This window comes from Solea senegalensis, linkage group LG4 (assembly GCF_019176455.1).
Source record: "Solea senegalensis isolate Sse05_10M linkage group LG4, IFAPA_SoseM_1, whole genome shotgun sequence".
Lineage (NCBI taxonomy): Eukaryota > Metazoa > Chordata > Actinopteri > Pleuronectiformes > Soleidae > Solea > Solea senegalensis.
The window spans coordinates 10600437-10672525 of NC_058024.1; the positions used below are offsets into that span (position 1 = coordinate 10600437).

Sequence of the window (72089 nt, forward strand, 5' to 3'; positions counted from 1 at the left end):
CACAAGTGTTAAATTGAATTTCCATTACTCAGCCAAACTTCCAAAATTCCAAGTAACTCACTGGCCGAGGAGACTGCACATGAGAATTGGCACTGGACTTGCCATACCACTCATCAGCATTAATCCTTGAATAATCCTTTTTGTCAGGCTGAATGATGATCTACTGCCATAAGAATCTATCAGTAGCTTCAAACCACAACCTCGTGCACAAAAAGCAGTTTATTGGGCCCTCTGACACTTTGCATAACACTCAACAATTACATTGCTTGGCTGCAGTTGAAAGAGGAAAACATTTTCAGGGTTTTTCTTTGTTTGTATTTAGACATCAGACATAGGAATGACCCAAAACAGCGGTGACAGTGGCCTGTGTTTTGAGATCTGGTTCAGGAAGAGGAAAACCCAGGACACGTACATACTCCAGGCTGTCAGCAGCGAGGTGAAGGAGGCTTGGACCAAGGACCTGGAAAGGATTCTCTGGGAGCAGGCGGTGCACAACAGAGGTGAAAACAGTCACCACTGATGTTGACCTCAATGTGTATTGATTTGCATTCATTTTTAATGTGTTTCTTAAACAAATGGGCTAATTTGACATGTTTTTCAGAGGTCCGCATGCAGGAGAGAGTGTTCATGGGTATTGGAAACAAGCCTTTCATGGACATCCAACCCAGCGACGCAGCTATCAGTGACAGAGCTGTCAACTATGTACTGATGGGAAGAGGTACATCACTCACTCACTCACTCAATTAAGTCTGGAGGTATTTTCACAAACCCTCTGATAAATGCTATTTTTATTTTGTCTCCGCAGAAAACAAAGTGCTGAGCTCTGTGGGATCAGGTGGGGGACAGGATGGACGGTCAGGGGGGCGTCCAAAATCGGTGGGCTCAGCTTCCTCCACTTCCTCTGGAGGGAGCCATGTTTCCCCTGTGGGATTCCAGTGTGGGCCAAAGCGGAGGGTGGACATGGGGGTGCTTGCGGGATATGTATCGCCCCCTGGAGCTCTGGAGGATGACCTCGACAATGAGAGTGGGAGTCAGAACTTAGTATGTAAGTAGAATTTACTGCATAACCCATCATAAAAAAAACATAAAAACATCTAATCTGATATGTTTTTACATAACAGACTTTTTTATGAGACCAACATATTTATAACAGTTGCAGCATTCACTTTTTTGAAATGGCAGTTGGTCGGCCTGATATCAGTATCAGTAGTGTCACATGGAGAGTGAAGTCTTCCCTCTGTTCCAGTGGACAGCTCTGAGTCGTCCGGAGAGAGCGTGAGCGGCTTCAGCAGCTGCAGTCACGGCTACCACTCTGCCATCGGAGGAGAAGTGGAGGACGCCTCCTCTGTCTGTGCCTCCATAATCACTGTGAAAGAGGCCGGGCTCGGTCAGCGAGCTGAGGCAACGTCAGCTCTCCACAAACCAAATGTCCTGGCAGGATCCCCAGACAAAACCCAAACCCCAGATGCAACAAATCCTGAACTCAAACCACAGTACAAGACCAAGGACCTTTCTTGTGGCAAGGTGCATTTCAAATCTCTTAACCAGTACTTATTCATGTGATTAAAATCTTTAAGGACCGAATTTGACCTGAATGTAAATGACTGACGGTGATTAATCACTCTTTTCTGAATATAGGAAGTGGAGGTTGAGATTATTACTACATTAATAATGTTTTCCTGAATCTCTCAGGTTCAGAACACGAGTGTCGGGAAATCCACTGAGGTTTGACCTTTGACATCTGGTATAAGGTGAGTAAATATAAACAGATGTTACATATTTAAACCATTGTGAAATGAGTTCACAAAATCCAGGTTAAGCCTATCAGCTCCACACAATTATCTCCGTATTTCTCTGTAAAGCAGAGTTTAGATCTTATCTTGCGTGGTGACATTTCCGCGCTGCACACAGGAAGTGATTTGATAGACAAAGGCAACATTGTGCTAATTAAGTCAGACGGCTGCAAACGGGCTGGCGTAAGACACATTGAGAAGTGATTTCTACTGCTGAAAAACCTGGTTGTTCAGCAGTTTGAGGGGATAAATACTTCTTGCCCCACCCGTCCCTGTGCAGCTGGTGCATAAACACAAACACTCCCCTCAGTCTGGTCTAATACTGTTGCTGGACAGATAAGGTTCCTTTTCATGTGGACTTATCATAGGTTGAATAAAATAATCAAGCAACGATAGTAACTGTACTATGTGATAAGGAAATGTTTAGACTTTAAAATGTTTTTTGTTTTTTTTGCTGCAGATCTTGAAGCGATCCAAGGAGAGCCACGAGAAGTTTGTCCGATGCCAGCACAGAAGAGACAATTTAAACTGACCCTTTTGTTGTGTGATCTGTGACTGTAACACATTACTGCTCTGTAAATAATCCCCACTAAAAAGAAAATGTCTGTGAATGAAAACAAACAGTGCCACATTCTTACCTGACATGGCTCTGCGTAGTAGATTGTAAATTCAGTGAATATTCTCTTAGAGTCTGTGCTTGCGTGTCATTTATAAAAACAAAATACCAAATTATACTGCAATTTGATAACGTTGAGGTAAAAGCAGCACATACCGTCTGTTTTGCTTTTTGTACAGTTTTATTATTTAGACACTTTCACTCTGTCTCTCCTCTTAACGGTTTTGTATAAACCTGTGTTGCTCTGAAGATAAAGATCTGTGTAACAGTTGAAATACAGAATATTTGCAGTAATTTATGCTTGTGTTGTACAACATCATTTTATTGCAATAAACCTAACCAACTGCACTTACAGATGGACTGAAAATCCTGAGCTTAGCAATAGTTTCTGGAACTATTTCTATATTTGTCAACATGTTTGGCACACGATGGCATTTGTATCATAAAAAATCATAGAAAATCGAAGGCTAATTCACTCTCAACTTTGTGACTTCTGTTGCTGCAGTATGGAAAAAAACAACTCAAAGTTTAGTTTGGAAATCATTGAGTCAGTCAAAGTAATTCCACAGTCAGCTTTGTGAATCATGGTTAACTTATCTTTAATCATTGTTATAATCATGCTTACCCGTGTTACTGTGGTCACCTTTTTTATATTGCATAGTGTTGTTTTTGTTAATTTAATCACATTTAAAAATGTCAGTTCTCTCTTGATTTGTTGTCTTTTCTTTGTTCACTTTATTACGTCAACTTCTATCTAACACCCCCACCCAAAAACGTCCTCTTTTATCACTTTCCTTGGAAGTGAGTTGAGGTGATAGATGGCACAGCTTCTCTGAAATATTCAAGCCTCTCTTGGCAAAGGCACTGAGTCATTTCCACAATGTGGGTTTTGGACAGCGCTCTGGCTTTGGTTTCTCTTCTCTTATTCACTGAATTCATTTTTCTGACATAATGTCCGACTGTGGAGCCAAGACTCATGTTTGTAGTTAAAACCACATGACTGCCTTCACCCTTAACTTGTATTGCCAATTAAAATGCCAAAATTATTACCAACATAAGCATTTTTGGTGCATAGTTGTAGTAGTTGTCATATGTTATAGTAAAGACACAGGATAACAACTTCAGCAGGTTGAATCCACATTAGCCTTTACTCTTACATTTTTTTTTATATATATAGTATTTATTATCATTGCACACAGGAGAAGGAAAAAGGAATTTGAACATGGATGCATATTTAGATAGGAGCGGGGGGGATTGGGTATTTTTCCTTAGAGGAAACCCAGCCCTTCCCAGGATTTGAACCAGCGACCTTCTCATTCATTTTGTCTTGGCCATAGCCAGAGTACGCGCAAAAGGGAATAAAAAGTAACTGAGGGAAAATACTAGCGACAAAAAGGGTTCATCATGTGGACCCCAATGCAATCAATTATAGCAGAAAATAAACTTCCCCTCATGCAAAATCACTTTGTGATGCTACCTCCCTAAAGTAAGGCTAAAAGAGTTTAGGCAGCATCCTGTGGAATAAAACCCTTATTAAAGGTGACGATTGTTCAATAAAAACTAAAGTTCTCAAAGTTAAACTTGAACTTAATATAAAACAAATTAAATTTCTGTTGTTGCATTATGGTTAAATAAACATGTTCCTGTTTAAGAGTGAAGGAAATCAAATTAAAAATCAACAAAAAGCTAACAGACAAAAGTGTACTATTTAAAATGACTCAGTGTCAGTAGACAGCTGCACTGTAGTTAATAATAGATGTTACTCAAACAGGAGCAATTAATATATTCACCAATGGATTAATATCAGTGGTTTAGTGTTACAGTAAATAGATGCACATGTTGGAAAATTCTTCACCTTTAATCTGCAATTAGAGTATAATCTCTTTGGTTTTGCACCCAGGATGTAATGAAACCTACAAACTGTGAGGTGATAATGTTTTATTCAAACAAAGTAATATAATATATATATATATATATATAATATATAGTAAAATATTTAAATATTTATTTCGATTTTTACTGATAAAAATGATAACCACAGCCTATGTATAGGCTTGTTCTAATAATAACAATAATAATAATAATAATAATAATAATAGCAATAATAAATCCATGTCTGGATCGCTACTAAAGTCTATTAATTTCTTCCTTGGGTCACAGACTTTAGTCACTCAATATACCAAACTTTTTGAGTTCTGTTGCACACAAACCTGGATAAAGCATAAACGTCGCTAAAGAGCAAAAAAGTGAAACACTTTATTTGCTAGGAAAATAAATTGTAAGTCACCTGCATTATTCATTCACTACAGCCTCATATTGATAACATTCCTAAATGTAAAGGTCTAGCGTGTAAAATTGAGGTAAAATCATTTCCATTTGACAGAAATTGAAGATAAAAAGATTCTACTCTAAAAAAAAAGAATCGCCTGATGGTTGTGTGAATTGTTGTTTTGCATTATTTCAGAATGAGTCTATTATATTAATATGAGGAGCTGGGGAGACCACCATGTTATTAGATTAGCCCAGGACCAACTAAATATCTTATTTTAAGTTTTTATAATAAGTGAAAGAGAACTGCATAGGTTTGGAACGTCATCTGCAACACCCAACATCATCAATAAATTGTACACACTGTGCCTTTAACTGAAACAAAACCTACACTGTTTTATTATTTCATCAGTAAAAGACTTTTGCAACAATTAAAGGCTGTTCAGTGACGTCATAGCTGACCTTAAACGTTCTGTCTGAAGTGATGAATCACTGATGTCACACATGCGTGCCCTCCCTCACCCCATGAGTTGCTTTCTTCACCCCCCACCCCTCTGGAGGGGAGGGTCGCGTCACGCCCACAACCAGCCTGACTGCAGAGGAGGACCACAAATAAAACCCAGATAACGACAGGGTGAGAGACATTAGTCCCAGTCTGAGCTGGACACTCACTGAAGACACAGTCAAAGACACAGCAGTCATGACTCAAGGTAAGAGAACATTAAGTTTTGTATGACATTCATTTGTAAAAAAAATTTTTTTTTTTACTTTTTTTGAAGCTTTACAAGAACTAAAACTGCTCACTGTTACAGAGATGGTTCAGTTTGTGGGGTTGTATGATACATACTTACTGTATGCATAGTCAGTGTGTTACTGTATGTACAATAGACAGCATTCAGTGTGCTGCCTGTTTACAGAGGGAGATGAGAGAAACTTAACTTAAGGACATTTTATATCAGAAAATTGCTTTGATACAAGTACAGTAAGTGTCATATTCTATATATCCCTTTAAGGTACTTTATACAAGACTGATTTGGTGTGAGGAGGGACAGCAGAGATGGCCTAAATTAAAAAAAAAATATCAATAATTCTTCACTGTGTGTTGAATACATGGAGCTTTTTGAATGTTCTCACAGATTTACTATGCTGTCAGACGGCAATATAGTGAATTCACAGCATGGTAAATCAATTAAAGGATCCCAAATGTCACTGACACTTTAAATGTATCATTATTTAACAGGTGGGGTCTTATACAACAAGTTCTCCCCGCTTTTCCTGTTAATGTGCAGTTTTGTTTTGTGTAAGATAAGTGAAAGTCATGTTGGGCTTTCACGTGTCACTGCTGCGGTCATCAATAACAAAGGTGACAAATGTGAGGTGACGACATCTGTTCACCTCACGCTGCTCTTTCAAGCAAACATTCAGAGATCTAAAGACCAGAGCATCTGAAAAATCTTTCACCCCGATGTTTCAGCGGAGGGCTGTTGCCTTGGGACTTAAATGCCTGTGATAGCAGCTGAACGCCTCCACCAGCTAGCTGCAGTTATCTTTACACACACACACACAAACACACTACAAATAGTTTGCTTTAAGTCCTTGCAAACTCATTCAAACATCCCAAACCTGCAGGTTCACTCTGAATCATGACATCAGACGTAACATTACAGCTGCCATATTTAAAATATTTTGGACATTTTATGGACCCAGGCAACTAATCAGTTTATCAAGACAAAATGTGACCGATTGATCAATCATTAGGCAAGACAGCTTTATTTATATTAGCATGTTACAAGGGAAAATCACTGTGCTTTACATAATAAACAAATTTCAATTTTTGGAAACATTAAAATGTACAATTTCAACCAAACCCAATTATAACTGGCGCAATGGAGCACAAACTATGATTGTGCAGCATGAAACAACAATTTAAGTGCTCATAAAAATGCTTTAAAAGAGCTCAATCATAAACATATGAGAAAAAACAGTGTTTTTAACCTGGATTTCAAAATATTCACATTTGGTGTTGATTTCGCTTCCAATGGGAGTTTGTTCCACTTTTGTGCAGCAAAACAACTAAATGCTGCTTCACCATGTTTGATTTGAACTCTGTGGTCAACTATCTGACCTGAGTCAGTCAATCTCGGGGCTCTACAAAGTTTAACTTCTTGTAATATGTCATTATTATATTATAATGACATATTATAATGACATATTTTGTGATTTGTTGACGAACAGCAGCAGAACTTTAAAGTCTATTCTATAAGTGACTGGAAGCCAGTGTAAAGACTCTAAAATGGGAGCAATGTGCCCTGATCTTTTCGTTCTATAAAACTCGAGCTGCAGTGTTCTGAACGAGTTGCAGCTGTTTAACGCTTCGTTGCAGCCAACATTGGTTTAATCTTTCATAGAGACTTTAATTTTATTCATTAAGAAATACTAATGTGGAAAATAAATGTGTCTTTTTTTAACACCTTTGCAGAATGTGTATATAGATGAATAGACAGTAGAAGTGTCTGTGATGAAGTCCATGAATCAGCATGGGTGTTACCTGCAGGAATGAAAAGTTCTTTTTCTTGTGTTGGTTGTTTGTGTGTTTGTTTTTCCAGGATTTAAAGTCGACCCATGTTGACACCAATGACATTTTGTTTTACTTGCCTTATTAGGCTGATGCTGGCGTCATTGCTGCCAGAGTCGGCTGCTTTGTGGGAGTTAGTGGGAGCTAGGAGTGGGCATGTGAATTATGTAAAGCTGAGTGAAGGAGTCAAGGTCACGGCTGAGGAATCTCTGCCTTCTGCTTTTTATATCAGATCGTTGCGCTGCTGCAAGTTATGTGACCCTATAGAACAGACTGGCGGCTAATGAAATGTATTCACTTTGGCTTCGCACCACTTATGCACACCATCTGGAACAGAGCACAACGGCTTCACCTGAAAAGACTTATACAGTAACTGTGAAGTTTGGGAGAAAATCAAACTGATCATTACAGAGGGGATGAGGTCATATGCTCACATTGCATCATCAGGTTCTGGATCACAGTCTTTCATATGTTATTCATCATTGTTTTTACATTGTGGACAGCTGAGCATCTGTTTCAATATGTATTTTACCTTGTGTTTTGGGGTGTGAATAAAAGCTCACTGCTCCAAAAGAAAAAGAAAATAACATCATCTTAATAACTTGAATACATGTCAAGTATTTATCTATTTAGTATATGGTTCAACTCAAACCCTGTGCCATCAAATGTAAACACCAAAGTCTTCTGCCTCCAAAGCTCCAGCTGACTTTGGATAGGTACAGCATTATAGTCATCTTGAAAGCATTTGCCACAATTGGAAACACAAACAAGACCCTCATGGTTAATGGCCCAAGGTTAAGATTAGTAAAATCAGAGCCTTAAGAAGTAGAGGAATGACCCCCACGGAATTCATGTAAAACAGCAAGAAGTGTTTGCAGCTTTGTCTTTGTTTACTTAAGTCAAACCCAGCCGTGACTCCACCACTTCCTGCCCGTTTCCAGGACTTTTCTTTTCTGAACACTAAGGTACGACTTACGGGAGAGACACTGACCTCCGGAAACATTCAGTGGACAGTTAGTCATCATCATCAGCAGCAGAACTGTGGATTATTCAGTAGTGTTTCTTGTAGTTTTCCTACAAACAAGAAGTCCAATGGAGGGATTCACTAAGTCACACTTAGTGCAGTGGAGAGAGGGAGGGGATTTATGTTTGCACGTTTCATTGGAAGAAACTGTCTGTGTGTCTATTCTCTTCCTGTCACAGTAAGTTCATAGAAAACCTTGTGTGCGCATGCAGTCATTTTACCATAAATGACTGCATGCGCAAGTCCACATAATTTGCTGCGGTTGTTTACCACCTTTACAAATATTTAACCAAGGAGGGAAAGAAGCACATTTTTAGAAAATGTAAAAAAAAAAAACATATTCAGTGATGCTGCATCATCAACAACAAACAAACAATCCACCTTTTACTCTCAGATGAGGTGAAGGATGGAGAGGCCAACTGACATAACAAACAACATAAGGAAATCTAAACTCTCATTAAATGTAGTTTATAGTTCTCCACAAGTCTGTTGTGAAAGTCCAAGCGTCTCTGTCCCACACCTGCTAAACATTTTACAGCTCCATGAAGAATTAACTGTGGCCATTGAAATACTCCATAAACTTATATCCTCCTAAGCATAGGCGAGCAGAAAACAGATGTAGTGCATATGTTTTACACAGTGCAAAACAATTCAAGAATATGAAATTGAAAATGATCCTCTCCAACACTTGAATAAGGCTGCAAGAATAAAGTATATGTATATATGATACTGCATTAAAGCAGCATTTGTTTTAATGTTTTCTTCTTCTTTATTCCTTCAATTAAGTTCTGGATATCGACCGCTGTGACCTGGAGAGTGAATTCAACAACACTGACCATCGCACTGATCTCAACGGTGTAGATCGTCTGATCGTGAGAAGAGGCCAAGTGTTCACAATCAGCCTGTATCTTCGCTCCGGGAATTATCAGCCAGGACTCAGCTCACTTGACTTTGTTGCAGAAACAGGTACAACTCCTTCAGCAACTCTATACTTATTATAATCTCTAATCATCATATTCTAATATCTGCCAATGACAATCTGTGTTTGAGTTACTGAAACAAATGTTAAAGGAGAAAGTTGGAAAATAGACCTAGAGTTATTATTTCACAAAGCTATGTATCAAGTATGTAACAGTGGAGTGGAGCTTTACAAACAAGAGGAATTTCAGACCTTTTACCTTTTTATAATGACCTTGCAATGAGGGGGAAATACGGAAAACACTGTCATGTCCTTGCACTGAGAAAAAGGAAGGAAGGGAAAGAGGGAATTTTCCCTTTTCTCTCATCAGTTGCACTGCTACTGCCTTTTACTTTGAAAGCACTTACCATTACTTGCAAGAGGTTCTGTTGTTGTTTCCATTGTTAAGCTCAACCTCTCCCTCAAATCTGTGCGGGTAGATTTTGCTGTTATTGTTGGGAGCCCCAGATACTTTGATTCCGAGAATATGAAAAAAGAAATAAACTGCAAAAAAATCTCTTCTCTTCTCACTCCACTCAACTCTTAGTATTTGGATAAAGTTGTCATGTAGTGTTTGATAAGACAGTGTTTGCTTGCCATGCACACTTTAAACAGGAAACCATGTGAATAATCACAGATAACATTATCAGCCTTTTAAAGTCAAGTACATTTTAATGGGTTGGAGAGGAATCATAAGGCCACACATTGAGGAGGAAATCAGACATCATTCCTGTCCTTTATGAATGATTTTAAATTCCTGTATTAAGTATGTGATTTTTTTTTACACAATATAACTTTAAAAGAATTCAAAGATCTAATGTGGGAGACATGACACTTAATTAGGTGCCATTACACAGCTATTCTGCCTGTACATGAGAACATTCCTCAGATGTTTGCTCTAAATTTAACATGGTTTGGGAAAAGTCCCATTCCCACACACGCAGGATTCTAATATCTTCTGTCGCGTGCAGGTCCTCAGCCACATGAGCAGTATGGCACCAGGGCTGTATTTGGTCTGTCTGCCAACGTTGACACTTCCCGCTGGAGCGCTGCTATCATCAGTCCTCCTGGGGACACAGTGGCCGTGTCCATCTGCTGCGCCCCTGATGCCCCTATAGGCCGCTACACACTGACCCTGGGTCATTCAGCGCGGATCGAGTTCATTCTGCTCTTTAACCCCTGGTGCCCAGGTGAGTGAACAGACCATATGTCATGTTGTCATACCATGAATCCTGTGTTCTTCTCCAAAGTGCTTTGTTGATCACGTTTCATGCCAGAATGGGATCATGACGGCAGATATTCAGGAGCCGTGGTGACATGGATTTACTGGAGGTACAAGGCTGCAAGTTAACCAGGATTTCAAAAGGAGTCGTTTGACATTTTGGGAATCGTTTACATGAGGCAAATCACTCCAGTCTTGTTTCTTTTTCATAAATGAAAAGTCACTTAAGCAGCTGTCGGCTTGGCATAGCGTTAAGACCTGAATTTAGAAGGGTACCAGGTAGTCTGGCTCTTTCTTTCTCGTTGAAAAACTTTTGTGCAAGCATCTTAAAAAGGTCCAGTGTGTATGGACAAATGACACCTAATGATGAGACAGTTCCTCCACTTACCCTTTCATCAGGGAACTGTTAGGGCCTTCACCTACCCTAAAGAATTTAAACACTCACAACACTCCATTCTTCCTTTCTCTCTCTCTCTCTCTCTGCTGCTTCCTCCTCCTTCTTTATTTGTTTAGGAATTGTGTTTATGTGGGCAGAGCCATCTGTTCATTCTTGCTGCCATAGATGGTGTTGCAAGATGGTGGTCTTGATTAAAGCAAGCCTTTGCCTTAAGTACATATTAAAAGGCAAATTCTTAGGCTACGAAAGCCAAACTACTTTTTCATTCAAACAGATTATACTTGCATACAAACTCAGGAGTTGTATATTAAATGCCTATATATAATAAACTCTACACACTGGACCTTTATGTCTCACATGTCATATCTTGTTTTTTTTAATACAAAAAAAGAGTGCAGTTTTACTCAGATACAAAAAGATAAGGCCACAATGTGTGGATTCCCCCTGATTCTACAGTGTTAGGAAAGCTACAACTCATATAGAATGAACATGTATGAGACTATATGACCTTCTGATCTTTCCCAGCACGAAAGGGTCCTAAAGCAAGGAGCTATTCTTAAAGGAAAAAATGCTGTAAATATGTATATATTTTGTCTCCAATGCTAAAGCCTACCAGCCTACTACATGTCCAACAGTCTGGACATGCAGGGGGACAGACGTTGTACTGATGGTGATGTGTCCTGGTCACAGGTGATGCAGTTTACATGGAGGATGAGCAGAGTTTGGCAGAATACGTCTTGTCTCAGGATGGGATCATTTTCCGAGGAAGTTACAAGCATCCCATAGCTACTCCCTGGAACTTTGGCCAGGTACGAACACCAACACCGATGCTGTTCTCCTCACACAACATCATCATGCATGCTAAGACAAGCAGGCAAGCCAACATTGTGCTGGAGTAATGAAGAAGTGTGTTGACTCTGATAACAGGGCAATATCCACTTATCACATGACTAATGTGTTCCAGACCTGAAATGCCTAACTGTAACTCCCCATGAAAATAAATATTTATGTCTTACAGCAGGCGGTCTCATTTAGCCTCTGAAAAATTGTTATCTTTTTGTCCATGTTTTCTTATAGCTGATACAGCTGAACTTAGCAATAATAGTGGGTTGCTTTCTCCCAAAACAACAAACACTATTTGCTGGGTTTTTACATTTGTTTCAAAAGTTGTCAAAAAGGGACATGCCTTCAAGTTGACTAAGAGTGAACGTAAAGTACATTTTCCTTTTTTTCAGTTTGAAAGTGGGATTCTTGACATCTGTCTGAGGATTCTGGATATGAATCCTAAATGCCTGAAAAATCCTGGCAAAGACTGCTCAGGCAGGAGAAATCCTATCTATGTGTCCAGAGTGCTCAGCGCTATGGTGAGACATGTTTGTTTTCTGATTCTTGTGCACTTTTCTGTTTAGAAATAATTTATTTGCAAATACTGCAAGTTTAATAGTGCACTCCTTTACCTGTCCTTTCAGGTGAATTGCAATGATGACAAAGGGGTGTTGCTGGGAAAATGGTCAGATGGTTATGAAGGAGGTGTGAGCCCGTTGTTCTGGAGAGGCAGTGTGGAGATTCTGCGCAACTGGGACACACAAGCTTGTCAACCTGTGCGCTATGGACAGTGCTGGGTGTTTGCTGCAGTGGCCTGCTCAGGTAAGATAGAGCAGAGTGCAGTTTGGCAGCCTATCACTGAACAGCAAACTTGATTTGTATCAAAAAGATGCAACATAACGTGTAATGTAAGGTTTTAGTTTTTTTATTCCCTGTCAGTTTTCAGAGCTCTTGGCATTCCCTGCCGAGTCGTCACCAACTACATGTCAGCCCACGACACCAACAGCAACCTGGTTATTGAACGCTTCATCAATGAAAATGGAGAACTCATTCAGTCCAGAGAAATGATCTGGTAAGTACTCAAACGGTATATGTATGTTGCACCACAGCACATACATTACAGTAAGAAATGATGTAACAAATGAAGATTTATGCGTCATATTAATGCAAACCATATAAAAAAATTAAAATTCTTATTATAATTATTCATTTTAACCCACTGGACCTTATGTAAATATTTTGTGTTTGTCTTACTGTATAAATGTTCGAGCCCCGGTTGGAACAGGGGCCTTTCTGCATGGAGTTTGCATGTTCTCCCCATGTGTGCGTGGGTTCTCTCCACACAGTCCAAAAACATGCAATATGGGGATTAGGTAAATTGGACACTCTAAATTGACCATATGTGAATGGTTGTTTGTCTCTATCTTTGTGTGTGGCCCTGCGATGGACTGGCAAACTGTCCAGGGTGTACCCCGCCTATCGCCCAATGTAGCTGAGATTGGCACAGCACCCCCCGCGACCCTCTGGTGGAGGATAAAGCGGTAGTTGATGATTTCTTAGGGAATAAGGAGACATTTGTAAAATGCCCCGGATTTGACCATTAAAGCTCTAGTGCGTAACATTTAAACATTTACTTTACCAAATTAGTTGACACAATGCTGATTTCAGTCATACAATCATCAGGGGGTGACACTGGAGCCTTAACTGGAGATAAATACTGTATACTTAATGTAAACGTCAACAGAAGAGATTTACACCATTGTGGGTTAGTTAAATCAGCTTTTTAGGTAATGACACCTGAAGAAGAGCAGGCAGGCAGTGTTATGATTAAATGGTCACAAAAGACAGATAAGTGTAAATACAGGAATCAAGCTGATGGTGTGTAATAAATCCATAGGAACTATCACTGCTGGGTGGAGAGCTGGATGACCAGGCCCGACCTTAAACCTGATTTTAATGGCTGGCAGGCCAGCGACCCTACACCTCAGGAGAAAAGTGAAGGTAACGAACTGCACCACGGCATTCATGTTGTTGTTTTCATTCAAAAGGGAAATGCTCATCAAATTTGATAATTTGTCTTTATTTTGGCATTTTCTCTCAGGAGTGTACTGCTGCGGCCCCATCCCTGTGAGAGCCATCAAGGACGGAGAGCTCTTGTTCAAGTACGATGCCCCATTTGTCTTTGCGGAGGTCAACGCTGATGTCATCACCTCCATGAAGAAGAAAGATGGCAGCACTTCGAAGGTCACTACTACTACAGTAGTGGGCCAGAAAATCAGCACAAAGAGTGTTGGCAGTGACGCCAGAGAGGATATTACTCATCTTTACAAGTACCCTGAAGGTAGGGACACAAATCTAATTCCCAAAATGTCAAAACTATGGATTCATTCCAACTCTTAAAAATACAGTGTGTAAACTTTAAATAAATCACATGCAATCCACACAATGCTGATTACCTTCCTGGCATTCCCACGCTGATTTATTTTATGTCAAGACTGACCGAGGCAAAAGGGGAAGCATGATCGCAGCATAGTGCTGCTGAAGTGAACCTGCAGCAACAGGTTGGAGTATGGTTGAAAGCAGCAAGAAGCACTCATTTAAAGTTTCAGAAGTGGATTCTACTGCTAAAAAACATGGGATGTTCAGCAGTATGACGGTATAAACGCTTATGGTAGTTCATTGTGTGATTTTGTTGCATCTGCATAGGTTCTGATGAAGAGCGGGAGGCTTTCAAGAAAGCCAACCACCAAAACAAGTTGCTCCACCAACAGCAGAATGAAGGGCTGCACCTCACCATCAAGGTGACGGCAGACATGAGGAAGGGCTGCGACTTCGACGTGTTTGCTGTGGTAACGAACAACACGCAAAGCGCAAAGAAGTGCCGCTTGGTGTTTGGCTCCTGCGCTGTGTCCTACAATGGCTTCCTGGGACAAAACTGTGGCTTTAAAGACCTGCTCAATGTTGAACTCTCACCAGGAGGAGGTGAGACAACCAAGCCGACCACGTCGGTGCTGTACATACTAAACTGGTGTTTTTAAACATGTTGTCTCTTGTTTTTCTAGAGAGGCGTGTTCCACTCAGACTGAACTACTCTAAATATGGAGGCCAAATCACCGAGGACAACTTGATTCGTTTGGCAGCTCTGTTGTTTGACTATGCCACCAAAGAGGCAACACTGGCAGTGAGGAACATTGTGCTGGAGAATCCTGACATTAAAGTCAGAGTGAGTAGACAAAAAAAACACTTAGGGCACTTTGGTTCAGTTTAGTATCTCCTGCAATTATTGCCCTTTCAATTGTGAAAACTCATTCAACTCACTCAAGCCTCATTTCTGTCAAGCAATACAGTCCAGTTCAGCTCACCATGGTGCGGTTAGGAATGGTAAACCCTGATATACCTTGCTATTCCACCTTCACTATATATATGTATATGTATATATATATATATATATATATATATATATATATATATATATATATATATATATATATATATATATATATATATATATATATATATATAAATATTCAACACAAACAACCTTCAATCCACTCTTAGACTGGCCAAAGTAATCAACCTGTACCATCCAACTTTTTGGCACAGTTCCGTTGGGTCACGTAGCACGGGGGACACTGCAGTCCAATGATTAATCAACAGAGAATTGTCACACCAGGTCAACGCTGAGAAAACGCTGCAAAACAATTCTGTCCCACACTTAGTGTTTATTCAGTTTATACGTGAGAGCCTTTGGACACAATTTATACAGTGTGCTCTTTTGCGTGGGGAGCTGAACTGCACTCGTCCTGCTCTGTGGAAATGCAACTTAATTACATGCAACAGGAAATAACACTGAAGCTCACATTCAGCTGTGAGTGATGTCTACAACATATTCTTATATTAGCTGGCTATAAAGGTTCTGTTTATCAGTTCTGTTTACCTTAGCCCTAATAAACCTGTACTCTGGTGATACTTTGAATGACTAATATCTGGAGGTGGCTGTGCTCTGCAGATCCTGGGTGAACCAAAGATAAGTCGTAAACTGGCAGCAGAGATCACCCTCCACAATCCACTGCCAGAGCGGCTGGAGGACTGCTGCTTCAGCATCGAGGGGGCCAACCTCACCGGGGGCCGTGTGATTTCAGAGAGGTACGAGAGTCTCAATGTAGGAAGAAACTGTAAGACATCTGACATGAAATGCTTGTGTTCTCCATCATGAAGCGGCTCATATCCTGAGCAAGCGCAGTTCAGTCGACTTATCTCGCCTTTAAGATTAGTTGTATATTTTGGTCAAAGTAGCCAGTCAAAAACGTTGCTTGAATGCAGCTTTGAACTGCATGAGCACAAGATTATATTCCGTACAATTATTTGCCAACAGCAGTCATGAAACTGTGAGCATGTTGTACCTCTTGTTTAGTTTATACACATCTCTGTCTCCATAATAGTCACAAATGTGTCTGTCAGTGATAATCGATTGTCAAAGTATTTATGCAATCGGAGGACTGTGATAAAGTCACAGAAGTAATGTTTAAATATTTATCCCACAGGCTGGACTCCTCAGTGGGACCAGGGGAAGATGCTAAGGTGAAAATCTACTTCACTCCCAACCACTCTGGCCTGAGAAAGCTGGTGGTCGACTTCAACAGCAGCAAGTTGTGTCACGTCAAAGGCTACAGAAATGTCATCATTGGGAAATAGAGCGTTACAGCCTCTACTCACAGCAGCTTTTTTAATATATGTTTTAGCCATTAAGCAAAGCATGCTTTTGTGCACAGTTTTAATGCATGAAGAACTTTTCCTATTACTATAGGTTTTCATTTTTTTATGCTGTAGATCTGTTTTTATTGAGATTGTTTGTTTTAAAATGTAACCAGAGAACACTTTGTATTACAAATGTAGGCTGGCTAATATGTGTATGCAAATCTTTGTTATCCAGAATCTGTGCCGTTTCTTCTCACATTCTGAAGTGAAAGGAATAGTATTTTAAGTACCATGTACCATTTTTTTTATACTTGTGCTGCAATTAAAAGGTCATATTATTATCCCACATTTCATTATTTTGTAGGAGCATTTTCTTCTATGTGTTATGTTTTCCCAGGAAAAATGAACCGGAAGGATTTTGGAAACTAACAAAATACAGCACAAATGCACCTTTATGCTTAAGAACTTATTTAAGGGAGAAACAACACTTGCACAACACAACCAACTTAGTATTAGTCAAAACAGAAACTGAAGACGTTCACCCTCTAGTCACAAATCCTCACTGAAGAAGGAGAACTCTCCTACCTGCCTTTATAACCTCCTGCTTGGGCTGATTGCCCTCAGCTGTGGGAGAACACAGGTGCAGCCAATGAATCCTGATTAACCAAGAAAGCTGTGACTTAGATTCTGAGTCTCGGTCTGTCTGATAAGGAGGTCTCTGTTTTTAAACCATGGTTCCTGTACTGTATTAGCAAAAGGAGCATAACTTTCAAGAACTTTCAGTTTCCTTTTCCTCAGTGCATGTTCCTTAAAAATAATGTGGATAATATTGATTTTATTATTTTAAAATCCAAGTGTCATTGGGTGAAACACAATGTATAATCACTGAAATCAGACAAAAACAACGCGAGAAAGCAGTTGTTTCTCGTTTTAAAACTGCAGTGTGTCATTTTTTAAAAAATAGAAACAAGTCTTTTATCAAACCATTGTCAAAGTAGTTCATACAGTGCTGATTAAGCTCCACACAACTCTCTTTCTCTGTGTTTCAGTAGAGCGGTGTTTGGGTTGTTTCATGTCAAGACAGATGGAGGCAACAGCAGCAGTAATGTAAGATGATTGTATGACTGAAAACACAAAGAGACGCCCATAAAGCTGCTTAAACAAACGCGGCCGTGCTGGTTGTGATTTTAAGAAGTCTTACAGTATGTTACGATTTAGTTCTTAAAGCTCTTACATTATTAAGTTTCTTTTCTTGAAGCTTTTGTTAAATAAAAGAACCTTACACACAGTACTGAAATATAAGTATGTGTTAATGTGTGTGTGTGAGTGTAGACAGAAAACTAGAGGACGTGCTGCTCTCTGCTGGCCACAAATGATATCTGTAACTGTTGGAGCGGAAGATAAAAAAGCATCTGCAGAATGCATTGTTGGTTCTGTACGGTAGCTGGCAGCAACACACAACTATTTAACAGTTAACACATGTACGCTGGTGGTATACATGTGAAAATGACTCCAACTCCCATCCACAACAGTTTTAGATTATATAATATGCAATATACCTTAACCACACTGTTAACATGAAGGACACACAATGATACAAGAGCTCACAGACGACATGGCAGAGTTGCTTTTGTTGTTCTGAAGTTTTGCGTTTCCATAAAATAAGAAATAGCTTCCTGTGACATGCTTGTAACATGTATGTGACAATGGTTTATGGTTCAGTGGTACATTTAAGGGAGGTTATACATAATTATGTTAGTACAAGTTTATTATCACTTTAAAATAAAAATGGCTTGGTTTTTACAGCCTTAGAAAAAGGCTTTTTATGAAGGTTGTACTTTGCTTTACACAGGCTGCCATCTTGCTCCAACACATTTCTACAGCAGCTGGAATGAACAAAGAAGCCAAGAACATGTTTTGTTTTTTTTCCATTTTGAAGCAAGAGGCTAATTATGCAAATTAAGAATAACAACAAAAGGATGTTGTTATTCTTTATCTGTGTAGTAACTGAAGACTGAAGGCCACCATAGTTCCCTGATATGCTATACTCTGCTTGTTGCAATCTGCAGTCTTACTCTTATGCTGTTAATTCTTCCATTCTTTAAGCACAGGAGATGACCAGAATGAGAATGAGAATCCAGATCCTTGGCCTGACCGAGGTGCGTTGGAAGGAGAAAGGAGACTTTTATAGTGATGACGTGGGAGTCATTTATTCTGGAGGAACCACACGAGAGAGGGGTGTGGCCCATATACTAGACCGCCATGCTGCACAATGTGTGGACAGAGATGAGTCACTCAGTGACCGACTTATGAGGGTTAAGTTGCGTGGTGAACCAGTTGACATCATGATAGTGGTGGTATACATGCCTACCACCGCTCATCCTGATGAGGAAATAGAGGAGATGTATGACAAGATCGAGGAAGTCTTGAACATTGGGAAAGGCAATGATTATATGATACTGCTAGGTGACTGGAATGCAGTTGTAGGCGAAGGGAAAGACGGCTTAGTGACAGGCCATTTTGGTCTTGGTAGACGCAACAAAAGAGGTGACATGCTGGTAGACTTCTACAGGCGCAGAGGTCTCACAATTGCTAATACTTGCTTCGAGCACCACCCTCGAAGGAGATACACGTGGAAGGCACTAGGAGATATTCGTCGTTTACAAATAGATTACATCATTGTCAGAGAGAGGTATCAGAACAGTGTAGGAGCAGACTGCGACTAGGGTAACTTAGTGATGATGTAAGCCAAACTAAGACTAAAGAGAGTTGCTGGCAGTAAAAGGATCAAGAAATGGAACAGGGAGAACCTCAAAAAGGACTACCGTGACAAGTTTGCAGAAGATGTAGATATATATCTGAAAGATGGGAACGAGCCTAGTGCAACCGTGGTGAATACCGTGGAGAACAGGTGGAACATGCTAAAAAGTGCTGTACTGAAGAGTGGAGAGGAGAATATCGGTTACGTGACACGGAGAAAGGCCAAGGGTCACCGAGCAGATGCTGGATAAGATGGAGAAAAGGAGAAAATGGAAGAACGTAAACACGGTACAAGGTAGAATGATGTACAGGAAATTGAACAATGAGCTCAGAAGAGAAACAGACAAAGCTCGTAGTAGCTGGTGGGAATTTCATTGCAACGAACTGGAAGATCTGGAAAGAATGGGCCGATCTGACTTGGTGTACGCAAAGGTGAATGAGCTCTCCAAGGAAAAGCGCGAGGGGAAGAAGCAGGATAGTGTGCTCAGTAAAGATGGAATCTTACTGACAGAAGCAAATGACATCAACAGTAGATGGAAGGAATACATAGAGGATTTATACGCGAGCGGAGAGAGACCAGATGAGCTGCCCTTGGAGCTGGAGGAGGAGGTTGACGAAGACGATCGTGGTCCTGATATTTTGAAGGAGGAAATCTTGCAGGCGATCGATCATCTAACTGATGGGAAATCGGAGGGAGCTGACGGAGTACCAGCTGAAATGTGGAAGGTTTTGGGGGCTGAAGGGCTCAAGGCACTTGTGGACTGGCCGGAGGACTGGATGAAGGCGGCATTGAGAAAAGACCTCAAACAACAAGATGCGACGAACACAGAACCATCAGCCTGGTTGTCCACGCCTCAAAGGTCATTCTGCGAGTTCTGACCAACCGACAATTCAGCTACCTTGGCAGCATACTAACGCAAGATGGGTATTGCGACGTGGAGATCAAGTCGCGTATTGCAAGGGCAAAAGACACGTTCTCTAAGAGAAAAGAGCTCCTAACCAAGTCGTTTAGCTTGCCACTGAAGAAGAGGATAATCAAGACGGTAATCTGGAGCACTCTACTCTATGGTGCTGAAACATGGGCAATGCGTAAGGAAGAGATCAGCAGAATAGAGAGTTGCGAGATGTGGCTGTGGAGGAAGACCATGAAGATCCTGTGGTCAGACAAAGTATCGAATGAAGTAGTTTTAAGGCGGATTGAAAGATCGCTAGTTGATACTATTCGAAGAAGACAGAAAGCATGGCTCGGACACACACTCCGACACAGAGAATTGCTTGTTCTAATGCTCGAAGGAAGAGTGGAGGGCAAGAGGCCCCCGGGTAGAAGAAGATGTGGTATTCTCGACGATGTAAAGCGGGTGGAGGGCTCCTACGAGCGAGTTAAGAGACGGGGGGAGGGAAGGATGCTTTGAGGGTCCAGACCTGTCTTGCGACAGACCACCAGAGAGAGAAGCACAGTTTGGCTTCAACTCGGCGACATATAACAGTCATTTTCTGGAACTTTGAGGTGCAGTGGAAATGCAAAGCACACAGATTGTCAGGAATTCTCTTCTCCAGGTAAATAAGTTCCTGGTAATAACAGTTCCTGGAATTGTTGGGCTAATGTCACTTCATGAATATGTTTCATGAGGACATTCGACATTAAGAATACATTTTATTCTCTGACTAAAGGCCTAACTTCGTGTAGAATGTAGTGTTGTGCAAAGCTGTCAGACTAATAGTTAACTCATATTTTCATGCTAGTATTTCACTAAAAAGAACCTCGGGAAATGCTGCTATTTTTATTTATCTTGTACTAATCACAGGTCATATGTTCTTTCTTAAAATACAAATGTTACTTAATATTAGAGAGAAAGGCAAAATCAGAAATAAAAAGTCATCCAAATTCAATTCAAATTAATGTATTTAACAGAACAGATACCAAACAGCAGCACTGAGAACAAACACAGTCGAAATGTAAATGACAAATATGTAAACGTTTAGGTGAACATTAGCATTTATACTGCGGTTGTGAAAATAATAACAATCATTTTGAGTGATTAACTGTGTATCTGGACTCCTTTGGTGAAGTGGTGCAGAGTATTTTTATTTTAGAGACAAGAAGTTCGAGTGTGAAAATGACACAAGAATGTTTATCATAATCTCGATGTGAGGAACGTGTACATTTGTGTTTTCGTAAACATACTCGATAACAAAACATTATGCATGTGGGTTCATGTTCAGACAAACATTACAGGAATGAACATTTTCAGAAAAATGAAAATTGCTCCATTTGTTCCCTTTTTCCCCCTTGAAAGCATTTACATGAAAATACTGCTGCTTTTGGTGTATGTTTTAGTAAAATCAGAAAAACTGGCACATCTAAAAAAAAAAGAAAAAAGAAAGAGTTGTGTTGTGGATCAGTGAATGACGACTATTCATTATTTATGGCAGCAATAATAATCCTCTCTCCACAGCCTTGCAGCCATTTACTGCACTTTGCTTTGTGTGCAAAAGTTAAAGGTGTTTGAACAATGAATAAGTCCTGATCAAACAACATTTACTGAAAGTGTTGCTATAGCATTTCTGTCACACTATAATAAGAAAGAATGCACAGAGACACATATAACTAAGCAAACATAAGAACATAATCATACATAGCTTTAATAAAACGGTGCCCTTTACTGGCATTCAACAGCAATATTGAAGCTGCAGTGCGTAACTTCTGCTGATTGTTTTATTTTTTTGGTGTGACACTGTTGCCTTTACACCAAGAAGACAAGGGTTTGCGACCCGCTTGGAACAAGGGCCTTTCTGTATGGAGTTGGCATGTTCTTCCCGTGTGTGCGTGGATTTTCTCCAGGTTCTCCGGCTTGTTCCCACAGTCTAAAAACATGTAGAACTTGACTGGACACTCTAATGACGGGGACAGGAAGTACATATCCCATGAAATAGCTAAGCACTCTGGTATTTTGGAATTTAGTTCTTACCGCTGAAACTTCTCGTGGACTCCTCTTTGTGTTTTCTGTAATACTCTAACCTGTTTAAAGCCATTTAGCTTCACTAGATCAGTGTCACTTCCTAATGTTTCCAGGTGACACAAGAACAAAACAGCAATGTACTGAGAAACACAGAGTTGTGTGGAGCTTTTAAGCTGAATCAGCATCGTATGCATTATTTGACAATGGTTTGAATATAACAGTTAATAAAGTTACGCACTACAGCTTTAAAGATGGCATAGATAAATGAACCATTAAACACAAAGGGTCCAGTTACGACCAATGGCTCAGGTCTATGGTGATGTGTGTGCTGATAATCATTCCTTCATCATGCGGACAGACAGACAGACAGACAGACAGACAGATGGGCTGTCCACTCTACAGCACACAGCTCTCATTACAGTCAGTGGTGCTGTCAGTTGATCTCCTCCTCAATTCCCTGCCCACTGTCTCGGGGTGGGAGTGTGACCGGTGCCCCTGCAGTTTAATGTCATCCTGTCCCTGACTGCTCTCTGGCTCCACCTGGAGGTAGGCACGGACCCGGTGGTCCTGCGCCACGGGGCCGCTGAAGTCGATGACGCGACATTCATATGTGCCCTCGTCGGATGGCTTCACGCTGGAGAGACGAAGCTTGTGGGAGATGTTGCTGCCGGCCACTTTTACAACCTGATGGGAAGAAAGAGGGTGTGCACAAATTTAGAATGGTGGTTCTATGAGTGTATACAACTAACTAATGTCAGTTTATTGTTAGCAGTAGATAGTAGGCTCCTTTCAGCTCTACTCTAACCATTTGCAGCCGTCTCACTTTTAGGAGCACAACATTGCTGTTGAGCTTCAGTCTTGTGACATAAAACAAATCACTTGCTTTGTGTGAACTCATTTGTCAGTGATTTGAATGAAACTGGAACTCTATTAGTGATTATATCTGTTGCATTTTTATTTATGTCTCTTGCCAAAGTCGGCACGGCACACTGGTGTCCTTAGTGAGCCAAGTGTGAAGCCTGTCAAGCGACCCATTGGACAGTAATATGATAGACGTTCCTTGCATTGATTGGTAGATTTAAAAGTTATGCACTTCAGGTTTAAGTGGCTAAATTATGTTCATCCTATTAGCGAATATCCGCGTCCCAGGTGGGTTCACGGAACCAGCATTGAACTAAGTACAGTCAGTGTTGATGACAGTACCTCATACAATGATACTTGAAAAAACTTCCCCTCATATGATTGTATGATGTCAATGATGCAATGATTCATGGATGTAAATGGATAGTACATAAACCTGGATGTCTTTAATATTCATGAAAAGTCACAGTACACACCACATCAGACTTACGCTAATTTTGGTGGCATCTTTGGACTTCTCCTCCAGTGGAACAACCTGCAGAAATATAGAGGATATTTTAGCAGCGTGACATTTTTTGTTTTGTTTTCCGCATTTTGTAACAAGACTAAACTGCCTTGGATTGCATACCTATCATTTCTCTGGTACCTGAGGTATATATAAACATATATGCATTAAGTTCAAACGTGTGAGCTAGTACGCTCCGAGCAGCACCATGTCTGTGAATGTGTATGCGGAGGCACAGAGGTATTCTTTTGGGCATACAGTAGGTATGAATTATGCATGGAGCAGATGGAGATTTTGAGAACCTATTTCTCTCTCAGTGCCAATTATAGTGTCTTGAGGCACAACAGGGGAGCCAGAGTTCTCCCACGATGGGAGCGAGTCAACCTGTTCCCCCAGTGCTGGAAAATGCTAATCAGCAATTATCCCTTCATTTCAGTGCAAGTTGTTTTCTGCCACAGCTAATGTTGTATTTCTCTCTCTGCTGGGTACACAGTGAGTGTCAGTGTCCAAAATATGAGGCAACTGAAAAAAACGAAAAAGACAGAAACCTTAAAGCTGCAGGAAGTTATTGGGATATGTGTTGTTGTTGATGATATTATTGGGCCTCTGTTTGATCTTCATGAACAGAAACAATATAACATGAGTTGTATGATCCATCCTTCTTCTGAAAACAGGCTTTGTCAGGCAATACTATCAGACCCGACTGAGTTTGTTTGTATACAGCAGTAGCACAGGGGTGGGTGTTTATCTTGTCAAACTGTTTTTTTGTTTTCAGTCATTCTCCAACCAACAGTTTACAGCTGTTTCCCTTTACCAGCACATTGTTGTTGTTTCCTTCATTTGTCTTAACATTAAACAAATCACATGCTGTGTGCCACACAGGAATGTTGCCGAGTGACACAATATCTAAATACCAATATACTGAGAAACAGAGAGCTTAATCAACACTGTATAAACTCAAAGAAAAGACAAGCCAATGATGAAGAGAGAAAGTTCATCTCTTTTCTATGCTTTTTGTTTTGGATTCACAAATATACTTTTTTGTATCTTTCAAAATCATGGGCAACATCATTAGGAGGTTAAGTAAACTTGTTTAAAAAAAAAAAAAAGATTATAAACAATTCAAACTACAGTTCATATAAACGTGAATTATGTTTATATATAAATGCACAGGAATCAAAAATAAATCTTCAGTTTTAGATTGTGGCTCACATAGTTAGTGATCTGCGCTGACTTCTCTCTCCAGTCCTTGATGTACCACCACTGGATCTCCAGGGCGTGGGAGGGAGAGCCCGCCCCTCGGAAGGAACAAGCCATCTCTACATCTTCGCCGCTCTGTTTCGTGATGTCGTGTGGTACCTCTGTGAAAAGAGCTGCAAGACGGGGGAGGTAAAAAAGGGGACATTGCAGTGAATGATGGACTTCAGACATCCCCAAAATGAGAGAGACACAAATCCTCAGAGTGCTCACACAACATTTCACTAGTGCCATTTTTGCATTTCACTCCTGCTAGTGAAAAACTGCATGATATCACAGCCAAATAAATATTGCAAGACATAATTTAAGACGTTATCACCTTATCAAACTAGTATGATATTTGTGAAAGTGTTGTTCAGATTACTTTGTGGACACTTTTTAAAATGATCATTTTCCAATGAGCAAGGCAAGAAACCACAGTGCAGCTTCACTTGACGGTTTTCTTAGGACAGAGAACCAAAAACAGAGCCTCTTAGAAGCACAGCACCAACGTCCAACCATCTACATGTTCTCCGGATCAGTCTTCAGAACTCATCTTTGCATCACATTAACACAAAACCTCTGAGTCTGCAGAGAGAGGCTCAGCTAACACAGCAACTGAGCAAAATACTATTTGTGTAAAACACATTCAGCTTCCAGAAACTCTACTGCAGGAATTCACCTACAAATCATGAGGTGATGGGTTTATAAATATAATATCACTATATCATAAAGCTGAAATTACCAAGCATGATAATGAACTCAGTTACCAGTAAGAAATTACACAAAATGAAACTTTATCAAAGGCTGAAACTTTTAATTCAATTAACTTTGAATCAATCCAAACACAAAACACAACACCATTATAGTCAGCTTATTGTTGTGCAGGGCAATATTCATAAAATATTGAACACTCTAATCATAATATAGTCAATATTATATCCTCATGTCTTACTGCTTGCTTTATTTAAGTACATTACTGGACTAAAACAAAACAATAATAGGAAAACTATTTTCTGTATAAACTGTGGGAAGCAGAAACTACTTTTAGGTCACTATCAATTAGTCATGACTAAAAAAGTGGTTAGTAGACTTTCAACAAGTGCATCAATGATCCCAGTGTTCATCAAACAAAATCTGTTAAACCAAGATCACGCAAACAGGAAACCGGATCACATGCACTGAAACACGTTGATGTTTTACTGTGGTGAAAGCAAACACTCAGTTGTTTAAGGTCCAGTCAGTGTGTAACATTTACAGGGGTTTAGTGGCAGAAAGTAAATATACTCCCCATCAGAATGTTGGCCTAAATGTATCATCACTTTAAAAACAATAATCGTTTGGATTTCATAGTTTTAGATGAACCCTTTTTTATGGAGAGTACTTTAGGCAGGGGCCTTGCTTTTCGAGGGCCACTGCAGTATAACTGGACACAGAAGCCAGACTCTGCATTTCCCTAAATTTTAAAACACAAAGGGAGAAAAAAATAAGGCATTTCTTTGGACCTTTGAGAGCCACTGGCACAGCTGATAAATGCAACTTTGTGTATGAATCTGCTTATATTACAGTGTTACTATAACTCATTTTGTTTTTGCTTCTGGCCACCTGGTGAGCATAGGTGCTCTCCTGAGATAACAGATTCATCAGAGTCGGTCATACAGAAAGACTTCCAGCATAAAGCTTCTGGCCATGACTATCGCCTGAGATTAGTGAAAATCTTTAGAGCAGGTGAGCAATGAGAAAAGTTAGTCACCGTGTCTATATGTGACATTTGCTTGGCACAGTGCAAAACTGATCCCCGACATGAGCAGGAGGATAGAAAGAATAGAGGAGCGATAGAGAGGGCTTTGGTGTCGTTTGACTGACTGGGCCCACATGATACGTGCCCTTCATACACCTGTGCCTGTGGCCAGCCAGTGGCCTCATTTGTCAGGACAAAACGTACTGGAGGGATGGAGCAGTATAGGGGGCCAAAATGGGCGTGAGGAAGCGGAAAGATGGAAATAAAAGAGGGTAAAGGCAGAGGTGAGGTGAGGTGAGAGTGAGGAGAAAGAAACCCTGATAGGAAAGGTTCAGGGGGTGAGCTGGAAAGTCATGACTAAATAAAAAGTGATTAAAAACCATTTTGGTTTAACTTTGTTTTAAGGTCCTCGTAATAATTAGTAAGCCACTTATAAGATGCTTATGAACATAAAAAGTCCAGTAATTAAATCATGATTAACAAATGTATTCATATTTTTTTAAAGACTTGTCAAGGCCCTAGTTCATAGTAAGGAAGCAAGATTTTTTCTTATTAAATCCTTATTCATGTCAATACATTGCCTTGTATAAATGTTATTAATTTTTATACATTCAATATTTCAAGCAATAACGACAGTGTTAATTACATTTAAACGGTATCAAGCTTATCAAACAAGAGCATACAAGAGTCTCAAAAGCTATGCATTAATTATGCTTTTATTAACACTTATAACTCATTTATGTTCATTAGCATCCTATAAGGTCTTACAAGTGGCTTGTTTTTTATTATTATATCTCACATCACCAGCCATCTAGGTGTACGAGTCCAAAGACAGTATATTCACGGATCATGGAACAAATCACATTCGACCTTTGTCGTGCCCACTCTCCTCGAATAACTTCAAAATGTCACAGCATTTGTGACATAATGACATCAGTGGACACATGCTATCTTCTTAGAAACAGTATAATTGGCTTATTATGTGTTCATTACTGCTTATTACAAGGACACCATCAAAGTAAAGTGTTCAATGTTCACAGCATGAACTTCAGCTCATTTCCACCCAGTGCACATGCTTTCAGAAACTGAGGTAAAGACACGGCCCACATCCCCAACGCGCCACTGAGGGACCTGCTGAAAATACAACTACAGCATTTAAATGTATACATGTGTAATTCTTCAGCTGGGACATGAACTAAATCCCTCCATATTTAGGATTTATAGCAAATGCGTGAAAGGCTTTTATGATTATGCGTGGTGTTAAATTGTGTAAGCGTTGACATCACGGTCCGTGTCATTTGAACAGGCAGAATTAAATGACGACAAAAAAAACAAACTCCCAGCACATAATGGCCACTTGAGAATAACACCTTTAACTTTCCTTTCTGGCTCATCTATTATTCACGTTTTTATGGAACATGACATGAGATGAGGATGCATATGGAGCCAGATTCAGTCGACCTCTCTCGTCCTTGTACCTTCACACTCTTACAGTGTAAATATTACAGACACAAGGACAGGAAGCACACTATTCTCAGAGCTGTCAGCCATGAACGGGTCATGAGAGATATACGTTGTACCACACATGGCCTGAAGCTACTACTTCATGTGAGACCGGTGGGGCAGCGTCCTCTATGGACGGGCCGCCATGGCACAATACGATATTATCACGATATTGCAAAAAGTATTTGTGAAATCATACATTGTGATATACTCACACAACAGCTCTAGTGACAGTGAGCACTTGGTGCCATCTAATGGACTGAATTGTCAAGAAAAGTCAAAAATATATGATAAAAAATGTTATACTTTCAATCCATACTGCCGTGCAAAATATCACAATATTTCACTCTATCGATTCCCCCCAACCCTGTGGACCTCTATATAACTGCGATATTAGGGCTGTGCATCCTCAGGAATCTCACTATTCAATTCGGTGACAGTAATCATGTCAACGATTTGATTCCATGATGCATTGTATTCTATATAAACACTCATCAACAAATGCAACAGAAATGTTCCGTCCACTCAAACAAAACTAATGCTTCTGCAGTCAAGCTGCAGCTTCTAACAACAATGTTTTATGTAAATAATCATAAACTGTCACTAGATGGCCATAGAATCACCCATGTCCACATTTTAATGCATCTAAGAAATGATTATTTTCAATAAATGCACTATGCATTGGAAAGAGATTGTTACCTGAACAACACTAGCATTTTCTTCCAGGCATCACTGTAACAACCTGAGTGAAAGCTTCTTAGCATGTGAAACCATCAGGTCTTCCTTTTTTAGGTGGATAAATAGTTTTGCCAAATCACGGACGTTTACAGTTAACGCTGCCTTTTCCGTCCATCAGTTTCTCGTCCACCAAGCAACTAGCCAACAAATTAATTTTACCTCAACTACATCAGACATTAAATTGCCCCCATGACAGAAACAAATTACATAAATCCGCTAATTAACAAAGGTAATCATCAGGTTTCTTGTCATTTTAGAGCAAGAATATACAAATCATCACCCACTTTATGTTTTCCTCATTAGCATACAATGGCCCTTACAGTTATTTTCTATCAATGAGGTATTAAAACTACAATAATTCAGTTTGGATGACTCCACAGGCAAATAAACCTTATTAACGCACCTTATTAAAAGCAATTCAAGATGAATATATTATTTCATATTTGTATTCACTGGTCATTATTACACAATTTAAACATAAAAATACATTTTTGAAGTTGTCACATATAAGTGACCCCATTTGCTTATCATTTCATTATAGTACGTTAAGTTATGTGCAGGTCTTGTTTGTCATTTCAAACTCAGATTAGTAAATCTTTCTTGTGCAGCTCTGTGAAAAGCAAATGAAGACATAAACACAAAATGTTCCTGCGCTAATTCTTTGTGATTGTGTTGCTCGTTGGGACAAATTTCCTGTGGCGCGATGTATTTGTTTAACGCCAGTGAAGATTGTAATCACAGCTGGCGTGATTATTCATTTTCATCTGATGATGTATGACTTTCCCGATAGCAGGAACATCAGCAGGGCAGCAGAACAAAGCAAGGCAATCTGCGGCGAGCATATCCATTTATGATTAGAACAGCAAAAAGTATTCATTTTCAAAGTAAAGTAAAGTAAAGGCCGCTTTTTAAAAAACAAGCAAAGAGAAGCTTCTTTTTTGACAGATCGACAGCATTTGTGTTTGAAGTGGTCACCAATTTCTGGACTGTCAAAGCCAAAGCTGAAAATCACGTGATTAAATCATCTTCTTGCACTTTACATTATTATTTTTCAAGAGTGATGTCTGATGAAAAGCAGAGGAGGTGACAGCAAACTTCTTCTACTTCACTGTGAATAATAGATATAGATTTTTTTGTCCATGAGATACATGCGCAACACCTGTCACTTTGAAAAGACTGAGTCTGCTCACACAAAGAAGGGGTTTTATTTGAGAGGCACGCTGCAAAAAAAACCATCAATAACTCAGTGTAATAACAATGATTAGGTGATCAACAATAAATTAAGGTTATTCTATTTTACTAATTCAGTTAAAAAAAAAAAAAGCAAAAACAGAGCAGGGCTTACATCACTCTATTTTGACCACATGCATGCATATGAGTCATAATTTGAATATACAGAAACTCCTGTTTGTGATGTCTGTATCATATCACACACAAACAAGTTGTATTAGGCCACTCCAAATGAAAGTCATTAAAGTCTCGGTTCATCTTTCTTGCCAGGCGTGCAGCAGCGGTGAACATGGCAAACAGCCTCAGCCCCGCCCAGTGGACGGAACTGGACCAGATATTGGAATGTTCTCTGGTGTCCTTTAGGACACAGATGAGTCATTTGAAGTGTGCACGGAGGAAGTATGAAGGAAAAGTGGTGAGTAATTAATGAAGCTGAGGCTGTGTCTCTACAGCCATTTGAAACCACAGTGTGTGAAGCCAAAGTCAAGTCAAGGAGACAGTTGTACAGGGAGTCCAGAAATACACTGGGGAGAGCAGAGCTACAGCAGGACAGGCTTCATAGCTGCAAGGTAATTCCACCACTTTCCCATTTCCACACTCAGCCAATAAGACTTGGATTCTGCCAACTCAAGATTTTCCACATCTTCCCTTTCTTTCTTTGCTCTTTCTTAATCCCCGTCCCTCTCACCAGCTCAGTAACAAAGCTCCTCCACATTTTTACTCGTCTCCCCTCTCAATTGCAATTTCATTGTTACTTTCAACCGATTAGTTCTTGTAGCTCACTTTTCCACTCGAGCCTCTTCTGTGCTCTCACCTAACTCAGCGCCTTCATTCACTTCGTCCTCCTCTGTGTGCCTCTCTCGCTGTGTGGGCATTGTGAGTCTGCTGGCTCGGTCTGACATCAAGTGATGAATCCAACACTCCCTGAGTGGCTCACTTCATCTCCTGGAGCCTTGCCCACTGGCACTACAGCAGGTGTTCGCTGTCCTGGAAGAATTACCCTGCATGTGTTTCACCGCATGCAGGGCCCTGTGGTTTGTATTCAACAAACAACGCTGCACTGTGACTGTGAGAGACTAAACTCCCTGGATTGGAAATGCGTGTGAGAAGAAGTAATGCATAACGACATTATTCTTAGTCGCAAATGAACAATGAACACATGAGGCGTCGTTGTCAGTATTGGAAGGCACTTCGTGCAGCACAGTCAGCACAAATTAAAGATGAAAGGACTGAAGAAAAACTATTTTCCGCCATAGACAGAGGAGGAGGACAGAAAATTGTATATTATACATTTATGAAAGACTCAACAAAATACTAAAAGTGATAATTCCTTAGCAGTTTAAACACTAATTAAATTCCTATTTGAACACATCATGTCATGATATTTTTCTGTCATGATGGTCACTGTGTCATATTTGGTGATCACTGAATTATACATTATTACAGTGACTTGACCAAGTAACGTGACGTGACGGCAGTAGTTCCACTTAACTCGACCAAACATCACGACCGACATGGAGGTAAGGGGGCTGGGGCCATTAGGCTAGATGACGTCGAAAGAAGAAGACTGTAAACAAAAAAACTGCATCTGAAGCAGAGTGATAATTGCCATTATGCGTTTGGAAAAGCCTAAAAAGAGGAGGACATGCAGAGCACATCTGGAAAGACAGAAAGAGATGCCAGACTTAGTAACTTGCTAGGATGAAGTATAAGGGCCATACTGAAGAAAAAAGATTATAAGAAAGATATTTCGTTTCCTCCTTTTTTAACTTCTACTTTGTTTCTAGAGAAACCTCTATACAGAGCACACAGATGTAACCTTGCAGTCGACCATTACCAGCCATTTCTTCCATCACAAAAGTGTGTGTGATTCTTCCTTCAAGAGTTGTTTTTTTTCTGACACACTCCTTTTTCAAAGCCCTGATACTGATGCCACTATGTGCCAAACCAAAGTGTTACTGCACAATATGCTTCACATTCCTCATCTCGTTGCAGCTGATTATCCGAGATTGTTTTTTTTTCTTCTTATGCTATGACTTTATTCTTGAAGGCCTAAATGTTATTTTTCTTCAGTATGGCTCTAACACTCCGTCGTATGCTGCGGATGTGGCTGTAATTGGTGTTCACGACATGGGAAGACATGATCACTTTTCTGGAATGATGGGTCCTGAAACACTACATCTTTTATTTATTTATTTTTCTTTTTGACAAATGGTGACAAATGGACAAATTCTGGTGTCTCGCAGCAAATGTGTGGGAAGGGAAATTACAATGATAATGGCAGCAATGGACAGCGAGTTCGCCAAAAGTTAGTGAAACGACAGCCTTGCTGACAGCACTTTAAGCTTAGACTGGCTAATTAGAATTAATTACAGACTACTGCAGTACATATGGCTCCATACTGACAGACGGAAAAAAATACAGACACTGAGAATAGTCCACATTTGACATGGTGGAGGAAATTGTTAGCCGTAAAAGCTACAGAGAACAGAGGGTGAGTACAATTTACCGCTAATAAAGAGGAAATATGAGCTGAGCTGAAACCTTGTGGATATTAAAATCTCCTTTTGTTCTTGCTTCAAGCAAAGCAGCAGAACAACGGTGATGAGAGTACAAGGGCATTTCGGGGTTTTTTCATTGTGAATGAAGAAAGAATAAACTTGTTTCTTATTCTAACTGTTGCAAGCTTTCAATTAAAAATTGACCGGTCTGTGTGAAACACATCTTGTTGACTAACACACTGTCTCTGTCTGTCTGCAGAGTCCTTTGTCAACATCAGGCTCTGACGAGTCTGCTCAGCAAACACTTGACTGTTACCTGACTTTAATCACAGCGGCGTCACCAGAAATCAATAGCATAACCTCGGTAGAATACTAAATCAACACAAAAGCTGAACCTTCTGGTAAAATTCCAAGGCCTCAATCTCACAGAGAAAAGACTGAAAAAAGACATGTGCTTCTGAGGTGAATGTGGACTTTCATTTTGAATGCTATACAGTGTTTCTGGCTAAGTATAAGTTTACTTGGCTTGGCCTTTTCTTCCTATAGGTTTTCATAACAGCAGCACAAAGTAAGAGCTGCCTCTCGTTTGAAGATGTGAGTACAGTACATGCATTCTTAACGTGGGCTTCCTTGTCATTTTTCACTATATTTCTCAGCGAAGCATCGGTGGAAGCGAGGCCTCGAGAACACCGAGCTCACAGCCGGAAAAGACTCATTAAAAATGAAATGGGAAGAAAATGATCAAAGAAAGCAACGTGGTGGAAGGACATAAAATATCAGTCCCCAAAAGAGACTGCTCAAGTATTTTCAAGTACCCGGCGAAATGAGAGGGATATTCAGCCTGAGTGCCAGAGTGAGGTCAATCCATCGATCTCTTTCTTCCCACTTCCTGCTATAGAGCGGACTTGAGTTGCTCAAGAATGACTAAATTATAAAATGTCTGCAAGTGTGTGTCTTTGTCAAAGCATTAAAGGACGACGTCTGTACTTTTGTCTATCAGCTTTATGTCATTATATTCCTTTATTTAAATTGTTCCCACTGACAAATAAAACAAACAGTGGTTGAATTCAGAAATACCTAAAGGAGCCAGGCACTGTTTTTACAAAACATCATTCACGCACAAGTTAATTGTGTGGTTTTTTTAGGGACACATTTGCTCAAAAAGTCACCTCAGTGCAATAGTATAGTCTTTTTAGTGTGGAGGAAAGTAGAACTCTGTTTAATATCTCTCTGTTTGTCTACATTTTAAATAAGTTATGGTTCTCTTTTTTATCTACTCCACGTCCTGTAGATTTATTACAGAGAAAGGCGCACACACAGTCGTCCTGGTGGAAGAAATGTTGAAATCATTCACAAAGTTAAAGTACAAACTTTTTTCCCCCAGAGAGTGTGCATCATCTTCAGGACACGGCTGGTAAAACCAGGTTCATTAGCTCACTACCTTTATGAGACACACCTGTAGGGAATTGCAGAGATCGAAATCCGCTCCACAAAATACAAAGACATGAAAATGGGGCTTAACATCCTAACTTGCACCGAGGTACATTTAAATAGACTGTGAACAGAATCCCTGTGGGTAGAGGTATTGCACTAATTTGATGAATGGCTTTAATAATCAGGAAAGCACCAAGGGGAAGAGTGAATGAAACAACAAGAGCCTGAATAAAGAAAAGAAAAGGAACTGCTACAGATATTTATTTTGATCTAGAATAATCCTGCATAAACATATAAATACATAATCAACAAGAAGACATTTTAGATTTTGGTGAATTTGGGTGGTTCAGTGGTTACAGCACTTGGCACTGGTCCAGAAAGACGTGTGTTTGTCTGAATTATTTTTATACCTGTGTTCCGACATAATTACTCATAGGCTACATTGAGGTTACCAGCTTCAAATTCTATGTGTTACAAACCAGATTTGACGTTTTACGTTCACTCTCACACGTTCTTTTTCTGCAGTGTCTGATTGGTGAGACCACTCCGAATTGAAGCTCGAGATGGATAAGATTAGATGTGTCTTTATTGAAACCTCATTGGGGAAATTCAGATACGGCAGCTATTCTCTGATCACAGTAAATTACCAGACAAACAAACACAAGTCTCCTTAAAAAAATAATCATTTGTTGGGACCTTCCACCTCCTTTTAAAGTGCAGGGTAAAAGAAAGAAATAACAGTGGCAACAGTAATCAACACAAGCAGCCAACACTCTGCGTCTGCAGGGTGAATTTTCCATAGCCCTTGGGGAAACAACATTCAGATTCTGTGTTTCCTCCCAGTGAGTGCGAACACAGAGTGGCATGTGGTGTTGGCAACACATCCAAGCTCAGAGGTACTTTTAGGAATGCACACTACACCCCAGCTGGACTCCTCAGGGATGAAAGAAAACATTATGTTCTGTTGAACTACGCTCATCAAACTACATTTCGCTGGGAAGAGTGGACACCAAGGATCATGCCACGTTCTTTTCCACCATTCTGATGCTTGGTTTGAACTTAGGCACCGTGTCCACACGCCTAAATGCACTGCCATATGATTTGGCATCAACAAGCAGTCGAACAAGTGCACCTAATAAAGTAGCATGTGTATGTTCCCCATTGTGTGCTTTCTTGAGATAGTTCAGAGCTTTTCCAGTGTGTAACATTTAGTGAGATCTAATGTTGAGACTGTAACAAACCCGAGGACTGTGCTCATCCCTCTCTTTCCCAAGCACATTATGTAATTACGGTGGCCGTCACATACCAGAAAGGATGTTGTTTTTTTCACTGCACTCTGCACATTCTGGCTGGTTTGTCCATGTGAGCTGCAATACAAACATGAGCAAGAGCCATGGTGGTCTCTCCATAATGAAGAGAAATCGGTGGATTAACTGGATAACGTTTGTGGGAAAAACTTAAATAAATCACTTTGGGAGTCCACTTTAATCATAAAGTTCATAAAATCAAAATTTCTTTCCTGAGAAGGTGAGTTTGTCATTCATTTGCGAGATTGGTGAGAGAGGCAAATGTTTTTTTCTTATCCGTAGATCATGGCAACCACACCAGAGATCACTGCATCACCAGAGGAAGCAACTGAGTGCTTTTAAAAAAAATAAATCACTATCATGCTCGCTCCTGCTGAGCCTACACCAGCACCTTCTGCTGTGACAGTGTGACTGTACAATCTGCTGCCCACCCCGCACACGCAGTCAGAGCTCCATTAAAATGAAAGCCCATGCAAACTGGCTGGGCTGGCTGTCCTCATTAAGAGGACACCAAGCAGAGGACTTGCAGTGGATCCCAGACACTGCCAAAATTGTTTTAGTATTTAGCGTGACCTACCTTTAGACTTGAATAATAACCCTGGCTCTCTTAAACTTAAAGTGGAACCCTTATTAAAAACAAAACTGTTTGTCAGACTATTTCAGGTCACCAAATATTTGCTGTTGTAGCAGATTAAATCAAGACATGCTTGAGCATTGATCAAAGAATAGAACAAACAACAATGCTGGTGGTGCCCTGACACCATGCTCTAAATCAAACTAATAATCAATAGTGATGTGGGGTGTAAATGTGAGTATGTGTGTGTGTAGCAGCTCTAAACTTATTAAACGTGATCTGTCATTATTAGAGGTGTAGACGGGGATGCTTAACTAACTGAGACGATAATAAGACACTTTTATATGAAAACAAGGTAAAAGTGCATATTTGGAAGATATACAACTACATTTACTGCACTGTATACATGCATAATAAAAATAATACAAACTGATAAATAACAACAATCACACTGATTGAACCTGTTATTTCTGATGTTTTTTTCCCCCAAAACACTTAGAACTTACCGTTTCCACTGACGTGATTATCCACCTTATTGTGGCCGACGTTGACAGCTGCGTTAAGTTGAAGGTAAAGTCCCGCATAGTGTAAAATCCCCACTAACACTCCAAAGGTGCCCATGGCTTCAGCCGCTTGTTTGTTGCAGTTGTATGAAATTGTCACATTAGGTGCAGAGCATCGGTGAAAGATCCCCGCAGCCGCTGACCAGCAGCCTTCACAGTCATAAAGCTCGAGCTGGACGTGAAGCTGAAGAAGGAGGAGAGGAGGAGCGGAGGAGGAGGAGGAGAGGGAGAAACGCTGCTGCTTCCCTCTGCTCTGCAGGAGAGAGAAGATGACGCGGAGGGAGATGCAGCGAGGAGGCAGGTGCGGCGGCTTTTACACCGGGAGTCAATTAAAGGCGGAGGAATCTCACAGTGACGTCGGTAACGTCTAACTTCAAAGTATGATCCGTAACAACGTGCTGTTACAATGAAAATCAAAATGTGAATGCTGCGTCCTTCATCTAAATACTGGCTCTGTCAAGCAATACTATCAGACCTGACTGAGGTGTTTGTTTACATCCAACATACATACAGAGATTTCAACTCTCCACGGCTCGGTAAAGGGTCATGGTGAAAAAGATTTTTAGAACAAACTTTGCGTTATTCATCATGTCATCAGTCAACAGATTAAAAACCTCACAGGTACCGTAAAATGGACCATAATACCATAAAATGTTTACCTCTGTATAGACATTCTTGCTTCTCTTACCCTTAGAAACCATTACAATTTATGTCTTTTTAAAAGGGGGGGAGAGGCAGTTGCTATAGGCAACCAGTAAGAAGAACCAAGCAATATTGGAAACTTAAGGTGCAATATGTGGATAGCTGAGGTATACCATATTACACCTCACCTATAGTACCATAGTATTACCATATTACCAACACTTAGAAACAAGAAACCAAATGTGAATATTTTGATTTAATAGCCTTGTCAGCACTGCAGTCTATCACCATAATTACAGTACGTGTGGGCATAACAGGATTGTTAATCTGAGCATGAGCACTCCAGATGTTTCCTCATGACGTCCAGCAGGCAGAGAGATAAAAATGATGATTTTGCCCTTTAATGGTCATTGTTGTGAGTGCTTGCAAAATGAACATAGATTAAAATAGATGCTGTAATTTTAAGATTAAAAAAAAGACAGAAAAGTCATCAAAACCCAAAAATATCTACGTTTTTTTAAGTGTGTTGTGAGATATGAGTCTTTGTTAATCTGTCCAGGATTGACAGTGCAATACTTTCTGGACTCAGTGAAAAGACTAGTGGCCTTCACATTACATCTGAAGCTCAATTGTCTCATCTTGGAGACTTGGAGATGAGAATAATCATCGCTGCGGTCTCCTCCTGTGAAAATACTGAAACATTTCACTATTGCAAGAGGAGCACAAGTTGCATCTCCATGGCAAATGTCCACAAGAAGATCAGATACGTTCCATGCAAATGATCTGACCTTTATGTAAATGCTCTTGTTTACTGTGTACTATATTCTCAGGTGTTTGAGTTTTCACCAATCCAGTCTAAAGATGCATTTCCTCTACTTTGTCATTGTCTGATGTAAAATATATTGCAAGAAAATGATAACATGATACAAAAGGTCACAGCATGCATTTTTAATTAAAGTGTGTAAGTAATCATTATCAAAGGCAAGAGCCATTTATCCTGTTGACCTTGATGCATCGGTGCAAGAGTGTGACATGCGTGGCACCCAGCATATCAATTCAGATTTTCTAATGGAAACAGCTGAATGTTTGAGCACATTTAAGCTGTTATTGTGAATACCCAGGTTTCATAAGATGTGGTAGTCCTGTGGGGCAGTGAAATTAATTTAATTTTGTTATTTAATGAGATCTTTAATTCCAAGGCACCTGCTGATTTCTGTAAGTCTCAGCAATAATGGAAGATAATTTGTTTGGGGTTTAGACATTTGAAATATCAACAGAAGCCTGCACCCTCCACATATCAGCGAGGACGCATTATGGCGCTATGGCAGCACTCATCACTGCTTCAAAAGAATACCAGCTAACCTTAAAGGGCTTTGAGAAATGCTGCCATTTTACTCGTGTTTCTGTTTTTTCTTGGCCGGTGCGGCTCTTCCTGTGGCTCTGATGCACAGGAAGCTGAGGGGGAAATTGAAGCTGATGTTTGGAGACATGAGCCCTTAAAACGGACACAACACCTGACAGTGGCTCTGCACTCAGCACCTGCCCAGCACTAAGTGACTCAGACAGCTCCAGCAAGATGAAGTGTGTGTCTGTGCGTGTGTACCTGTATTTGTTACCTCTTTAGGAGCTTGTCTGGCATAATCACTGACCTTGTCAGGACCAGTTGTCCAAAAACATGGAGAAAACATTGTTCCTAAAGAGGCAGAACCTCAGAACCCTTTTTGAGAAACTGATTAAGTTAAGGGCTAAGATTTGAACCGTGGCTATGTTATGGTTAAGCAGTATCTGGTCATAGTTAAGGTAAGGGATAGCACTTTGTTTAATAGCTCTGTTTGTGTACTCGTCAACCTATCCAACAGTGGACCTTGGTGTCATTACAGATTCACCAACAGGGGACCTCCATGCTAACAGGGGACAATGTTCAGGTCCCCTGTTGGTCATGCTTTAATCCATGCTAAAATCCTGTTTCAGACCCTCTGATGATTTTTATTTTTATTTTTTTGCCTGCATGTGTGTGAGTGTGAAAGACCCTCCTCAGCACTGCCCCTACTGACTGGAGCAGGTATCAATGCCTCATTCACACACATCACTTCTTAACACTCCTCCATTGTCTGAATGACTATTGAACAAACCACTTGTGAAGAAATCAGTCTGCTGAAACATAGTTCATTACCTTTTTAAACAAAATATGTAGGTTTAGATTTGTTGTTGTTGTTTTTATTATTAATTCTTAAACTGAATGATCTCTTAAAACATGGTTTATTATGTCTGTAAATCTCATAAAGGGTAAAAGTATATTAGATTTTAAAAGTGTTCCATCCCAAGAAACTCCTGATAAACATTTACAAGCCCTGGATTCCAAATAACATTTTTAAATGTTATGTACACACAAAATTATCTGCAAATATAGGAACATAATCTGCTTGTTTGCACACATTACAGAAAGAAAGGTCCACACTTGCACTGTAATGATGTGTGTGTTGAAGATGATAGTTATAAGACCCATTACATTAAAAATGAAGGTTGTGAAATGGGGCTCAATGGGGGAGTGGATTTCAAAGCTGACAGCTTCCACTGAAGCTTCTTGACATTCATTATTTGTTGAGTTCTCTTTGACACATTCAGCTGCTTCTTTTACCTGCTTCATTTACATAGCAGCACAGGAGTTTGCTCCTCTCTCTGAGCAAAACAATTTGCTGGTTGCAATCAGCAGAGAATGCTGCACACAATTGTTGACGTCAACATAACAATAAATTAAACATGACATGACATGACAGTACATTCAATTCAAGTCCATGTTTTGTGGTTATTGGAAAGTGTGTATTATCTGCAGGTATACTGCTTTAACCACAAGATCGTTTGCAGATTCAATGACTGGTTTATGTCACAGTTGTACACAGAAGTAAAATGCAAAAGGACATAGTAGAAAGACATTTCTAACACCTAATGGTGAGACCACAGTGTGCAACAAATGAGGGACTTCCTTGCTCACCCCTCCCTTTCCCAAGTGGGTCAGCAAGCTACAGTAGGAAGTCATTTGTCTTTGCATGGTAAACTTCAGCTTGAAAACCAAAAGTGGATGAAGTTGGGCAGGTGAGGCCAACCTCGGGTACCAATGTGTTCAATTAAAAAAAGTCTGAGCAGTTAATGTCTCAATTGCAAGCTTCAGCTCTTTCCCAATTGAACAAAGTATGTTCCTCTTTTGAGGAAAATAGATGATAAAGCTCAGCACCTACAGTAAGGGAGGATACTAATGTGATTAACAGCTGCTGTCTGTGAATTTCTCATTTCAGAATCTCAACATAACGCCAGTCAAATTCTTAATCGTAAGGTTGCAAATGGTAGTTCAGATTTTCATGGATGACGTCACTACCAGTTGCCACTTTGAAATGTGAAATGTGTGCTATTTGTTTTGGGCTGCGATAGAGTTACAGTGACATAAGATGGTGGCCTATATAAAGCAAGGCCCTTGCCTTAAGTACATGATATAACAGCCGTATTCTATGAATATTAAAACCACCTTTTGTTTGAAATAATGTGAATTTCTCTGTGAGATGAAGTATCTATCTATCTATCTATCTATCTATCACCTTCTCTATCTATAAATTATACACTAATACAAACATACCCATGGCTAATATATTTAATTTCTACCTTTGTTATACTGTTATACCCTGGACCTTTAAAATATTTTGTGGACATTGGACTTTATCAGCAAATCAACCCTTCAACCTGCTGCTCTTTTCATACTCCTGCTCAACCCACTCATTCAGTCGACTGTGTGGTACAGACATCATGGCCACGTTCTTGTCTGTTATTCCTTGAGTGATTTTTGCATGTTTTTAAACATTGTGTTTCTCGGTGCTCCAGAATTGTGAGCTGCAATTTGGCTCCCTTTTTCTGCTCCATCCATCTCTGTCCTTGTTACCTACGTCCTGTTTGGATCTTTGCCTCAGGCGCTGGTCTTCAGCTCTTTGTTTGAATCCTTGTCTCATGTTATGACATGCCCTGTTCTGCCCCATACCTGCCTGTAACACTTCACTCCAGTAAAATACTATAGTGAAAATAAACCATCTCTCAAACCAAGAGGCACTGTTGACAATAAATCCTTTAAACTGCATCAGCCCTCAAGTCTGTGCTATGCATTTTGGGGGATTGGTTTTTTACCCAACACCAAGGGCCAAATGGTGTAAATAAAACAAAATGACAGGTTGCTATTAAAAACAAAACACCTGCTAACTTTTCTCAATCCTTTATTTGTTGTTCTTCTAAATATTTCACTCTTGTAATTGTTACACCTCACCTTTTGCATGTTTAAATCACGGTGGATTCAATATTTGTAATGTCTTTTGGGGTTCATCTTAACTGACCATTGCCCTCCAATTTGTTCTTGTGAAATGTCTATTACTTTTGTAAAAGGACATTACATGTCACTTCATGATCATTAAACCAAGCTCCAAGTTTTGGAAGCAAAATAGCTTCTGCTTCAATACAAATGCTGAAGACTTGATGGAGTTAAAGGTTGATTACTGTTGTTGTTTTCAGGTTACGCTATCCTTTGTGATTTAACATGGCATGTACTGTGACATTTCTTTTCTCCTTGTCTCATGGAGTCAGTCAAGTGTAATATCATGTTGATAGAGCAGGTATTGTTCCCAATGCCTATTTTGTAAGTGTGGAATGATAGTTTTGATTCCCTGGTGAACATTTGCAGGACTTACACTCTGTAAAAAGTGCCCTCCTGTGAGTTAAATGGAACAAAAGTTGACCTGAAATGGACAGCATTGCATTTACCACACAGGAGAGAAGCTAGGCTTTATTTTTAAGGATACTTATTAAAAGCAGTCTCATGCTAATCTCTTTCATGTTGCAGTATTCAATTGTAACTGACATGTGTTTAATCAGCTGGATGGTTAGTGGTAAAAAAACCCCCAACAACATTGTATAGTAGATTTTGAAAATCAAATGCAGTATAGAACTTGGTGTCATGTTGAAAAATTACCCTTCATGTACAGCTGCCGAACCACTAGGGCATAAACTTTCAGAGTCATCTCTTGTTGCACCAGTGGATGTAATGTCATTTGCCTCCACAAGAATCTAGAATGTTACACTGTGCCACAATTTTTCACAGGAAGTGTTTTCACACTCCATGGAATTCATCACTCTGCAGTTAGACAGGTCATCGGCCAGCCTCTCGTTTCAGTCTCCACCTGTCATCTCACCGACCGTTCAGGAAAACTATGAGATGAAGAGGACCTCGGCACCATTTCCTGGTTCAGTGGCTACTGCCTCGCGCTCCACTAAATCTTTGTTGTTCATTTCAGGAACAAGTTGAACGGGCTGCCACTGTGAAGCGAAGATGTCAACGAGCATCTCGACAGTAGCAGGTGCAGGACGTTAACAATCTTTGTGTTCACTGACGTCCTTCTGAGGTTAATGTGGCTTGACAGTAACATGCAATGAATACAGATAAGGGTGTGGAGGTGACGAGTGCGTGTTTGCGATGAGAGGGAATGGTGAATAATTAGGAAAATGCAAATTTGTAGAATTACAATCACGTTACTTTGTTGTTGTTTTTTTAAATGATAACAAATCATAACAAATGAAAACACCAATTACATTTTCATTGTCCCTTCTATTTAATAATTGTAGTTACTGCCTCATCAATCATCTACTCTGAGATTACTTAAATGCCACAGCTGTGGACTCTGTGCCTGCCAGTGCAAGCAAAATCTATTTTGGACATTTAACAGTGGAGTGTTAATACAGCCTCATTAGAACAAGCCTCTGGCTCAGGAGCTGATACAGTTTCCTGTGCTCTCACTCTCAGCAGCGCCTGGCATTTGAGCAAAGTGGGTACAGTCAAGTGCTTTTTATCAGCAGAGACAGGTCTAGCATCCTACTGGCCATGTCGAGTGAGCAACCTTTTGATCAGACGTTCAAAAGCAACACTGACATGACATACTGTATACACCCATATATTAAACATTTTAGATCTTTTTTATTTTAAATATTCATAAAGTTTTTACTTTGAAGGCGTTGTTTTGATCATCCTACTTAACAGCTGTTTACTTACCAGACTGGCAGTTAATTGTTGCAAGTTCAGCATCAAACTTTATGCACTCCACATGAGCTGTTTTTATGGTGGAAAACTGCAACACCATTATCCTCTATTGCTTTGCCCCTATTTTGTTTCCACTTAAGTTAGCATGCTAACCAGGTAGTGTGTTTGGTTACTTTCTAATAGAAATTTGCAGCATTGGTCGGGAGTGCAGCTATTAGTGTTTGGATCCACTTTTTAAAGATGTCAAACAAACGGGACCTAAATCACAATGTACATCATGACAAGAGCAAACTTGTGCATAATGTAGCAGCCAGTTTACCGCCATATCTGCAACACCTGATCATTTTGAATTGTTAAATGAATTATGTTCAACAATTGTATGGTACAACTTCATGTTATGCAGGTTATTAAAAACATATTTACATACATTTGAAGTAAAACGTTGGTTAAAACCTTATCTTAACTCATCTGTGGGTCCAGAACCAGTCTTTGGTAATTAGTGGACAACATAATTGTGTTGAAAAGGCAGGAAGCGCTGAAGCACTTCGAAAATGGGTAATAACTTAAATAGTAATTTGCTATTTATGACTGGGTACCACTTTCCACCTATGCATGTCTGCAGAGGTCTGCTATGGTCCATGTGAATAAATGTAATTATTTGCCCAGTGGTGCATGCAGACCCTTTGCTGATGAACTTGAACAGCTTTACATTTTGTGTCCACGTGCGGACTTACACATTGACTGCTCATGCTCCCTGTCTCACAACATCTAGTTTAGGTCAAAAGAGACAGTGAAGAAGAGAGCAACCATGGAAATTCCCACAAAAACAAAGAGAGTCACTTGCTTTGTTTCACTGCTGGTGCATTGTGACCTCTCCTCTTCACACATGGATATCAAACTTGTACCTTAGGTGGTGTTTTCATAGGTTTTCTTTGCTACTGTATATGTTATATATAGTACTGTTTTTTGAAAAAATGTACAGTATACCAGATCATTTCTTTACTCTGCTGACAACTTCCGTGCAAAACTCCTCTGCAGCAGCAAAATGAAAAGCTATGACTTCAGTAATATTTTACTATACTGATACGTGCCTGACTATCTTCATGTTTTTTGCCGTATAAAGAGTTCATGACAACCCACTCCACTTTTCACTGGCATACAGTGTGAATCATATGAATATACTACTGCAAATAACCCACATTTAATCTCCTTGTCTTAAATTTATACCAAAGAGGCCTCACTGGAAGATCAGTCCCTGTGCTATGAACACTCCTTTTCATGTAATCACACGTATTAAATCTTTCAAAACATCCACCTACTATAGAAAATAAATCTAAAGGTGCAGGGTTTAATACATGAAGGGGAATTGAGCTCCATCTGCTCTCAGAAAACTAGAAAAAAACATATTATAAAAGGCAGAAGATGATGGAATTTCCAGTGTGTATAGAATCCTGCAGTATATTTGACATTCCTCCCATGTTCATCACTATTCCCGAGAGAGCGAGAGCAGAATTCAGTGTGCATTATGCAGAGTGAATCAATTTTGCAATTGCTAGTGTGTGCAGCTACTTAATTCCACCACTATACCCTGTTGTCATGACAACACTTTATACATTGCCAAGAGGAAATGAGAGGTTCACCACTGAGCATTCACAATTTGATGAAATCCATTGAATACGCAGCAGCAGCTGTGAACAATATGGATCATGTTAGTGTTCTGTGACTAGCATTTTCTGGTGTGCATGAAAGCAACTAATCTATATCCAAGTCAAACTAAACTTAATATACACACCACTATGCAAGCAAAATAAATAACATCCACCCCAGATTGTAAATGCATGGTGTGGTTTATTGTCCAAGAAGCAAGTAAACGACACAAAGAACAAAGGAATCCCTGTCTTCCTCTTTAGTGCTAATACAAATACCTATAAATGAAAAAACCCATATATGATGATACAATATGTTAAATTAATTCTAACTAATGTGTAAAATTAAAAAAAATAAACAATGAATGAATATATCCTACAATATCTTCTCATATTTTGGCTGTTGCATATAGCAAATAAAGAATGTGTGAAATGTACACAAAAATGTTCATGCTCACTTACACGCACACACAAACTTGAATGCAGTAGAGCTTTGGTCAGTGAACTGGCTCAGTGTCAGGGCTTGTAACAGATGGATATTTATTACATTTACATATACAGTTTCTTGTGCAGCAGCGCCAGACTCACCCAATAAAGTGGCATGTGCTTCACACGGATTCTTTGGTGAATTCATGTGTTTTATGGACACCAAGGGCTCTGGTGTAGTGTGTCAAGCTGTAAAGAAGAAACTCTGCAAACAGTCACCTACAGTCAATTTAGAGTGTCCACTTTGCCTAATCCCACAAATCTGCATGCAGAAAGACCCTTCTACCAACCAGGTCGCGAACCCGGGTCTTCTTGCTGCAGAGGCAAGAGTGCTAACCACTACCTCAAATGACACGCATGTGCTAAAATAAGTCTTTGCATGTGACCGCAATAACAACAGAAAAAGTCACATTTGTGAGACATGATGCGCCATCATTGATCCTTCACAGGAGACATTTGCATGTTCACTGCAGAACATTTGTGGCTCTCGATGGTGACACGATGTGCATGTGTGAAAATCTGAATCGATGACTCATCGGATGAGATCTAATCACAACAATGAGGGAAAAAAGACATCACATATGTGTCACTTTAGCATGGTAATGTGAACATAGCCATACCATTCTGCTTGACTCACAGCTGGAGCTCTCCCACCACTGCTGGCGCAGATATGAATCTCTCTGGGTGATAATATTGTGAGCTGTGATGCAATTTGTGACAGCTTGTATTCACGCAAACCTCGAGGCAGATGCGCACTGTGACCTTTAGTTTTAAACATCCCCAAGAAAATGTCACAATGAAATTTCATTTTTAGAATTCATTTTTTTCAGTTGATTAATATAATAGCTGAGGTCAGTAACTTTCACGTGGCCCCGTCCTGACAGAAGGCATTTCTGTGTGTGTCTATCAACTGCTTCTTCTGAGGTTCTGTGGGATTTTGTTATTTTCTGCTGGAGGGGAGAATTAGTCTGTTGAGTGCATTCACTGAAGAAAGTTTCAGTTCACCCCATATTGAGCAAGGAATCTGACACACGCTGGATTACATGAACGCCTTGAGGAGGCATTAATTATTCATCGTGAGATGCAAGACTTTGTTGGGTGCTCAGGTCATTTCCTGCATTCACTGATCATAAAATACCAAATGTCTAAACTTTGCCGCAGATGTGGTAGATCAATAATTCTTCAAGGACAAGACTTTATTGTTGTTTATCTCTGCTGCAGGCAGCAGTTTCAGACAATAAAGCAAACTCTAATTTAGGCTTTGGCATGACATTCCTTTTATTATGCTTTAAATTTTGAAATGAAAATGTTATGGAGAAAAAAAGGAGACTGGAGTAGAGTTACACAGGACTAAAACATAGAAAGCAGTGGCATGATAAGCTAATGGTTTTAGGCTACACTGTCAGAATATTGTTAATATAAATGGTGCAATAAGTGAAAAACAAATTAAATTTGTTATGGGTTGAGTTGTGACATATGCTCTAAAGTAGAATGCTGTAGTTGTTTTTGTGGCATGGATCAAAACCAGAAGTTAAATAGTCCAATACCGACAATGCAGACCTGCTCAGGTTGTGACAGAGGTGCCATTCATGATTTTTTAAGTTGTTCTACAATCACAATGGTCTTGGAGATGTTAATTGAAGGTTGAAATCCTACTTTTTGTCACTTTAACCGTTTAGCACCTAAGCCTCAAAATGTCAGTCTGGACGTTTTCACTTATTTTAACCATAAAAGGGCCAGAAAATGTCCTGTGATTGAATGTTTTTGCCCATTTTTCTAGAATAACTTTCAATATCTGGCAGTTATTGTTAAGACTGGTACTCCACAAAAAGCGGGACTCCAAAAACAGTTCAAATTTCAAACAAAGTCACTTTACTGGTCACAAAGGGTGGCTCAGTACACAATGATCAATCAGTCCCGGCAACAAAAAATAGAACACAGACCACAAGGAATAGCTAGAGAGCTTGTACTTTAGACACTGACTGACAAAGGCAAACTGGCACAGAGGGAAGAGGGAACACAGCTTATATACACATGAGGTAGAGGGAGACACAGGTGAATCTAATGAGGGCGGGACAGACAATCAAAACTGGAGGAAATGAGATGAGCGCTCAGTTTCACAATAAAACAGGAAACAGGAAACATTAAAGAAAGAAACAAAAAATGTGATCTTAAGAGGAATGCCGAGATGAATCAGTTATTTACAATTTAGAAAAACAAGAAAAACACTGTAGTTGTACGCGAACACCAGGCTTTGTGCGTTAACTTTGAAATTTGAATATAAAACATATTTCAAATAACATTTGTTTTATCTCAATGTCCAAAAACAGCTAAAAAAATGGAAACTACGTACAGGAGTTTTTCCACTTCTCTCTGTCAAACCGCTGCATAATTGCAGTAATGCAAAATGTGCTTGTGCAAACGTGTCGGTGTTAAAGGGTTAAAAATAATTTAAAAAAAGTTGTTTCATAAGATTCTCTAGATGTTCAATTATAAAGCAAACTTAGCCCAAGTCTTTCTGTATCACTTACAGCATTTCTGACAGACTCTTTCTGAACAACAGCTTGTTCATTTCTTTCCAAAGCAGCTGAGGTATATAAAACTGTAAAATGCAATATGAATACAGAAAAGAAGGCTGTGGATTTATTTAAAATATGCACATTTTTACCACAACAGCAAACACTATTATACCGTGCACCAAGCAATTTTGACTGCTGATTCTACTGTTTCATTTTGTAGTTCCTTAATTGTGTCACACATATGTTAATATAAAACCTCTTCTGACTTAGCATGCATGATATCTTATTTATTTACATTTTACTTTATTTATTACTTTATTAATCAGTAAACATCTCACATATAAGATAGACTCATAAGTCAATGAGCAAAGTGTATAAGATTTAATTATCAGGCACAAGTCTATATAAAATCTGGATGCATTATAAAAAATTATTATACAGAATTAAAATATACTGTTGTGCTCCAAAAAGTAATTATAACCTAACCTGTGGATAATATTACTGAAAGCTTCCAGATGCGAGGAAGCATTACATTCTGAGCATTATAATCCCATCATATGACGTCACTCTGCAATATAGTGAACCTTAGATTTCATGCTTAAGAAAAAATAAAAAACCCCTCATGTTTTCAACTCATGTGCTCCATTTGTTTTTATGCAATTATCTCACAACCGCTCAGTTACAGACACATTTTTGCAGTGTTTGTGTGGTTGCACTAATATCAGCTGCGTGACAACTCCATTAGCACGGTTTAGCTTTCAGAGGTAAAACACAGGCAATCATTTCAGGAGCCCTGCGGCTCTGCCGACACTGTGATTAGCCTCAGCTTCCAGGTATGTAATGACCTGCCACTGCTACTAATTCATTGCACAGCAGAGATCGCGTTCACCCTCCTCCTCCTCCTCTTTGACGTCAGTTTATATTATTCACAAGATCACAGACCTTAATGGAACAATATTATAAGGTCAGTGCTAAATGAATGGGCGACAAATAATCTTCTAACAAGTACGAGAAGGAATTTTCATTGCTGGACTGCGGACAGCAGCCTGCTAAATGAGTGATGGTGATGTGGTGTCTGCCACGTCAGCCATTGTTGGGCGCACATTCTCCAACAAAAAACCCCCATCAGTAACGGGGAGCACAACCTTGTCTGAGAGCTACGTTTGGGCTACACGTTAAAGGTGATTTGATTGGCTAGCACCTGTGCTGGGATATTTGCGTTGCGTGCATCAACTGGTTCATAATCAGAATCAGAATCAGAATACTTTTATTATCCCGAAGGAAATTGTTTACGCTTGAACTGATACTTGGAAAGCTGAACATTACTCAGCCTCTTCCACATCATGTTCAAAGTGAATAAGAAGTGTTTATTCGTACGTGCATATCCAGCGTTTGTTCACAGTTAGTTTGGTGTGATTTCCTTACACTTAAATAATGTTTTTCAATAAAAAAAATCAAAGTTAAATAGGCAAATTAAAGTTAAGGCCACTTGGCCATTACTTTGATCGCTCTAGTAAATTGTGTTGACTTTACTATGAGAGTAACCCTAACCCTATTTGCATATTATTATTAATATTTGTTACATACGATTATCTGTTATTTGACATTGATATTGTATCTGCTTAAATTTGAGGTCAGTGCTGATTAATGTGATCTGATCTGATATCACTTTCAGGATTTGGGGGCATGCTCTCTTTTATTCGTCTTTCATTTCATTCCTACTTTTGTGCTTTATTATTATTATTATGGATGTCTATGTTCTTCATCAGTATATGAGTTGTTAAAAGTTGTGAAACTATTCAAAACTTAAGAAAGAACAATTATGGAACAGTTAATTTAATCTAATCACGTACTGTAGCTCTTTTACAGGAAAAACACGTATCATTTCTGCATTGATTTATAAATGTGTTTCCAATTATGTCAATAATATTTGATGAATAAAATGATTTTGTTTGTAAGCGCTCTTAATAAAATGACCACATAAATCACAGCAAACAAACAGCAGCCATTAAAAGGGCAAATGTCATTTGGACAAAGGGTGTAAAGCAGCTGCGGGAAAGATTGCCTTCCTCCAAAGTTGTAATAAAACATCACTTCAAGTGGTTTCCTCGAGGGAACGGAGCAGAGCAGAGCAGAGAGCTGTGGTGAAAGTGAGGCGTGAGGCCAGAGGAGGCGAAGCACTGGTGCAGATTTAGAGATAGTGCTGCAGAATAGAGATTGATGAGGTGCTGAAGAGGGGAACGAGGGAGAGAGAGAGAGAGAGAGAAGCAGATGCAAAGACAGTGTAGTAACACATAGTGAAGGTGACATAAACACAGTTTATAAATGAAATAAAATATATCTTAAAAAATAAAGTAAGTGAAAAACACAACATCTCACAAGAACAGAGAAAACAACAGTTCTGCACAACACCAACAGCTTACACTGCATTCAGAGGCCAAGAAGAAGTTAAGATGAGCTTTAAAAACAGGAAGTGAAGGGGCGTGTCCAATATTAAAAGGCAACTCATTCCAGAGTTTTGGAGCCAAGGCTGCAAAAGACCAGGTCCCCTCTGAGCTTCAGCCTGGTTTTGGCTACAGTCTGAAGCAGCTGATCAGTAGATGTGAGAGACCATAGCACTGAAGTCAGAGAGGTAGCGTGGAGGAAGGCCATGTGGACGTTTAAAAGCAAACAAAAGTATTTTTTGAAATTAAATTGATCCTGTAATACACCAAGAGCCAGTGAAGTGAGGCCAGATTAGGTGTAATGTGCTTGTGACAGTGAGCTCCAGTCAACAGGTGAGCAGCAGCATTGAGGACCAATAATGTTCCATTGTTTCTGTTCACAAAGACCAAACCATGACAGAATAATAACATCAACGCAAATCATTTAAAATTGTGCACAAAAGCTTAAGGTTGTGATTTATTATTATTATTGTTGTTATTATTATTATTATTATTATTTTATAACTCTATCTGCATGTGCTTTTATTTTGTCATCAACAGACAACAACTGTATTGTAGGTATAGCCTGATCAAACATTGTCCTAATGCATCTCATTGTAAAGCCAATTTATTTCCCAGGTTTTACAGACAATAGACACACGTAGTCTCCAGTGAGAACACAGAGCATCTGTTTGTGATCCCTTTACAAAATGGATTGCTGCCACTAAAGTAACAACAGCTTTCAGAGGGATTAGCGCGACTGTGGTAGCAGATACAACAAACCAGAATTTCACCAGTGGGAGAAACAGAATGAGTCAGGGTGTAATTAAAATTGGAGAGTTTGCCTGTCCGTGACACAGAATGCAATTCAGAGATGTTTCACGAGCTCTAATCATTTGGTTGCTATGAGGAGCACATTCATGTGCTGTTGTGACCGTGAACAACACGGATTAGAGGCTGAGGATCCCGGTGTGATGACTCAGTTGGAATGCAGTGTGTCTGACTGCATACCAAACAGCTTGTTCTGGGGCCTGAAATTCTCTCAAATAAAGTCTTGAATCACACATTGACCTGCCGTCATTGTGTTGTGTTGTTACACCTTTTTAAGACTGGGGAGAGAAAAAAACAGAAATATTAAACTTACATTGCAGCAATACTGAGTCAGGTTTTTCTATTTAGCCATAAGGAAAAATGTCTTATTGTGTGTCTTTCAATTATCTAGAGCTGATATCTGGATTGCATTCATTCATACACCAACTTGTTTGCAGCTGTGTTGCTTAACTACTGTTGCCTCTGTCTGTCTTGACATAAAATGTTCCTGTGTGCAGACTGGGAATATCATCATGCAACACAAGATCTCTATACTGACAAACACATAGAGAGGACTCATTCCACAATGGTTTTAAAGTAATAGACATTTGTTTATATTTAAATGTTAGTGGCTGAAGTAATGACGTGAGGTTATTAGCTCATATGGACAAAATGAAATGCACTGAAACTAATTCCAGTCTTTCCAGCATCCAGATATTAGATTCTTAATGAGTCATTATAATAACCAACCTTCCATCAGACTCATCAGGCTTAAAGCATTAAATATTACAGTTTGAACATTAAAAGCCAGACCCATTTGTGTGTCCGTGCAAATCCATGCCGTGAGTTTACCTGGTACACACAGCTGAAAATCTCTCTCACACACACTCAGCAGTTCATCAGCAGTTCTCTCTGATCTGTTCATTTGAGATAAAAAAGAAGTCAGTCCTGCTCTCTGGGGCATTAAGGAGCAAACCTTCCACCCCTCAATCCCCCACCATGGAATTCTTATTTCAGCATCTCAGAAAATACTGTTGGAAGGAGCCACATGTATTCAAGTAAATCTAGATTAGTATAAGTTTGTGTTTGATCAAGTTTATTAATAAATAATATTACTAAATAATTATTTTAATAAATAAATAAACACAAGTATCTCTTTGCTGTATAAGGGGTTTAGTTATTTCCCTGCAAAAAATGCTAATTAATTAAAAGAGCATAAAACACTACTTCATGATGTAATAAACAATGCTTAATTGTCATTAACATGTTTTTATCATTTTAAGAATTATAATCAGTTGTTTACCAGTGTATCTTGATTGGGCCTCAAATGGAAAGTGAAGAAAATGACTTAATGCATTTTATTTGGTAATTTAAAATCTAAAGAAGTGCATTAAGCTTGGGGTCACACAATGTTTACTTCAGAAATATGAATGCAACAGTGTTTGCACTTTGTGGGGGTTCCAGTTTGCCCATAACATTTGTCAAGTGAGATAAGACGTTATTATTTCGTATTACTATTAATATCCAATCACTTGGTCATATGAGATTACAATTTTCAATGTGTTGTTGTTGAATAAATTGTTGACTTTTGCTGCACATATAGATCTCAAAGGTTTTCAAGGGTAAAAGACTCATTGGTGGGAAACAATATAGGGATCCAAAACAAATCCCCTGTTTGTCAAATGGAAACTGCTTAAATTTGATGATCTGGTAGATCACCTGTTTATGTTATGTTTATGGAATACATTAGGATTAAAAAGAAAGAAATCACAATCAGTTACAATATTTATATTCACATCAAATGTGACGTAATTTAGCCTTATTTTGGTTAGATTTCCACTCCGTTTGTTTTTTTTATATGCTTTTTGTATTACATGATGTATGCTAATTGTAATGTATGTAATGTATGTGTAATGTGTTTTTCACTTCATCATAAATGAACACTGCTCAGTCTCCAAAACAGTTTCTGAATGCTTCACTGTCACTGTTTGGTTGTAGAATGTTTCAGTTCTGCAGAGGTTATATGCATCATGCTGCCAAAATGTATTGATTTCTGTTAATTTGCAATACATCAAACGCTTTGTAATGAGCAGTAAACCCAAACTCAAAGTCTCCTCAGAAAATGGTATCACATAAAGTCCACGACCTTTACCCTCTACCTGTCTTATTTGAACTTGGCAGTGTGGTGATGGGGCTGGCTTTTTGTATTATTATTTGCAGGTGTGTCGCTGTCAGACAGACATTGTCCCATTTCTCCAAGCATGTCTGATGTTCTGCGCCGACGGGACCTGCTGTGTCACTCGCCATCAGTCGAGCAAGTATCCAGGTGCACTTAACCTTGACGGGAAACAAAGACCCAAAGAAACAAAGGAGGAAGAATCTTAGACGTATTCATAGATGCTAATAAATATCTGTGGAATCATAACTATCATATTTACAGCTGCCAGACACTGAAACCTGTTAGTCGGCGACAAAAAGGTGCATGTAAATCCCAACAGTCATCAGACCTTTAAAATAATTCCGTCAGATTTCTTTGTATTCTTATATTGGTCTTCTTTAACATTATTGGATGTTTAATACTATATACTATACTTACATACAACAAACTGTCGGTATAATAAAGATCTATTCTATTCTATGCTAATCTCCAAAACAGAACTCCCCATGCCCAAATTTGTACATAAATAAGAATGCAACACTGAAATGTATTTGTGTTATGCCCCATATAAATAAATGTCCCTATTACTAATATATCAATACATAAAATAAATAATTGTGATCATCACTTACATTATACATCCATCCACTGTCTTTATCCTCAAGGGGCTGCTGGTGCCAATCCCAGTGGACAAAGGGAAAAAGGAACACGGTCAATCTGGAGTGTCCAACTAACCTCACCATGTAACCCCCCCACACACACACACTCACACACACACATACATAGGGAGAAGAACAACTGACCAATCCATTTAGGGTTTCTGAAGATGAACCTGTGCCTGGAGCTCATTTGCAGTGTACCACTTACAGTAATTGGCAGGCTGGTCAATGATTAGGTGAAAATCCAATACCAAATGTCGTTCAGTTGCTCTCGTGTACGTTCCTGTTTCAATCAGCAAATGAAGCAGCCTCAATGAGATGCGATACAAATCATACATTTTAACAAGTGCTCTCAGGCCTCTCCTCCCCTCGGTCAGCGAGCCTCTTTGCAGACCCACAGCCTGTCTGGCTGCATCAAGCTAGATTCCTCAGGGTTAATCAGTGTCACTAATGGAGGCTAAGCTGAAGCTGCCACCATTACCACTTGAAGACAGGAGGCTCATGGGCTGTGGGATTGTACAGTCAGGAGGAATTTAAATCAGGTATCATTCATGCTTGAAGGAAACAGGAACACTAAAGGAATGAAATCACTTTCACAAGGACGGTTGAGCTGAGAAAAGGTGATTACACCTGCTCTAGTAATAAAGAAATTACTGAATTTAAATAAGGTTTCATTGTGCATCTGAAAACCACCTTGTCTGACAAATACACAGGTTTTGACCGGCATCTGTCTCTTTACTATGTGAGCTCCCACTGGACACCCTAAGAGTTAAAGGAGCAGTGAGAAACTATAGTGACTATGGTTGTCAATGATACTATTCTTTGACTTTTTGAGACATACTCCAACCTGTTTGCAGCCGTCTCACTTCAAATACGTTGGAGTTGGTTGGAGTAAAGAGACTCTCACTTTACCGGCACAATGTTGCTGGAATTAAAAGGAATCTGTTCCTGTGCCCACCATTCACCGCATGTCAGCTGGTATTGGCATCAGCGACCCTCATGTGGAGGATAAAGCGGTAGAAGATGAGGGAGAGTGAGTTCCCATGGCATGCGCAGTGTGGGAATCTCACCGAGCAACACAATATCTCAACAAAGCTAATCTGAGGAATACAGACAGTCGTGTGGAGCTGATGCACTTAATTAGCTTTGTTTCAATTCATATTGTTTTACTTACCTTTATTTAAACAACTTTAAATTGTTCATACTGTGGCTAGGAATGTATTTGCTTTGTCTATTATAGTGTACCAGGCTTTGCTCAATAAGCAGTTAAATTACACCACCTTAGGTGAGGAGAAGAGTGTGAACACAATCACAACGGCTGCAGTTTAATTGTACTCGTTTGATTGTTCTATATTAATACATGTAATACATAACTGCATCTATCTCATCTTCTTATTTCTGCTTCTAGAAGTAATAGTTTGATATCATTTCATCATGTCTTAAATCTTTAATAGCGACTGTCTATAACTAAACAAAAATATTATATTAATAATCACATTGCAGTTGAAATATCAATTAGATATTATCTTCAAACCCTTGCGAGCAGAGGTGCCTGGGTCAAGTATGCATGCAAGACATTCACTCACTCACATGTCCTGCATTTTCTGATGTAATCCAGAATAGCCTTACTTTTGCCATTCTGGGGAAATTTGACCGGGGTTAGGATTGGTGGCAGGAAAATGTGCAGTTCAAAGTGTTATTTGCAGAAATTTCAAATCCAGCTGATAAAACAATTCCACCAAAAGCTTCAGAGCATCACAGGAAGGAGTCGGCGGTGATGCCAAGCACTTTGCATTCATGAGCAGATCTGTCGGTAAGGACACTCGAGCCATGAAAGTGTTGTCTTTCTCAGTTAAAGGTTATTCATAACTGTATGCTTATGGCGCTCTGTGATGTCCTTATTAATAAGCGGAATCCCTATGAGCTGAGCACATGGTGCCGTTGGCTGAATACTGAGTGAACTCTTTGATTGTGATTGAGATGCACGGTGGCAGAGAGTGGAACCAGTAAAGCATTGATCCATTGCATGCAGCAGCTGTTGCTCAGAACATACAGCATTAATCTAAGTTAGTCAGGGCTGAATTGCCTTTACTCAGGCTCTCTGGAATAATTATCTTAGAGAGGGTAAAGCAATTAGATACAGACAGTGAGGAGGCTTGTGGTGAAGTTTACCCGCACTGGGTTGTTGATATTCAACACATTCCTTATGCAATTACAGTCTCATAAAGATAGGGCAGGATAAAGTAATTTGGTTCTGAAACACTTCTTCATGCTCAGATAGCAATCCATCCATCTTCTACTGCTTTATTCTGCACATGAGGGGTGCTGGTGCCAATCCCAGCTGATTTAAGGCAAAAGGCTGGGGAACACCCTGGAGAGGTTGCCAGTCAATCACAGGGCCCCAAACAACCATTCACTTTCACACTCACCTACAGTCAATTTAGAGTGTCCAATTTGTCTCATCCCCACATCTGCATGTTTTTGCACTGTGGGAGGAAACCCACGCATACACAGGGAGAACATGCAAACTCCATGCAAAAACGCCCAGATAGCAATCAACAAATAAAAACAAGAAAATAAATCAGGCGTCTGCAACCGTCACAATAATGTACTTATCACAACCAATCATTTCCTCTTGACTGTGGAATGATTTGTTGCCATTTGTCACTAACAAAAAGAACTCAATTTGCATGCAAGGGAAAATTATCAATGGACTTTCAATTGATTCATATAACAGTAAACATGGTTCCTTCTTTAAAAGCACATGATGTCGATTTAGTAAATGATTTTCCAATTTAGAGGGAAATAGATGATAGAATATGGCACATATGAGTCTACACTGTTTGACTGACAGATGTCTGATCCAATGACTGGTTGCAAGAGATGTGAGTGAACCTCGGGATTCAGAAATTTACATAACACATTTACATTACATTAACATACAGTCAAATCACAAGTCTTAGTAGTCTGTGTTGCAACCGGAAGATCTAATTTATTTATTTATTTTTAGCAGCCCAAAATCCCAGTTCTCTGAAAACTTGTTGTTTTGGGGATTTATTGATGAGAGAGTTGACGTGAGGGGCTGGGATGTACTGTATATGCAGCCTGCTATATTGGTAACTTTTTCAGACTAACCAACCCTAGTTTTAAATAGTTGTATGACTAATTTTACTTTGCATGTTTGCACCATATTTTAGCTCAAACAAGACATGAGCCTTGTGACTTGTTTGGCCCGTGTGAGTACCTGTGAAAGTGGAATAAAAGTATAATTCAAAAGACTTGACCTATGAAATAGACATGTTCTCATCAGATTGTGGGAAGACGTGAGCAGAGTAAGAAGACGGTGTCGTGCAAAGGTGAAATAAAAACTAAGATGAAGTTATGAAGCTGTATCACACTTTCTTGTATTACAAGGGGTGCAGTAAGTAAGTATAGCTGCTACCTTTCATCCAAGGTTAATTTTGTTGCTGAAAACCAATTTGGGCTTTCGATTTTCAAATACAACTGTGAAAGTTAAGACACACAAACACACACATGCACACACACAAACACACAAATGGGTAAAAAGTGCAATTATTTTTGCACCTTTCATGAAGTGGAGACCTCCAGGAGAGTTGATGTACTCCTGGTGGACTGGGACTGTCTGTATGACGAATGTTCTGTGGTTGAAGAGAGCAAATGAATTTTCTATATTTGTAGCTGATCACAAAGCAGCATTCAGTTCCCTTTGGACTAAGCACAGCGCAGTCTTGGTGGATCTGAGACTGCACCGAAGAGCAAGGGCTGTCCACAAAACAAAATGACCTTTAAATCTGTCACATTGTCTCCTTTTTGTATATTATGCTTGCTACAGTAAAACGCAAGCAGCAAGCAGTGAGGTTTTAGGGAGAAATAAGTGCTACTGCTTGCCCTATCACATGGAAAGCACTGGTTTCTCAGATATGAGTTGAATTGTTCAGTTGCACCCTCATTGTTTGAAGACCACACTGCATTATCTGTACCTACATAGCCGTTAAACCACACTGATGGATGGTGCAGTTGTGCAGCCATCATCAGTAACTGGCAGTGCTTTTAAAATAAGATTTTAAGCAGGGTTTTTTTAGGGATCCAATCCAAACCAATCCAACTTTATTTAAAAAGCACTAAAAACAACAGCTTAAACAAAGTGCTGTACATCAGAGATGAATCAAACAAATAAAATATATAAAAACAACATAAGACCTAATAGACGTAAGAACAAACAATAAAACAATAAAATACTGTAGAAAGTATAAAAACAACACAAATAAACAAGTCATACTCATGTCGCCTGCCCATTTAAAACAATGAAAACCGTCTGCAGCCGAACCGAACCATGAGCATCACACAAGCCTGTAGCATCAACTTAATCCATACACAAATCAGAACACTTCACAAAGTTCTACCATTCACCCATTCATTTTCACATTCATACAGCAAATCTACTTTTTTCGATCACACATTTACCCATTCCAAAGCTGCCTCTACTGCTGCCACGAGTAACATTGGGTGTCCCGTAGCGGAGCTGGAGATCAAACCTTTCTACTATGACTGCTTGCATAACTTGAGTAAAAAAACAAGGTATGTGCTGTGCAAAAGTCTTAAGGCCACCATTAGATTAGATTTGTCATTTTAGCAATGCACACCCAAAAAATACAGGAAATAATGGAATGTATGTAGTTTTAAAATATATTTTCTTTTTATAGGTGAAAATGTACATAAAGTGATAAGTATTCGACTTTCTTGTTGAATGTTATTGATAAAACATGTGTTTGTCCTTCTTTTTCACGTTGACAAATATCTGCTTGATCATTACATGTACTTGTTGTATGAGTTAAACTCAGTTTATTTACTCTATAAAACCAACTTTCAGTCACATCATTCCAATCCAAATGCCAATAATCACATCATTTGACAGACAGAAGATGGTGGTGTACTGACGGTTTTGCACAGTATTGTAGCACTATAACATATTTATAATAATCCATCCACATCAAAATCAAAATCTGAAACTTTTTTAAATGATTTATAAATATTTTATGATATTTGATTATGATTATAATTATTAAATACAAAAGAAATATGCATCTTTATTAGTTTGTATGGCCTCTCATAGCCCAGCTGCAACACCTCAATGGCCCACCAGGGGGCTACAGCCCAGGGTTTGGGAATCATTGGTGGTGTATGTACTGTGGTATACCACTGGAATGTCACTCTTGACACCTTGTTGTACCACACCTGTCCATTAGGTGTCCTCAGTGACTTTCCAAACACTGGGACAGTCAGGTGCTTTTCCACCTGACTGTCCTTGTGATCACTTTCCACACAGCTGCTGCTTGTTTGCTCATAACTGCCTGAGGGTTAATATTCATGCTCAAGTGTTTCTGAACCCTGGTCCTGGGGACGCACTGCCCTGCGTGTTTTACAAGTTTCCTTGGTCCAACACACCTGATTCAAATAAATAGGTCGTTATCAGGCTCCTGCAGGGCTTGCTGACGAGCTGACTATTTGAATCAGCTGTGTTGGAGCAGGGAAATATTTAAAACATCCAGGGCAGTGGTTCCTTGGGAACAGGATTGGTTGGTTTAAACGGTGTTGTCTGTTATCTGTCACATTTTTAGATGCTGTATTTCTCTTTTTTTAATTTGCCCCAACTTCTCTCTGATGAACAAAGTTTGTATTGCAGTTTGGGTTTCAGCTGTCATCACCCCGCCAAATGGAGTGTGCAACACATCGGCTGGTCTCTGTAGGCTTTATCTTTGATAATTTCACATTTAGCAACATGCTAATTAGGGATAATTAGCCACGATTTGCAAAACTGGTCTGTGCACTGATAATTGTGCTGGAAATCACACAGTGTGATCTAGGCGTAACTAAGGTAATCATTGCTCCCCGGTGGGTGTCAACACATCGGGCTGTCACTGCCTCTTTACAGTCCCCTCCACTGCTGACACTTCCCTACCAGCAACACACTATCATTTTCCCCTCCAGCAGTTTTCAATTTAGATTGTTAAAACCAGCATGTTCTTTACAGACAGCAGGGACGTAAATCTGAAGAGCAGCTGTGAAAGCACAGGGACTGTATTTCCAGTAAAGCTTCTTGTTTTGACCCGTGGTCATGAGCCCGGCCGATTTGATAGATGCTGACATCCCATTAGTCCTTCATGACCTTAAAAACACTGCATTGGGATTTGGTTTTCTTCAGCAAAGTTTGTCCACAGCTACAACATCAGCTTCTTTTTTTTTAAAGAAAACTGTCCAGTTTTACCCACAAATGCAACATTTTATTTTTCTCTTTTTTTAGGTGCACTAAAGCAACACTATTTGTTTTACTTTAAAATGGCTTCAGACTCATTTTGATGTCTCACTGACTTATAATGAGGGAGAATGGAGCCTCTTTCACTACCACTCTGCATCCTGAACCTCTGTCCTTGCACAATGGCTAAATTCAGATTACCATCAACATTTTTTCAAACCTGAGTCAAATCTGATTCATTGCAGATTTGATGGTTAACATTCATAAGTGTCTTGCATCTGAATGCATCTGCTCTTTCTAAAAAATGCATGCACACAAATACCTTCGGTGCTTCACCAACAGAAAATGACATATTTGCGAGACCAAGATAGTGAAGCAGGTGACAGATACAACAAGCTCTATCGTTATTGATCCAGAAATTCAGACACAGAAGCTTAATTGTGAGTGAGATGCAGCAACACTCAATGTATGCGTGTAGGTGAGAAGCCACGGAAATGCTAATCCCCTCTCTCACTCATATTGCATGGCCACATATCGGACATACAGCATATCTGATGTAAGACCACATGCTGAAGTGAAACAAATCAGGTATTTCTGTGTGCACACAGACCTTCTATTAGGAAAAGTCCAGCCTGGTAATCCAAATCAAGCCAATGTAAGTTAAATGAGCAGGTAGAAACATTGTGAGTATGTTTACCTTGATGATGATTGGTGACTCAAGCTGCTACAATCAGGCCCAGCAAGTTCAAGAGAAACACTGAGCTGAGGGTGAGCTAAAAACACATCAAACATTTGCTTTCATCGTGCAGCGCTTCTGACAGCGACAGCAAAAGTTCCTTAGTGTTGTTTTAATTTAAAAAAGTAACTGAGTAATATTCTTGACAAGATAGTCTTCAAAACAGGCCAATACTTTGAGCAAACTTGGAAGGTACATCAGGATCAGGCAAGCGTGACTCCCATTTGTTTCAGCTCAGTCAAAATTCACATCTAAAGCAAAAATTAATTGTATCAAACCAAGTACGCATAATCTGTCGACGACATGGCTGGTGAATTCAGCCGAATCTGCCAGCGATTAGATTTTGGGCTGCAGACACGTCTGGCAAGGACACCACCATCGCATTAAGTCGACCTCTAGTGGACGATGTCCAACATGGCGGCCACCGAAGAGCAGCTGTGTTTTGATTCGGCTGTTGCTTCCATTTTAAGTGACTCCCCCAAGAAAAAGTCATAGGACACTATCCATCCATCCATCAATTCTCAACCGCTTATCCGAGGTGGGGTCGTGGGGGTAGCAGCTTGAGCAGAGAAACCCAGACTTCCCTCTCCCATTACTCCTACAGAACTACATGCACATGTTGTTGATGCGTTGTCCATCTCTCTGCATAAGTCACCCAGATCATTGACTGGTTGTCAAGACAGGTCTATCCAATTATTTTTGATCTACAGCTGTTGGTCACACTTTTTGGAAGTTGGTGGTGACTACACTGTTGGATCCGCTTCTAGAACACCAGGGGGAAAAAACCCCATTTGTGATGGCTTCCCTCTGTTAGGAGATTCTTGCAGTGGGCCAAAAAGTTGTCCTTGCCAGACGAGCAGAATCAAATTGCTGCCATACTCTGCTGAGTTCTCCCAGGCTATACATACAGTATGTATGAGGCTCCTTTAACTTCTCTCTTTTTCCCTGTTTGTCAGTGACGTGTATGAAGTGGTCACCAGGGAAGATTTTTTCTTCCTCTGTGATTCTAGCTCTGCAAAGGAGAGGGCAAAATGAAAACCCAGAACAATTACCCAATCCCCACACTACGTGATATTTATTACCTGATAAGGTCAGTGCTCATTCTTTTCCCTTAAACACCACATCAGCTGTTGGCGAGCGGGCAGAAATGGAGGTTGTGCTGTAATGATCAAACAAAGCGAGGGCCTGGACAGCGTGATCTCCGAGGTGCCTTAATGAACAGCAGGACCGTTTTTATCAGCACGTCATGAGACATCGTCCATCACTAGGACAGACTGAACACACCTGGGGTTTGATTGTGAAATGGTTCCATAAAATTGAGCTTCAAGTGAACTGAACTGATCCTTCATGTTTTGCTCTTTTGCATTTTGTTCATTTGACTTCTATCTATATTCTCTATAAGAGAATACATCTGCAGATCATCATTGATTAACTGCAAAGAAAGCGAATTCCAGATTTTACAGAAGTTCAACACTGATCATTCATGGCTGACTGGGAAATGAAAAATAGTATGTATTTACCCTGTTCACAGAGTTTAAAGATTGTAAAATTAAACCTAAAATCATTGTCATTTGAGCTGCTCATTGATGCAGAGCAGAGACCACATCTATATATAAAAAGTAGATAGAGTAAAAAAGTCTGTTTGAGTGGAAGTAAATTGAAAAATCAGCCTACCTCTCCCTTTATTTGCAATGTAACTAAACGTGTTCCTCAGTTAATGATATTACTTTTGTAAATTATGTTCTGACTTACAGAAAAATAAAGTAGAATCTATAGCACATATAGATCACATGAGTGTGTTTGACAGCTGCTATCTTTTAATAGGTGCTTGTCAAATCATGAATATTCAGAATAGTAGATGCCTATGGGTGACGTTATGACCAATTGTAATCTTAATTTTATTCTCAATCAAATACTTTTATTGGTTTAGGCCACAGTTTGCTGGGATGGCCTGGAACAGATAAATCTTTATTTATTTTAGATATTTCAGTTGAAGCATAACTACGTTCCACCAAAGGGTTTAATGGAGGTGAAGGAAGGTACATGTGATACTGCCACAACACAGTAATATTCACCATGACAAAAAGGTCTGACATCTTGTACTAATATACCCTCTTGTGCTGAGTTCTGTGGGTTTCACCAAAAAAAGTAACACTAAAGCAAGATCTCATTAAAAGTACAGTTTCCTTTACTATTGCTTTCCACTTACTCAGATTTGTATGCATGTGTTGTTACCACTGTTGCTCCAGGTTTCAATAGATTTTCACACAATAGATTTCTAAGTCAAAGACACCAATCAACATCAGCAAGCCCATTGATTTGTCTGATAATGAGTCCAGATAGCCACTTTACACAGGGTCCCAAGGCATATCACATCAATACCAATTGCATTTTAAAAACTTTTCTCCATGCACACTTGTATTAGGGAAATCCAGCATGATAGTGAAATCTAATGGTGGGAAAAATACAGCCTGCAGTATTTAAAGGCTCAAACATTTCTCAGTGAAGAGGCTTCAACTATAGCAGAGTAGGGTAACAAGCAAATAGACACGCAGGCTGAACAAGCAGGAACTTAACTTAATGATTCCACACTGACTAAACGAAGAACTAAACTTGAACGCAAATGAATTAAACGATGCAATGAGTTGCAGGTGCAAAGATGGGAGGAGTCACACAGGTGAGGGAAATGAGGAGGAGGGGAAAAAGATTGACAGGAAGTAAGCGGATAGGCTGGTTAAAAAAACAAACAAACTGGGAAACAAGGAAGAGCTAACGAGGCAGATGAAGAGCAGGTGTGGAAGGAGAAAGCAGACAGGAGGATCAAAAAAAGACATGAAAAACAAGAGACAGGAAGTGGGAGGTTAAGTTTTGTATTCAATATCTTGGCCAAATTAAAAATAATTTGGCCAAAATTGTACATGCTGGACCTCTAAATCAAGCAATTATATATATATCATTTATTAAACTGTTATATATTAGGAAGACTAGGTACTCATCATATATGCCAGTCGACTGGCCTGATTTCTAAAGATCAGCATCGGCTGTAGAAAAACTCCTATGAGTCAAATAGTGAGGTAAGTTTTGAGCTACGCAAGTGCTGGGAAAAAGTGTTTCTGATATTCTTTGTTCTGTTCAGTCACTGGGTATCACATGTGCTATTAGACAAAGCTCACTGATATCCATACCACCGCCCAGCAGTAACCCGGTCCAATCAGTCATCAACAGCATCATTAAACATTTCGCCACATGTTCCAGGTGAAAGTGCGTGAAAGGCGTTGAGCCACAGGTGAGAGAGCAGGTCTTATCTGGACCCTCCAGCTGTGCCCCAGTTACACATCATTGCCTCTCATATCAGAAATTTAGTTCACCAAGTTTAAAATTAGCCTGGGCATCTATCATTTCCCATCGGCTGCATCGGTGGGTGTTGGGGCCCTGGCATACAGGCAATCTGTCTCCTCACATTTGTCTGTTCCGCCTCAGAGCACCATCACTCAAACATACCGCCTTGTCACCGGGAGCTGAGGCAGTGCCTGAAGAGCTGAGAAATATTGCTGTAGGACACAACGGCAAACACAGTGAGTTAGTGCTCCCTCTGTGGTGAGCATCAAAACAGTGGCACAGGAAGTAGCACGAGTACGGAGATAGTCAAATTTGATCTAAAACTGCAAAACTCAATGAGATGTCTAATACCTAATTTGCCACAGGTACCCATTTTAACCTTAGCCAGTATAAAAAATGTGATAGGAAATGAAAATATATGGAATAGCCTCTAGGGGGTGACTCAACTGGTTGCAAAAAGACTTAAGCCTACTTGATTTACACATCAGTAAATATTTTCTGAGGAGTCTCACTAATGTCATAATGTCAGTTTTGTAAATTATGTTCCAAATTTGTGGAAGAATTGTGATTCTGCAGGCTTTAAAATGAGAGTCCAGATTCTTATGGGTGACATCACAACCAGTTGCCACTTAAACTAAAGGGAATGTGTTTAATCTGCATTTACTCCCAAGGTTTTTTATTGACTTTTTCTTCAACTGGCATTAGTGTGATCACAAGACCCAAATGAACATGTTCATTCCTTGTTAATCTGCTTCATTAATGGCAGAGCTGCCAAATCCTACATCATTTCCGGCACAATGCTGTGACTTGCAGTCATTTTCCACCCATTAGCATAACATTTAGCAAAGCCAGTAGTAATGAATGTGTATGCAACATGGGACAGTGCTTGTTATTTCTTTTTCATTCATCAATCGGATTCATTATGTAATATTTCTGCATTGAAATATTTATAAGCGTCAAGACAAAAATTACAAAATGCCAAAATGTTTCCAACTTTCTTAAAAATTCATTGAAATCCATAATGTAATTCAATTACAACAGTCACGTATACTGCTGTATACACGTTTACATGTTATTTACTACTGTATATGACAGATACAGCCTCCAGGACAAACCACCTATGAAACAGCAGAGTGAGGAAGGAAACATTCAGTATCAGTAATTAGCCAATTTATTGTATTATTTTTTTTAAATTCTGTGTATTTGTCATTAATGTGAGTCGGTGGTGCAGTGGTGAGCATTGTTGCTGCACAGCAAGATGGTTCACAACAATTTGACACCATAAATTTAAGTCCAATTTATTGATTTGATTGAGAAACTCTTAGTGGCGGATATTACATGTTGTGTGTTTAACTGAACAATCCATTAAAAGAAAGACCAAAATAAAAGATACATACTAGTTTTGCAGCACATTAATGGTGTCACATTTTCACATGTGGATGACAAGGAGGTTAAAAAAAACACATCACAGGACCGACCAACTACTGTGTTTTTAAATGTAGTGTGAAAGAGGCTTAACATGTGTCATAAGACATTTAACACGTTTGTTCAGCATATATTACACAAATGTGGCAATTTAAATCTACTGACCTTAGAAATGGATCGATGAAATACCTGGGATGAACAAAGAGCTCCTTTAAAAGTCTTGTTACTGAGGTTGCATCGGCAAGAGCACAGCTGACATCACCATAAATCTCCCCACGTTTAAGAGCTGGAGAATCTGAACACTGGACAAGAGCTACAACATCAGCTAGAGGGCACAGCGCTGCAGCGTTAACTCAAAGCAACCCATCACTTAGCTGCTGTCGACTATGTGGGTTAATGTACTGTGACATTACACACCTACCTCATTTTGCAACACCTATACACAGTGGAATAACACACCTGAGGTCTTAAGAGTTTTAAATTCAGCCCAAAAGGTTTCCTCTGAAATGATCTTTTTTTTAAATGGGCCTTTGCCAGATGAGAGCTTTACTTGATCTGCATATTTGAATGAAAGTACTGCATAGTTTGCTTCTTTTGTGGCGATGAAACTGTTTGATGTTCTTTCTTTGATTAACTGACATTTGTGTGTTTTTCTGCAGGCCACAGAAAAGTGCAAGAAACTGTTTCCATTTGACTGACTCCACACACTCAGATGCTGGTGTTTCCATTTGTTTTGCTGTTAATTCCAGTGGAACTGATAATTGACTCAAACATTACTTACACTACTCAAGCATTGCACAGTACTGACAAAACTATCATTCACTGATTCCATAATTTAGCAATGATCCAATACACGGACTGAAGTGGGGCTGATTACCACAAGCAAACTGAGATATACTGTATAATTTGAAAGAAAGATTTCACGAACCACAAATTTAAACACAACAAATAAAGCTGAATTTGGAATGTTGTTTTTGTCACAAGCTTTGTTGATTGTGCTGAATGCTTACAACACTTTCTCTAAATCTAAATGATGAATTTAGATTTGCATCTGTACTTTTGTCCTACTTACACGCTCATTATAGATACAGCAATGAGTTGTTGTTTGAGCTCAAGCGTTTTACACACTGAACGTGTAAACCAGCGACCTTACGAGCCCAATTCATCTTCCTCATGGCCACCCGGGCTGCCTATAAACAGCAATTGTTTAGCAGAGTGGGTGAAAGATGATTTATTGAGGTACAAGAAACCAAATCTGGATTTGACTTTGGAAAGCAAGGGGTTAATGTGCACATCAAAGGAGAGGGAACCGTCAAGTAAAAGTGCGCTTATATGAAAACATTGGGAAACACTTGACACCATTGGAGTACTATCCTGGTCCCAGTATAACAAGCTCAGGCAGGGAACCGCTCCACTCAGTGGCCACACCCACTTTCAGCTTGCAAGTATTAGTTTCTGGTTTAGCTGGTTGCTAAAATGTTAGCATGTCGAGCTCAAATCCAAGTCATCCTACCATTCATTAACTTGACAATATTTAATTGATGAGCTGACAGCATAAAATCTGTCTCCACATACTTGTTCTCTGCCATGTTTTTGTCACTGTTGTGTTATTCTTGTGTTTATCGGCTTCTTCTGTTACTTCTAGGAGTGGGAACTGTGTTGCATGTGCAGAGAGCCCAGGCCAGCTTGAGTGTGACTAAAGGTATTAATGTAGTAGTAATTTGACTCCCGGTTGCACGATCTGGGAGTGTTAGTCACACTTTGAGAGATTCCATTTAGTACAATTTCAGTCACACAAACAAGTTTACTTGTATTATAAAAGTCCAGTTTTTGTCAGACTAAAGTCATTTGTTGTGTGTGTGTGTGAGTGTGTGTGTAAGAGAGAGGGCGTTTCTCCTGTTCCCTTTGTGAAAGCAAACAAACTTTGACTCCTTCAGTCAGACCGGTCTGGACGAGTCAAAGGGTAACGACCAGTATCAGCAGACAGACAGTTGGTGGCTTGACAATAAAATCATACAGTGTGGGCACATTAATCCTGAGCTTTGCCTTTCCATGGAGGAGGATTTGCTTTTGCAGTTGAAATAAAAAATCTAAAACCATGGCTAAGCCCAGGCTCAGACTGAACAAGACTGAACAAAGAGGATCTGATCAGAGCGTCAGAGCAGAGGCAATTAAACTTTATCCATGGTTTACTGTTCATAAAAACAATTAAACATTATTAATAAAAATGTTCACATGTTGGTTGAATTACACAGTTGCATTATCTGTACCATGTGATATACAAAATACCAATGATTATTCACCTGTTAAAAGTCTTGAAGATAAGTAATCTGTACCTGCTACCTAAGGGTAAGGGACTGTATTGACTGTGTTTCCAGAATCTGAATCTATCTGTATTCTCATTTGTGTGGTTCTTCTGCTGTAAATAGTGATTAGTGGTTCTTACCATGGTGTGTGTTCTCTAAGGCAGTGTTCTCAATCCTGATCCTGTGGACCCACTGCCCAGCGTTTTTTAGATGTTTCTCTGCTCTAACACACCTGATTCAAATAAATGGGTCGTTATCAGGCTTCTGCAGAGCTTGCTGATGAGCTGACTATTTGAATCAGGTGTGTTGGAGCAGGGAAACATCTAAAACACGCGGGGCAGTGGTTCCCCAGGACCCAGACTGAGAAACCCTACAAGAGGGATAAATGGTAACAGAGACAGAGGAATTATCACCAGCTATAACCAGGTAATCCCTAACCGTAACCTTCTTTATCTCCAGCCACAATTTAAATCTTTGGCCAAAACCTAACCAGTTCTTCATTAATGAGGTTCTGCCCTCATTACGACCATCTTTTGGTCTCCATGGTGACTACTGGTCATGACAAGTTCAGTGTTTATACCATGAAAGGTCCTAATGACATAACAAAAGCAAGTATTTGCACGCACACACACAGTCTTGTACAGCATCTGGGTAAGGACACTTGTAGACAAAATGCATTCCTTATCCCCTCACCCTAAACTTAACCAACACATATTAATGTCTAATATTTGCCCTTAACCCATCATAAACATAATTCTAATCTTAAACCTAAAACCAAGTCTTAACCCTCAAAATGCCTTTTAAATTTGTGAAGACCAGACAAACAGAAAACAGAAGTGGGGTTGACACAGACACTAAGTGGTTTAACCCTTGCCCACTCTACACTCATCCGTGTCCCCGGTCGAGATTGCTGGTTTTCACTAATATCGATCAAGGTGTCGCCGTTTGTGAAAAGTGTAATGTTTATTGATCGTGGTGCTGGCGTAAGGTCCTCCTGGGGATTTCTTCCATCCCCTAACCCCTCCCTCAAATCAATAGCTTATCATTGTGCTTCTCCGTGCAGCCATAACAGCCGAGAAAACAAAGGCAATTTTCGATTGAGGATTCAGCCTCTTTATTAACTTTGCTCCAATCTGCCTTGATTGAGATCACATGCTCGCTTGTGTTGCTGAAATCCGACTCAGTGATAATGTGAAAACTCAATAAATTATCTTTAGGCTCATTAATTGCAAATGTACCGATACATATTAAAGAGGCCATAGCCCGGAGGTGCCAATTAACGCTGTGTTTGGGTGTGTATCTGTGTTATTACCTCATCTATGAAGCCCTAAATGTCCATAACAATCAGTTCAGCCACTGCTGAGAGCGCAGGGTTTCATTGTTTTCTTGAGCTCTACAAAGCAGCAAGGCACTTCCATTGACTAATTACATCACTGGCGAATCTCACCACTCCTGTAAACAGCAGCACCTCCTAGTCCGGGCACTAGAGTCCGGGCACATCCGGTGACATACTTTCAACCGTAGGAGAAGAAGAACTACTCTCGTTGTAGTCGAAAAAAGGTTCAGCGAGTGTTTGCTCTGTTCTGGGTTGTGATAAACAATACCAGACACTCCACAAGCTCCCCGCCAATGAGCAAAGACAAGCTCAGTGGATATCTTTCATATTTGATGGGAATATCCCTGCTACATTTCCCAAATACCTCCATGTATGCGGCAACCACTTCATGGAGGACTATTACACAAACTTTGGGCAATTTAAAGCAGGACACAGCACCAAAAGGAAGGAGCAGTGCCAACAATACGTATATTACAATATTTACAAACTGTAAAACTGTTTTTGTGTGCTTGTTCTGTCGTTTAGCATTAGCAATAGTCGGCTACAGGCTAAGCTACACGCATTCACTCGTGTTTCATTTGCATGTATGTGTCTCGCTAACCACAACGTTATCCAGGCAGCAGTCTTTGCGATGGAGGTGGTTCACTTGTTACAGTGTCTTCTGACTCTGGGTCAGACTCCGGATCAAATGCGTAAGGGATTACGGCGAGGGGTCGTGACGACGGCATTACTCAATGTTTTGATAATTAGCTAGCGGTGCATCACTTCCAGATAACTGGCCAATCACAAGACAGTGGGAAAGCTCTCGTTGGCTGGCCAATCACAAGACAGTCCGTGTTCTGCGGGTGTGGTTTTGGTCTGAAACAGCGCAGCTGACGAGAGCGTCAGTGATGAGACATTTACATCAAATATCACGATTATTATACAATTAAGTTCAATCATTTTGATGTAGAAGCTTAAACAAACATGAATAAACAAATCAAGTGAAATAAAGTCCTCTCTTGATAGAGGACTTTGCAACAAACATAATAACTTAACTAAGAAAATCCTTTACCAATATGGTTAAAAAAAAAAAAAACTACTGAAATGTGTGACTGACTTACAAATACACAACATGACAAATACTTCACCAAATAGTTGACATGTTGCTATTTTTGTGATAAAGGTAAATAAATTGAAGTTTCTGTTACCAAACATCCGTGTGTCTGCTTTAATGGTTTATTTGTTGTGTGCTTGGCTTCACACATATCAAAGCATTGTTTATGATGGGGTCGTATAAAGTGATTTGTGTGTTTGTTTCCCCTTCAGAACTGTTTTGTACTTTGAACAAAACCATTTGCTCTCTTTGCCACTATGTCTTTCACATTATCCTCTAAATCACAGACTGCAGGTTTATGTCCAGCAACACTGCCGCAGGATCTGACATCAAATACACACACAGACACCAACTATAGTTTGCCTGTCTTCTTCTCCTTTCTCACAGCTTCCTGGGTAAAGTCATTGTAAAGCGAATGCAAAGTTTCTCCTCTTCACATTGTACATGTTTGAAAATAGTGGGTGAGAACATACATATTCACAAAGATTGTAAAGACACACCAAAGACTAAAAACGGTCTATCATATGGTTTGATGACACACCTGAGCCACAGTTAGCATAACTCCTCACTGCTCACTCATCAGTTGCTGCACCTGCCCCTACACTACTTCCTTTTTTTTACTGGCTATTGCTGAGATGTGGGGGTGGAGTGGCTCAGTGGTTAAGACCCTACCTTGTGTACCAAAGACATCATGGTCGCAAGTTCGATTCCACCCCTGGCTAATTGTACTTGATTCCATTGTAAGTCGCTTTGGATAAAAGCGTCTGCTAAATGACATGTGATGTAATGTAATGTAATGTCTTTGTCCCTAAAATGTCTTACCTTGATTCAAAAACACTTTGTATAAAATTCCTAAAGATAAGGAAATGAAGTTGAGAAGAAGAAAGAAGTGCAGACACTTGCTGTGAGGCTGACAGAGAGGAAGGCAGAGACAGCGAGTACGGCTGTAGCTGGGGCAGCTCTGTGTTTGTGCATAATCTGTCGTTAAACTAAAATCAAAAGAGTGAAAATGTTGCTTCTATAAACACTGCTTTGACACCAGAGTCTGTACAAACACAGACTTTCATCCCCACGAAAGGGAGTATAGTGGGCACTGTTTGTTTCCTCGGATATTCCACTTCGTTTGGGCAGGTGTGAGCTCATCCAAACTGTGGTGCAGACTAAACAAGCAAACTCAAACTCGCAGTTTGTTTGCAGGTGAACCCTGGGTTGGTTCACTTAGAGTGGCGAACGGATTACCCAGTGAACTAAAGAGAGGAAGTAAGGATAGGTCACTGCCTCGCCTGCTGCTCATACTGGGCAGCTTCTTGTGAAAAACCAATTATGTTTGAACACCAAAGTTAAAACAGAAACCCCAAGACTGCATAAAGTTGGTGTTGCTCCATTGTTTGCTTTTGTGGCAAAAAGCTGGGCCGAAGGGGATGAACTTCCATTCCTGACCAATCAATGGATTTTGCGGGTTTTCGTCTTCCTCATGCTTTTTTTCATCCTGGTCAGTGTTCATTTTGGGCAATACCGCCTTAAACAAGCATAATGTAACTCAGCTTACAAAAGTGCAGTGTGAAAGTGAACCTGACCAAATTAAGATGTGAAAGTCCCCCAGATTATCCTGTTGTAAATGTGCCATACAGCAGTGTTCCCCAACCCTGGTCCTCAGGGAACACTGCACTGCATGTTTTAGATTTTTTAAGGCTTAAGACTTGGTTTAAGGTTTAAGATTAGAATTAGGTTTATGTTGGGTTAAGGGTAAATATTAGGCATTAAGATATGTTGCAGTTTAGGGTGAGGGGATAAGGAATGCATTTTGTCCTTACCCAGATGCCGTACATCACCACATATCGAATCCAACCTCCACACATGCATCAAATCTGATTCAAATTA

The 72089-nt window shown here is 39.7% G+C and overlaps 3 protein-coding genes across 3 annotated transcripts in view; 2 read left to right on the top strand and 1 right to left on the bottom strand.

Moving 5' to 3' along the window:
• The window catches only part of quo (quattro), a 27293-nt gene extending 24179 nt beyond the window's left edge, over positions 1–3114 (top strand). Inside the window, exons 19-24 of the mRNA XM_044024075.1 lie at positions 323–500; positions 602–718; positions 806–1045; positions 1247–1524; positions 1693–1751; positions 2254–3114. Coding sequence (XP_043880010.1) covers positions 323–500; positions 602–718; positions 806–1045; positions 1247–1524; positions 1693–1731 — 852 coding nt within the window. The 3' untranslated portion in view covers positions 1732–1751; positions 2254–3114. The remainder of the gene's footprint in view (positions 1–322; positions 501–601; positions 719–805; positions 1046–1246; positions 1525–1692; positions 1752–2253) is intronic.
• A 2201-nt stretch (positions 3115–5315) lies between these two features.
• On the top strand, positions 5316–16724 carry tgm2b (transglutaminase 2b). Its single transcript, XM_044022971.1, has 13 exons — positions 5316–5387; positions 9063–9242; positions 10206–10424; positions 11544–11662; positions 12089–12217; positions 12323–12500; positions 12618–12750; positions 13576–13679; positions 13780–14019; positions 14385–14660; positions 14741–14901; positions 15688–15824; positions 16223–16724. Exons 1-13 carry the CDS (start codon positions 5378–5380, stop codon positions 16371–16373), a joined length of 2037 nt encoding a protein of 678 aa, XP_043878906.1. The 5' UTR covers positions 5316–5377; the 3' UTR covers positions 16374–16724.
• Positions 16725–21960: 5236 nt separating this feature from the next.
• Positions 21961–36521, bottom strand: vstm2l (V-set and transmembrane domain containing 2 like). The gene is made up of 4 exons (XM_044024471.1): positions 36233–36521; positions 24675–24835; positions 23448–23492; positions 21961–22780 (listed from the first exon to the last, which is right to left on the bottom strand). Exons 1-4 carry the CDS (start codon positions 36345–36347, stop codon positions 22493–22495), a joined length of 609 nt encoding a protein of 202 aa, XP_043880406.1. The 5' UTR covers positions 36348–36521; the 3' UTR covers positions 21961–22492.
• Between the last annotated feature and the right edge of the window lie 35568 nt (positions 36522–72089).

Coding starts and splice junctions, on each gene's coding strand:
- tgm2b (XM_044022971.1), top strand. Junction 12,751..13,575: donor CAGTCCAGAGAAATGATCTG/GTAAGTACTCAA, acceptor ATAAATCCATAG/GAACTATCACTGCTGGGTGG. Junction 14,020..14,384: donor TCTTTACAAGTACCCTGAAG/GTAGGGACACAA, acceptor GCATCTGCATAG/GTTCTGATGAAGAGCGGGAG.
- vstm2l (XM_044024471.1), bottom strand. CDS start 36,347: ATGGGCACCTTTGGAGTGTTAGTGGGGATTTTACACTATGCGGGACTT. Junction 24,836..36,232: donor TAATCACGTCAGTGGAAACG/GTAAGTTCTAAG, acceptor CCCGTCTTGCAG/CTCTTTTCACAGAGGTACCA. Junction 22,781..23,447: donor AAGATGCCACCAAAATTAGC/GTAAGTCTGATG, acceptor TCTTCCCATCAG/GTTGTAAAAGTGGCCGGCAG.